Source organism: Peromyscus eremicus, chromosome 3, assembly GCF_949786415.1.
Source record: "Peromyscus eremicus chromosome 3, PerEre_H2_v1, whole genome shotgun sequence".
Classification (NCBI taxonomy): Eukaryota; Metazoa; Chordata; class Mammalia; order Rodentia; family Cricetidae; genus Peromyscus; species Peromyscus eremicus.
The window spans coordinates 52,538,478-52,607,268 of NC_081418.1; the positions used below are offsets into that span (position 1 = coordinate 52,538,478).

At 39.1% G+C, this 68,791-nt stretch overlaps 3 protein-coding genes across 5 annotated transcripts; 1 reads left to right on the forward strand and 2 right to left on the reverse strand.

Moving 5' to 3' along the window:
• Positions 1 to 4,177: 4,177 nt before the first annotated feature.
• On the forward strand, positions 4,178 to 10,335 carry LOC131906828 (trypsin-4-like). 3 transcript variants are annotated; one of them, XM_059257633.1, is made up of 5 exons: positions 4,178 to 4,545; positions 8,029 to 8,182; positions 9,113 to 9,366; positions 9,731 to 9,867; positions 10,136 to 10,335. In XM_059257633.1, exons 1-5 carry the CDS (start codon positions 4,482 to 4,484, stop codon positions 10,283 to 10,285), a joined length of 759 nt encoding a protein of 252 aa, XP_059113616.1. In that variant the 5' UTR covers positions 4,178 to 4,481; the 3' UTR covers positions 10,286 to 10,335. The 3 variants fall into 3 exon arrangements, with proteins under 3 accessions (XP_059113616.1, XP_059113615.1, XP_059113617.1); XM_059257632.1 differs by having other exon boundaries at positions 4,178 to 4,541; XM_059257634.1 differs by having other exon boundaries at positions 4,181 to 4,283.
• Positions 10,336 to 25,618: 15,283 nt separating this feature from the next.
• Positions 25,619 to 28,827, reverse strand: LOC131906833 (trypsin-5). The gene is made up of 5 exons (XM_059257639.1): positions 28,788 to 28,827; positions 27,701 to 27,860; positions 26,554 to 26,807; positions 26,037 to 26,173; positions 25,619 to 25,768 (listed from the first exon to the last, which is right to left on the reverse strand). Exons 1-5 carry the CDS (start codon positions 28,825 to 28,827, stop codon positions 25,619 to 25,621), a joined length of 741 nt encoding a protein of 246 aa, XP_059113622.1.
• A 20,344-nt stretch (positions 28,828 to 49,171) lies between these two features.
• Positions 49,172 to 52,390, reverse strand: LOC131906831 (trypsin-5). The gene is made up of 5 exons (XM_059257637.1): positions 52,351 to 52,390; positions 51,267 to 51,426; positions 50,111 to 50,364; positions 49,590 to 49,726; positions 49,172 to 49,321 (listed from the first exon to the last, which is right to left on the reverse strand). Exons 1-5 carry the CDS (start codon positions 52,388 to 52,390, stop codon positions 49,172 to 49,174), a joined length of 741 nt encoding a protein of 246 aa, XP_059113620.1.
• Between the last annotated feature and the right edge of the window lie 16,401 nt (positions 52,391 to 68,791).

A 68,791-nucleotide genomic window follows, 5' to 3' on the forward strand; every position in this document is an offset into this window, starting at 1 on the left:
GAGCCAGGCGGATCTCTGTGAGTTCGAGGCCAGCCTGGTCTCCAAAGCGAGTTCCAGGAAAGGCCGAAAGCTACACAGAGAAACCCTGTCTCGAAAAACAAACAAACAAAAAAAAGAATGTCGTCAGAGCATCTAAGGCTTATAGCTGAGGTTTCTGGAATTAACTGTAACCCATTACATTGAAGTTTCAGCAACATATTTGAAAAGAGCCTTGACTTATGACTTTCTTTGATCTTAAAATTAAAAAAAAATGAAGAAATAGTTACCACGTTGGAAGATGGAATTTGGCTAACTGAATCTATGCTCCGAACCATGGTCACTCATAGCTGGCTCTAGAGTAAGCTATAAACTGTCATTCATCTCCTTTGACATAAAGTCCTTATTTTCATTCTGTGTTAGTTAATTTGTTTGTTTGATTGATTGATTGATTTTTTTTTTTTTTTTTTTTTTTTTGGTTAGTTGCGTTAACATTTACGGGACCTAAATGTAGACTCCCCAGAATGAATGAATCTCTTCCTGCTAGGAGAGTCGCTTAAATGAGAGGCAGGTACTAGCCAGACTGTTGGTGTGCAACTGTTCTCTGATGTGTGTTTTTTAGTTTCTTCTGGATTTTAACTCTCCCTTGATTTGACCAACCATTTGTTTATTCTGAGCTTGTTTCAGAGGATTATGGTAATTCCTCAAGCTGTTGATGATTACATCATGGAGCTATATCTCTATCCCTTACATCTATATCTTCTAGGGCAGTGGTTCTCAATCTGTGGGTCAAAACTGCCCTTGCAAACCTCTATCACCAAAGATATTTGCATTATAATTCATAACAGAAGCAAAATTACAGTTATGAAATATCAGTGAAAACAATTTTATGGTTAGGGTCACCACAACATGAGGAATTGTGTTAAAGTGTCACAGCTTTAGGAAGGTGAGAACCACTAGGGGCTCCTAGGATCAATTATAATAAATAAATCATCTGACTGTAGTAGTCTGGGATGCCAAATTTTCCTTTCAAGACTTAAAATAGATCTTTTCTTTGAAAGTTTTAATTGGGAAGTCTACTACTAGTCTGATGGGCCTGCCTTTCTATGTGATTTGGTGTTTCTGTTTTGCTACCTTTAACACACTTTCTGTTTCCTATTTATCTAGTGTTTCGTTATAATGAGTGAAGATTCTTTCCCCATCTTGTCTGTTTTATGAACTATATGCCTCCTGTATCTGTTGTATTTGCTTAACTCTGAGAAATATTGTGAATCTTCTGAAAAAAATCTTTTTTTTTAAATTAGAAACTTCTTATTCATTTTACATATCAATCACAGATCCCCCTCTTTCCTCCTCCCACCCCTCCAGCATTCCCCCCTAAACCTACCCCTTATGTCTTTAGATAGAGATTCTTTTTCTATGACCAATAACCTCTACATTTGATCCTTTCCTAGCAAATCATAGGAGATTTCACATTTCTCCTTCTTTTACTTTTGTCCTTGTTGGATTTTTCTATTTCCTTTACTTTGTTTTTAAGCCCAGCTATTCTCTTCTCTCCTTGATCGATTCTGTTAATGAGACTTTCCATGGAGCTTTGTATTTGATTATGCTTTTTTTTTTCCTTTCCAGAATTTCAGGTTTGATTTTCTTCAATATTTCTATCTTTTTTTTTTAATTCTGCCTTTATTATCTTAAATCACTTTCCTCTCTCTATTCAGCTGTTCATATTCCTATTGAGAGGCTTATTTTCTTCTTGGACTTCTTTGAAATTACTTATAACCATTTTAATCGTTCTTCTGAGTTCTCTGTCTGGGATTTCATCTAACTTAATTCTTACCAGATGCCATTACTGCAGGGTTAGTTAATTTTTGATGAATCATGTTTTTCCTTTTCCTTATATTACATAATTGGGATGTACACATATGGAGTTATTTCATTGCTTAATTTACTGCTTGCTTGCTTTATTTATTTATTTACTTATTTATTTATTTTTATGTTCTTTCAGCTGAAGTGTTTGCAGTATTAATGTGTGACCTAGTTGTGGTAGAATTGAGATATATACAAAATAAATTATATTATTTTGGGTGGAGACTGGAGGGATATCTCACCAATTAAGAGCACTGGCTGTTCTTCCAGAAGACCCTCGTAGCTTAAAACCATCTGCAACTCCAGTTCCAGGGGCTCCAGCACCCTCTTCTGGCCTCCATGAAACCAGGAAAGCACATTGTACACACAGGTACATGCATACATGCAAACTAAATACCCATACACATAAAATAATAAAATATTTTTCTTAGTAATTAGCATATACAATTTTTTTATTAAGAAATTTTTTTCATTCATTTTACACACCAAAGATACCCCTCTTCCCTCCTCCCGTCCCCCCAGCCTCCCCTCCCAACCCACCCTGTACTCCCACTCACAAGAAGGCAAGGCCTCCCATGGGGAGGCATGTTCAGTAGAGGCAAGTCCCAGTCCTTCCCCCTGCCTCAAGGCTGCACACGAGGTGTCCCATCATAGGTAGTGGGCTCCACAAAGCCAGCTCACGCACCAGCAATGGATTCTGATACTATTGCCAGGGGGCCTCCCAAGCAGATCAAGCTACACAACTGTCTCACCATGCAAAGGGCCTAGTCCAGTCCCATGTAGATTCTACAGCCATTGATCCAACTTTCCGTGAGTTCCCTCTAGTTTGGTTTGGTCGTCCCTGCATGTTTCCCCGTCATGATCCTGATGCATTTGCTCATAGAATCCCTCTTTTTTCTCTTTGACAGGACTCAGAATAGACCCTATTGTAATTTAAGTCATTTTGTAAATATCTAGACTCTGTATATGATAGAAAATTGGAGTATTTGTTTTTGTGAGTCTGGCATAATTTTGTAATATGACAATTTCCAGTTTGACTAATTTTCTTGCAAATGATATAATTACATTGCTTTTATGACTGAGTAACACTTTGGTGTGTATATACACCACATTCCCTTTATTCATCTATTGATTGTAACCTTGGCTATTGTGAAAACTACCATTTTAAGCAGTAGGTATTCCAACACATCAATGTCTGCTGACTATGCTTTAATCAGGCATATACCTGTTATTAATATCATAGGATTATATGGTAGATCTATTTTTAATTTTTTGAGAAATATCTATATTGATTTCCATAATGGCTGTACTAGTTTATACTCTCTCAGCACCAGTACTTAATGATAGCCCCTATAATCCTTACCAGGGTTAGAATTTTTTTATTTATTGATGACAAGCAATCTGACTGAGGTAACACAGAATTCTAATAAATCTTTTACTTGTCTTTTATTTTTGGCTAAGGATGCTGAGGTTTTCCATGTATTTATTGGTCATTTGTACTTCCATCATTTAAGAAATTCTCTTCAGTGTCCACACTTAATTTGATGATTTGGGTTGTAGTGAATTATTTTTTAGATTTATTTAATCAATCTTACATGTTAATCTTCTCTAAGATATGTAGTTTTTTTTCTCATCCCAAAGGCTAGTCCTTTTCAAGCATTTACTTTGTTGTGCAGAAATGTTTAATTTCATGCAGTTCCATTTAGCTGTTCTTGCTATTAATTCCTCAGTTATTGAATCTGATAATCACTGGAATCAAAATATCAAAATACTGTAGATAGTCCTTGTGAATGCCTATGTACCAACATGCTTTCTCTGTTTTCATCTAGAAGTTTCAAAGTCTTAAGTTAATGTCTTTGAACCATTTTTAATTTGTTTTATTTTGTCAAGGGTGAGAGATGGAGATCTACATTTATTCTTTTCTTTGTGTATATTCTTTTCCTTTTCTTTTTGAAAACTTCATGTGTCATCACTCCCTCCTCCTCCCCTCAACTCTACTATCACTTAGAAATCCATGATCTCTTTTTAAATTATATATGTACACATATATGTATGTATGTATGTATATGTGTTTGCTGGTATATATGAAAACATGTATAAGCAACCTATCAAGTCAATTTACCATTATTCATATGTACATGTGTCCTTGGCTGACCATTTGGAACTAGAAAAATCAGGGAGAACCTTGTCCATGTAGGAAACTGCTTATTTGTCTCTCCATAGCCTTTGACTACTTATAGTTCTTTATCCAGATATTGGACCACATGGAATTTCACCAATCTATGTTGGCATGTCAACTGATGTTGTCATAATGCTGATTTTTCTCAGGCAACAATGTGGTTGACATTACATGGGTGCATTTTCCATGTCATGTCTAGAGGACATTATCTAGCAGCAGATGTCTGAGCTTTGGGATTTTCTGATTTTTCTGTTCCTTTTAGGTATACTTTTCCCAGCACTATTTCTGGAGGAAGTTATCTTTTCTAAAGAGTGTGTTTTGGGCACCTTTGTAATGATCAGGTAGCTGTAGCTATGTGGGTGTATTTATAAGTCTTCTAGTCTATTAAATTTATCTACATATCTAGGTTTTGTTGGTACTAGCCTGTTTTTTGTTACGATGACTGTGTATCACGACTTGGATGGGTACTGTAATGTTACCTGCTTTTTTCTTTCTACTCAGGATTACTTTGACCATTCAGGTTGGTATGTATTTTAGTTTTGTTTCATCTAGTTCTTTGAAGGATAGCCTTAGAATTGTGATGGAGATTAAATTGACTGTGCCAATCAACTTTGGTAATACAATTTTTCTAAGATTACTTTCTTTAATGTTCTATCATTTTTATTATAGATTTTTTTTACCTTCATGGATAGATATCACTAGTTTTTGTGGATGTTATTGTATATGAAGTTTTTATCCTGATTTCTTTCTCATCAAGTTTGTTTATTGCTTTATGAAAAGGCTACTGATATTTGCATGTTGATTTTATCATGATACTTGGTGCTGTTTATCATGTCCATGAAATTACTGCCAAGGTCTTTCAGTGTTTAATAGGTATCGTATCATATCATCTACAAGAAAGCAATAATTTTACTCTTTACTTTGTTGTTTCTATCCATTGAGCATATTGGACAGCACTAGTTGGACTTAGTGAGTTATCAGAAAAGGCATCAAGTTGGGGGAGAGACAGGCTGTGGGGAATAAAGTGTTATAAGGGAGAAATGTGGTTAAATGTGATCGTATTTCTTTTTGAATAAATCTATGAAATCTCAAGAATAAGGAAAAGATTATTTGCTTTTAATTATTTTTGAGATTATAATATAACTACAACATTTCTCCTTCCCCTTTCTTCTTAAAATTCATGGTCTCTGCTTTTATTGTTATATGTGGCTATATATAGTTTCTTGCAAATAAATGAATTCATGTGAGTCAATGTACCTTCCTTATTAATTAGACACAATTCCTTTCTTCATACTTCACCATAAAACAGTTTTTAAAAGGTAAGTGAGGCTCCATGCATGAGAAATGTAGTGCATGACTCTTGTGTGAAACGTCTTGAAGAACTGTGAGGCATTTTAGAAATAGAATAGTACTCCACTTAATCAGGACTCCATGAGCCATTTAACAATAGTCAGAGTTCAGAGGTAAGAGCTCTGAGTACCAACTCTGTTGTGTAGCTGAGCCAGTCATGCCAAGGATGGGCACAGAAGCTATTTAACAGGTCTCACACGGTGGTTTTCCCAGGTCATTCTGATAGTGGGTATCACGTGTCAAAACCGATCACAAGATTCTCAACTCAGATTTTCCCACTCTGCTCAGCAACTCTAGAACATTTATTTTCTACAGTTTGGAAAATTCAGTCATGAACTTTCCTTGTTCTTGTCCCTCAACAACACTGACATCAGACTAATAAGAAAGTAACTAGATCCTATAACACAGTTCCTCAAATTATATGCTAAAATTACATATAATCTCACATATCATTTTTCAGTACACTTCTTCTGGGTAGGTTAGGTATTAATAAATTTCAAGGCTGGGACTTAGTATTTTTGTTAGAACTCATTCATGAAACTTCTACAGGAATGTTTACTTTGAACTATGTCTATTATAATTCTGTCACTGAAAGAAAGTGTGTAGAATATCAGAATCCTATATTTTTAATATTGATTCCTATTCATGACTCCTGGTCAATGTAGGAGTCAATTCATGACTCCTGCCTCTACTGAAGGCAATTATCTGAACAGAAATCAGACTGACCATTGTTCAAGGACTTCCACAGAGCTAATGTGAAATATGGACTTCTATCTCAAACTACCTGCATCTAAAAGATAGGGAAGTATTAATCTTTAATGAAGATTGCTAATACAACCATGAAGATGCTGAAACTAGATCCATAAAAACATGAACAATGAGAGTCAGGGCTTATGACAGAGAGGAAAGGAGAATGCAGTATTGGTCTGTCTCTGGAACACATCTGAGAAAGTTCCTATTCAAACTCCATCCCTCACATTTCAAAGCACTTGCTGTGTATGAGCCCTGTTAGAAAGGAGAGTCGAGTGAACGTACAGAGCATATCTAATTCTCCCTTCATCATATTGCTTCATACTCTAATTCTGATTACCAAAGCCCTTAGATATGACCTTTCTATATGATGAATTATTCTAGAAATGAGAATCATCAGCTCACAGTTATTAAATCCAGATACAATATTTTTCTTCTCATGGGGTTCTAGGTCTCTCAATATCCACCTATCTACCAATACAAGGGCTTCCTTAAAATAAATAAAATAAGATTCCATGAAGGCAGGAATATATCTTGGCCCATGACCATTCTCTACCACCTAACCTCTTTATATCATCCTAAGAAGGGCCAGCTGCAGAGAAGGTCTACATTTCTACTATTTTTACAACCCAGCCTCCTTCCAAGAATCAGCTGCTCTCCTTCTCTACACCAAGAAGAAAAGTTTCCTTATCACATGTTCCTCACCTACCCACAGAGTGGACAAATAGAGTAGAGATAATGTAAGATCTGGGAAGGGGAACTCACAAGTGTGCTTGTATAGGAGCAGTGGGGGCCCTCCCCTCAGTACCTCCTCCTCCCTCCAGCAGAGTATAAATGCAGGCTCTCCCCAAATGCTCACTACCTTCGGCTACATGAGTGCACTCCTTTTACTGGCCCTTGTGGGAGTTGCTCCTGAGTTCCACGCCTCAACCCAGGTCCTGCTCTTCTTCTCCTAGAGGCCATGAACCCCACCACTAAAGCTGCTATGTCACCCTGTCTGCACTCCTATGTGCTCTATTTTCCCACAGAGCTCTGCTTCTAAACTTTCTGGCTTCTCTGTAAGCTTGACATTTCCTACCCCTTCTACTGTCATTTATTATGTGATCAAAGAGGCTAGAAATTGAAGGCATGTGGAGGTTCCATGAAATGAACCAGAAGGTCTCCGGCTTAGGCCTAAGAGCTTGGGGCTGTCTCAGCCATGGCTATTTTTACAGACAAATACTTCCAATTTGAAATGTTCAAAGCTCCATTATACTGGGAATTAATGTCTTAAAATTCTAACTGTATGTGTCTGGAACAGTCACTTTGTATTAGAAATGATATTTCTGATATACATATATATATATACATAATATATGCATATATACATATACATGACATAAACATGCAATCAAGGTTAAAAATCAATGATCTTGAGCAATAACATTCCCTCCTATATCCTACATAAGGACTGCTCTCTATTTTTACCTTAATATACAGACGAGCTGTAAAAGCATGTGAGTACATTGAGCTCTACAAACCCAGGGTATTTTCCAAGATAGTTCCAACTATGCTAATCCCCTTAAACTCTGTTAGCCACAGGGTGTCAATGAATGATAAACATGAGATCAAAGCAAGTAGTGGATCAGACAGCCATCCCTGTGCCCTGTTCCTATATGCTGAGAGCACCATTGCCCTGTTCCTTGTACCCCATCAGAATACTGTCGCCTGCAGAGTATCTTTCTACTGTCCCACAGTGCTCTGTATTATGGAAAACCACAACCCATTATATGCCCACTGTTACATTTTTGTCTTTGATTATTGTACTTAGTTAGGATACCTAATTAGCTTAAGGCTGGCGCAGGACTGAGGGCTCCAGTTTCCAGCACCCTGATGAATTGTCTTCTCTCTTCTTCTCTCTACTTAAGTTGCTTTCCCTTTTGACGATAAGATCGTTGGAGGATACACCTGCCAGAAGGATTCTGTCCCCTACCAGGTATCCCTGAACTCTGGCTACCACTTCTGCGGAGGCTCCCTCACCAATGATCAATGGGTGGTGTCTGCAGCTCACTGCTATAAGAAGTAAGTGATGGGTGCTGGCTTTTCAGAACACACTTTTAGTGTTTCCAGGGGGATAGGATTATATCAGGCATCAGCTGAGGTTTTCAGGTGAATGGGAAAAGTCAGAGAAGAGATTGCTGACTGCAACTTCTTTCCTGAGTTTGGAGAGAATAAGGATACAGAATGGGAAGTCTTTCAAACTGCAGAAACATCCAAAGTAAATCAAGGATACGAATAACAAAAGCAAGGAAAGTTGATTTTAGGGTTGAAGGAACCAACATGAAGTCACACAAAGACTTTCACATAGTTACACTGAGTCCTGTAACAGGGAGATAAACACAGAGTTTTCAAGAGTGTGGACAATCTGTAAGCTTTTTTAAACTTCCTATTTTAATTCATTTCACTATATTGAGAAAACCGAGTGTCAATTTCTGTACCAGAGGTTATCTCACCTGAATATGCATCTGAATCATCGAGATTCTAATTCAAAAAGCTAAAATTCATAGCAAGATTTAAGATGACACAGCTAGATGGACAAAGCTATTTTCATTTGTTTGTTCGTTTATTTTCTATGAAATAGGCTTTCTCTGTGCAGCCTTGACTGTCCTAGAACTCTATCTGTAGCCCAGGCAGAAGATTTAGCGTAGTTTATACTTTGCAAAGGCACAGAGGAAGAATGAAGATACAGGAGCTGGCTTGCATCCAAAGGGGAGCAGTAGGTTGATGAGTAGTCTCCAGTTGCAGTCCTTCACCTCAGTCATATTACCTGTCTTTGAAGCAGAAAGGAATTGGATCTTCCAGTGGTACTTGTACACCACATGTCTGTTACATCTGTGATGTTAAACTAGGCCTCCCGCCCATTCCAAACTTATTCAGCAAAAAGAGTTTAATTACTCTGGACTATTTGAGGTAATGGAGAGGAAGTGTCTAGCATGCTTCTCTTTCCAACAGCCGCATCCAAGTGAGGTTGGGAGAGCACAACATCAACATCCTTGAGGGCAATGAACACTTTGTCACTGTTTCCAAGATCATCAAGCACCCCGACTTTGATGTGAAAACCCTGGAAAATGACATCATGCTGATCAAGCTAGCTTCCCCTGTGACCCTCAATGCCCGAGTGGCCACTGTAGCTCTGCCTACCTACTGTGCACCTGCTGGCACTCAGTGCCTCATTTCTGGCTGGGGTGATACCTTGAGCTTTGGCGGTAAGACACTTCATCTACTTTCTCTACAGCTTTCCAGAGCCAAATTAGTTTCTAAACTTAAGTCATTGGCTTATAATCGGCAAGTACATTGCCACTACCCAGTACACACAGGGTTCCATGGTGGGTAGAAGAGAAATTTATACACTGAATGATATGGTTCCCAGAATGTAAACAGTGTAGATGTAGAAAGTGCTATTATTACTTCCAGGAAGGACATCAATAATGACTATTCTAGAATCAAAGTTACTTACTGGGTCTTAGTATCTTAAAGAATGCTCCAAGGCTCACCTAGTGGACAATACTGGGATGTTGATCCATAGCCTGGTCAGAATCACATTTCTTTTTTTTTTCCCTTTCCTCATAGTGAACCACCCAGACCTACTCCAGTGCCTGGATGCCCCACTGCTGCCGCAGATTGACTGTGAAACCTCCTACCCTGGAAGGATCACTAATAACATGGTCTGTGCTGGCTTCCTTGAGGGAGGCAAAGATTCATGCCAGGTATAATTGGCTCCCTTCTCAAATAAATACCTTGTTTTCCCAGGAGTGGAAGTGGAATGCCCAGGTGTATGGGTCATGATGTTTCCTGTAGTGGTTCCATGGGAAAGTGAAAAGGTCTATTCTGTGTGTCATCTCAACACTTTAGTGAGAATAGAGGATAGGATAACAAATGGAGACACAGGGAGGCTAGAACAGCATCTTCAGGTCAGAAGAATGTGGTCCTTCTTATACGTGCCCCTTCCTTAATCACTGTATTCCTCCACCCCAGGGTGACTCTGGTGGCCCTGTGGTCTGCAATGGAGAGCTCCAGGGCATTGTCTCCTGGGGTTATGGCTGTGCCCTGAAGGACAACCCTGGTGTGTACACCAGGGTCTGCAACTATGTGGACTGGATTGCGAATACCATTGCTGATAACTAAGAATTCTTAATCCCTCTGAAGTCACTAAGTCAATAAAGTGAATTCCTTACTTTCTGTGTCTTGGTCTGATCTCTTTATCCTCTTGTGAGAAATTCATACCCATTTGAGGTCATCTTTCTCTATCCTTGAGAAGTCGAGAGCATCCTACACCTCTGAACATGTTGCATCTAATAGTAGGTCAACAGCAGTGTAAAGGAAAAGAAACACTGAAGTTAAATGGTAGAAGAAATACGTGTTTTCTTTTCTTTTAGAAAATCAGGTACCAGAATGTAGATGTTTAAAAATCTGCCTTAATTTTATTTTGCATTTATGTGTGATTTCTAAATGAACACATACATGAACACATTCATATTTATGTAATAAATATCATGTATTTTAAATGAGAGTTTTTCTATTTGATTGCAAGGTGTCCTGAAGGTGTTAACATATTCACCATCATGGATGGTAAGATTCTTACCCATAATGATTATTGTGGGAACATTTTGTCCTCAGAAAACTTACCTAGGGCATGTTCATATGTCCACAGGAATAGCTTCCCCCATATCTATTCCTCATATGCCTGTAACATTTCCTTCCATTTATCCTTAATAAGACAATATGTATGCACAATTCTAAGAATTACATAGACATTTTCACACTTAGGTTATAGAGTGATTATTATTGGGATGGTGAAGCTAGAAAACAGATGTACTGAGGGTATTGGCTTATAACACCCTTTACCAAGTGAGTAATAAATAGGGGCGTGCCTCCGCATTTCCTTTGTGCTCACTATCCTGCTTTCCATTTGCTCCTGCAGCAACTCTGCTAAATATGAGGACAATTGTGCAGCATACGCATTGTCTGCATAGATGCTGGAAAGCAGTATGGCAAAGAAAATCAACTCAGGCAATACACACCCAAGCATAAAACTTTTTCTCTTTCCTTATCACTAGATATAACCTTAAACAAGCTCAATCATTTCTCTGCATGCTACATTATAACCTATAAAATCATAATTGTTTTGTTTTTGAGACAACATATTACTCTGAGTCTCAGGTTGCCCTTGAACTTTCAGTGGTCCCTCTGCCCAGCTTTCCATGTGCTGGAGATGTGAACCACCATGTCTGACTCTAATAACTTAAATTTATTTTTTCACAGAAGTAAGAAAAGAATTAAAATTTAGATCCATAAAGAGGAAGGGTTGATTTTCTCCGAGTCACCTTTTTATATGTTCCTGATGGACATTTTCTCTCTATCTTACAGCCTCCTTTGCACACCCACATTTTTTTTCAAAATTATTTTTCTGAAAGTTTTTTTTAATTTATTTTTTATTCTTTTCTTTAAAGAAAATTTTTATTCATTTTACATATCAACCACAGATCCCCCTCTCATCCTTTCTCCCACTCCCCCCAGCCTTCCCCTCCCCGACCCATCCCCTATCCCCTCCTCCAAAATGGTAGGAGCTTCAATGGGGAGTCAGCAAAGCCTAGTACATTCGGTTGAGGCAGGACCAAGCCCCTCCCCCACTGCATCAAGGCTGAGCAAGGCATTCCACCATAGGTAATAGGCTCCAGAAAGCCAGCTCATGCACCTACCAGTTGTGGTGCATGCCGGTTGGATTTCCTGAAGGGGGCAAAGGCAGGAGGATCACGAATTCAAGACTAGCCTGGGCTATACTTCAAAAATGTTTTTTTATTTAAATAGACTTTCATCACTTTGTTCTCCCTTTCCATCTCCAGCCTTTCCCAGATACCTGCCCTCAAACCTCTCCCATGGCCCTCTACTCTCAAATTTACATCCTCTTTTTCTTTGACTATATTTATCACTAGTGTGTTATGTCTTTGTGTGTGTGAGTGTGTGTGTGTATATGCAGAAATTCATTTTTAAATGACAGTGTCTTATAAAAGTGAGCTGATTTATAGGCTTCATGGCTGGATAGGACTGCTGGTGGTGCGTCCTTCCTCTGGAGACTTGCTAGCAACTTCTGGTATCATGAAAGCTAGTCCTCAGACAGAAGTCACTCAGGTCAGTTCAGCTCAGAAGCCTCTGGGCCCTGTGTCTGAAATGCACCATGTATTTCACAAAAGAGACATTCCACCTCTTGGGGCAACCATGGGCAATAAGCAATAAACTAATACTTCAGGAGTCTCTTCAGGAGTCTCCTGATGGACAACTCAAATGGCAGCTTTTCAAATGTAGGGTATTGGATTTTTGTTAGATAGTCTTTACCTCTGGGATGGCTGGCTCTACCACTCACTGGAAACTGCAGCAGGAGAGCTGTCCCCCACACTAGGGAGAGATGGCTGCACTGGCCCAGACCGACCAGCTCAGCTACCATCCAGACCCACATCCTGGACCTTGTGTCAGTATGCCCTAAAATCTACCCCATCTATGCCCTTCTGGATTGTGTGAAGGGACTGGTCCTGTAAAATGATAGCCATAGGATCTCCACAACTCAGGGCAACAGCAGGATATCCGAGAGTTGTTTGGTAAAGGTACAGTGGTGATGATGTACCACAGGCCAGAGGCTTGAACCAGACTCAACTTGATATGTCATGCTTTGTTGACTTTCATGGGAGGCCTTACCCTTTCTGAGGAGTGGATGGGGGGAAGGAGTAGGAAGGAGGTAGGGGAGGGAACAGGAGGAAAGGAAGAAGGGGAAACTGTGGTTGGTATGTAAAATAAATAAATAAATAAATAAATAAATAAGAAGAAGAAGAAGAAGAAGAAGAAGAAGAAGAAGAAGAAGAAGAAGAAGCAGAAGAAGAAGAAGAAGAAGAAGAAGAAGAAGAAGAAGAAGAAGAAGCTGAAGAAGAAGAAGAAGAAGAAGAAGAAGAAGAAGAAGAAGAAGAAGAAGAAGAAGAAGAAGAAAACAATTGCTTTGACATAAAAAAGAAAGGAGTATTTTTAGGCCAGATAAGAAATTGTGTGTGTGTGTGTGTGTGTGTGTGTGTGTGTGTGTGTGTGTGTGTGTGTATACAGTTAAAACAACTATATTACTCTTTGATTAGAGTCTAGAACACTTGGAATATGTCACAGAATTTACTAAATATTTCTTGAGTAAGCAAACACAGCTTGAGGGAAAAAAAATGCACTTCTAGTGTTGAAGTCCATTTAGGTTTCCTAGTGGCTTTACCCAGCAGGTCTGCATAAAGAGGATGATTGAACCACGGACCTCATACCACATGTCTGAGATGATCTGCACTTGGCTGTACTGGGGGGAGGTCTTTTGCTCCACCCCTTGGCACTCCTTTAAAAACTCTTTGGCAGAGACATCAGGGCCTGATGGATTAGGATCCAGGCCCTCCGCAGGCTGTTCTGTTTTTTCTATCTGTTTCTCTCCCCTCTTCAGTTCTATCTAATATTTCCTGCTGCTCCTACTCAAGAATACTCTGGGGAAAAGTAGGGGTGGGATGGTGTCCCACATTCTAGGACAAGATGGGGCATCTTGTACAGCTATAGGATAATGAAAGTGTAGAAGTGTCAGTGGGATAATGGATCAACACCACTGCATTGTGCCTCTCTTCTCAGGTGATTTTTAACTGTCAAGTTGACAGTTAAAACTACCCAACACAGCACTCAATTTCCGCAACTCCCTCCTTCGTATAGAGTATGTATAGAGTACTTGACATGGTTAAAAGAACTGAGGCTGACCCTCTACTACTGTGTTCAGTATTCTGTTGCTGCCTCCCATATTAGACTCATTTTCAGGACATCTTGCTGCTTTGATGTAAGTCACACAAGTTATAGAAACTAGGAAGTACACGGAGGGAGTGAGAGCTTCCCCTGAAAATAGAATGCAAAGCTTGGAAAGGCCATCAGGGGTTCCTGGTTACAAAAAAGGAAATGCCTAAAATGACTGCAATTTTGAAAGGTAACTGGCTCTTGATTAGTCTCAATTCAGCACCTACTGAAATGGAAATAATTACAGAAGATTCCAATATCATTTGATGAACCTTCACTTGGTAAGCATCATTACTATGGGACCTAAAGGAGCTGATCCAATAACTTTTTTGTAAAGGCTGCTTTTTATGTTTTATTTCTTTTACTTTTTATTGTCTTGTCCACTCTACCAACTTAGTATCCCATTTAATTATTTTTTTAAAAAATCCACCTTTAAAAAAATTTCTCTCTGTATACATTTCTTATTTTTCTTTATTGGTCAAGTAGATTTGTTTTTCATGGAGGGGAATCTTCCATTGTTTTCTTTGTTATTCATTTTTGTTCTTTCCTTTTTCTTTAGTCATACCTAACTTAAATCTTGCTTTTCCTTTGTCAATTATGGTGTGCCATACTATTGGGTATTCATTTACAATTTTTACCATACTTACTCTAATTAATTAATCTAAAATAATTATTGACTTTAAAATGTAGTCTATATTTTTAGCATTTTATGTTCTATGGTAATTGGTGGTACAGAAGGAAACTTTAAGCAATTTAAGTGTTTCTATATGCTCTGCTTTTTGGTAGGTATGCTGTTTAATATTTATTGCCAGTTGGGCTTGTTACAGAATCACAGTGGAGACAAGCCTCTTTCTATTCTCATGAGAAATTACATACACTATATTAAACACTAACCACTGAAAGCTACTGTGAAGGACTGTCTGTAGGAAGTTAATTGATATAGAATTGGTCACCCTGAACATGGGTGGCATCATTCAATGTGTTGTGGTACATACTGTATTAAAAAGTAAACAGCAATTTGAGTACTAACATTCATCATCCTCTGCCACCAGAATGTGCACATAATGTGACCAGCCACTCCAAATTCCTTTGCCATATCTATATCTTGCGTTCCATGATGGGTTGCCCTAAAACTGTGAACACAAGTAAATCCCTTCCCTCTTAAGTTGCTTTGTCTCGGTATTTTAAAAGAAGCAACAGAAGGAGTGACTAGCTAAGTGTGGCTGCTGTGACAGAGGTTTTCTTTGTTTTTGTTGTTGGTGGTATTTTTTTCTTTGTCAGAAAGATAATAGGCATTTATACTTCAAAAGAAGGCTACTCCTTAAGAAAATCTCCCCCCCCCAACCCATAAATGCAAATTGTGACACAAAAAGAGATACAGGACAACGAATCTTTTACAAAAGATAAGAGCTCCATAAGTACTGAATTCAAAGACATTCAATTAGTTAAAGTGTCAAGAAAATGGAAGTTTACTTGTAAAAATGATGAATGACTTCGAAGAGGTTACAAAAAAATATATGAATAACATGAGAAAATCAACTGAGTCTGGCCGAGAAATTCAGCGAGATGAAGGGGAAATTTAGCTATGATACTGAGATTTTGAAACAAAGCAAAAATACCACACATAAATGTTAGCAAGGAAAAAAGCTCACCAAATGAAATAGAAATTACAATTGAAACATTCTCCAAAAGATAAGCCTAAATAGAGGAAAGAATGTCAAGAAGAGGGAAACTTTCAAAGAAGAGTTAATGCCAATACTCCTCAAATTATTCTACATAACAGAAGCAGAAGGAACATTGCCCAATTCATTTTATGAGGCAACTCTTACACTGATACCTAAACCACATAAAGACCCAACAAAGAAAGAGAATTGAAGTCCAATTACCTTTATCAACATAAATACAAAACTTCTCAATAAAACACTTGCAAACCAAATCCAAAAACACATTGAAAAACTCATCCACCATGATTAAGTATGCTTCCATGCTTCAACCTAGGGAAGCAGTGATGATTTAACATTAAATATAATAAATATAATCAAACACATACATAGACTGAAGGATAAAACCCACATGATCATCTCACTAGATGAAGAAATGGCCTTTGCCAAACCCCAACATCCCTTCATGATAAAAGTCCTGGAAAAATTAGGGATACAACAGATATCTCCAGAAATAATAGAGGTGATTTACACAGCAAGCCCAGAGCCAAAATCAACCTAAATGGAAAGAATCTCCAAGTATTTCTAATAAAATCAGGAACAAGACATGGTTATCCACTCTATACCTAGTCAATATAGTACTCAGAGTCTTTACTAGAACAGTAAGACAACTGAAGGAGATCAAGGAGATACAAATAGGAAGGGAAGAAGACTATTTATTTGTAGATGATATGATTGTGTTCATAAATAACCCTAAAAACTCCACTAAAGGCTACTACAGCTAATGAACAGTTAGAGCAAGGAAGCAGGATATAAAATTAATAAACAGAAATCAGTGGCCTTCCTATATATATATATGACAAACAGACTGAGAAAGAATTGGGGAAACAGTACCTTTCACATTAGCCTCAAATATATGTATTTGGGTAACTCTAACCATGCAAGTATAAGACTATCCATATCAAAACATGGAAAGATCTCCATTTCCCCTCTGACCCTAACCCCAAGGGATCAGGAAGATCTTCTCCTCCAAACTTCCTACTTTCAACTCATCCCGTCATTACAGCCTCCAACACCAGCAGGCATTCCCTGCAAAGGCAAAAGCTGAGCAGGCCAGGGACACAGATCCAACCTTCCAGTGTAGCTGGAAGTTCCTTGGTTCAGCCTAGCCCTGCTGTCCCACAGCTGCTTATAAAATAATCACTCAGAGGCTTATATTAAATACACACTGTATGGCCTGTGGCCTATAGCTTCAGCTTATATAAGCTAGCTTTTTCAACTTAATTCAAGCCATTCCTATTAATCTATATGTTGTCACATGGCCATGGCATTACCAGTCTGCTGGCATCTTGTTGCTCCTTCAGTGGTGGGCTGGTATCTCCCTGACTCCACCTTTCTCTCCTTGTATCTCTGCTTGGATTTCCCACCTGCCTCTAAGCTGCCTTGCCATAGGCAAAAGCACATAGCCATCACATTCTCCTAAAATCCAGAGAGAAAACAGAAACTGAAGAACAAAACACCTCCCACCAAAAACAAAAGCAGATATCAGCACCTATACCTATGATCATCTCTATTCCAAATGCCTGTGTACCAGTATGAAAACACAGTCAATATCAGCCAGAGCAATGTCTTCACTAAAGCCCATTGACCTGACACAGCAAGCCCTAAATATTCCAACATAGCTGAAGAACTAGACCTTAAAACAGTGTATATAAAGATGATAGAGGTGCTTAAATAAGAAATTAATAAATTCCTCAAGGCAATCCAGGAAAACACAAACAGTGGGAAGAAATGAATGAAACTTTTCAAAATCAGAAAATGAAAACAGAAGCAATCAAGAAAGCTCAAACTGAAGGAATTCTGCAAATGAAAACTTTAAGATTGCAAACAGAAACAATAGATACAAGCTATGGTAATAGAACATAAAAATGGGAGAAAAAACTTCAGGTGTTGAAGATACATTAGAAGAAAGGGATAGAGGTCTGGTATAGAGGAAGGGAGTAGGGGGCATATGGAACTCCCTGGGAAAGGAAAATAGATTAGATTGGGATGGGGGAATGGTAATGCAAGTATCAAGTGGGGACAGGCAAGGGAGATAGGGTGGAGGGAGTGAATGTAGGGTGAGACAGCTAGAAATAAGGGACAGTTTAGGGGTGGTATGGAAACTAGTGAAGTGGGAAATTCCTAATTAATATATATGTGATCCTAATGAAGTCACCAAATATTGAGGGAGACAGAATACCAACTGGCCATCTACTGTCACCAAAGGAAGCTTCCAGTACCAGGACTGGGTTACATTCAATGGAGTTGTTGGCCAAAGGGATCCTTATAAATCTCCAAACAACCCAGGTGATTAGGTTTTCTCTACAAATGGACAGCAAAGTCCCATTGCTGAAAACAACATCCACACAACTCATTGAACATGATGGCTATATTGAGCATTCACCCCATCCTCTAGTGTCTTGGTATGGAGGGCACTGTACTAGCTACCAAAAGAAAAACACAAACACTAACCCAGCCATAAAACCTTTGATCTACAATACTGTTCTGCATGCAAAATATGCTAGGGCAATGGTTTCACAAAACTTGCCTTAGTAACCAAACAATGTCTGATTTGATTTTTTTTTATACATTCCTCTAGATTGAACCCATACCCAACATTGCTGGGGTGGATAAGAACCAGAGACTAGAGAGCCTAGAGACCCAGGGTAAAACCAATTACTTTTTTTTAGTAACAATAAAATGACTCCAAATGATATTCTGCTATACCCATAGATCCACAGATCAGTGCCTTATTTAGCTATTATCAGAAAAGCTTTGTCCTGCAGCACATGGAAACAAATACAAAGACCCACAGCCAGACAGTACACACACACACACACACAGAGAGAGAGAGAGAGAGAGAGAGAGAGAGAGAGAGAGAGAGAGAGAGAGAGAGTGAGCTTTGAACACACAGCTCTAAATGGGATATCTCCAGCAAATCCATCCCCTCAGTGCTCAGGTGCTGTGGGATGTTCTGTATGGCAAATGTGTTGCTGATTAGTCAATAAATAAAACACTGATTGGCCGTTGGCTAGGCAGGAAGTGTAGGCGGGACAAGGAGGAGAATAAAGCTGGAAAGTGGAAGGCTGAGAGAGAGACACTGCCAGCCACCATGATGAGAAACAGCGTGTGAAGATGCCAGTAAGCCACGAGCCACGTGGCAAGGTATAGATTTATAGAGATGGATTAATTTGAGCTGTAGGAACAGTAAGCAAGAAGCCTGCCACGGCCATACAGTTTGTAACCAATATAAGTCCCTGTGTTTACTTGGTCAGGTCTGAGCGGCTGTGGGACTGGCAGGTGAGAGATTTGTCCTGACTGTGGGCCAGGCAGAAAAACTCCAGCTACACTCAGGGAAACACACAGAAGAGGAGATGGAAAAGGTATAGGACCCAGAGTTGATGAAAGACAAAAGGAGAACAAGGCCCTCTAAATCAGCTGAGGAAAGCTCATATGAATTCAGAGACTGAAGCAGCAAGAACTGGTAAGAACAGTCAGCGATACTCATAGATCAGTGCCTCATTCAGCTAGAATCAGAGACGTTTTCTCCTGCAGTAGAAAGAAGAAAAACAGAGAACCACATCTGGACAATGTACCTAGAGTGAGAGACCTTGGGACAATCAGTCTTATATGTGATGTCTACTCAAATCCCTCCCCTCAGTGCTCAGGGGACCCTGTGGAAGAGAAGGTGGAAAGATTGTAAGAGTCAGAGTGAATGGAGGGCAGAGGGAAACAGAGCCTTATAAACACAGCAGGGCCATCACACATATAAACACACAGAGCCTGCTGGAGTATGCACAAGGCTTGTAAGAGCCTGTGCTAGATGTGACTCCAGTGCTGAGAGAAGTGGACACAGGCCACATTCCTAACCCTGAAGCATCCCCTATCGATAAACACTTGTAAATGAAAAATTAGTTCTCACCAGTGGAGTCTTATTGTGTATACAAACCACTCTTGCAAACAGGCTTCCTGCCCAGCAGTGGTTGACCAACACAAAATAAAAGCAATCTCATCTTTAAAGGATTTAGAAGTTCTTTGATTCATAGTGTTTAGTCATGGCTTTTTTTGTAATCTATAGGTCCTTTGCATATGTATTATGGCTCATAGTTTTGTATTTTTATGAGATTCCTGTGTGCATGAACACATGTTTCTCTGCTTCTTTATGTGTTTCTTAAACTTTTTTGGCTCCTTTTCTTCTGTCAGTTTGTTTAATTTTTCTTATTCTGTTTTTTAAATTCATTTTATTATGATTCTTCAGATGCCTGTATATTTTGTAACAAGAGACAAAAAGAAAGTATTCAATTGGAGGGAGGTAACAGGATCTCTGAGGAGTTGGGAAAAGGAAACCATAATGTAAATTTATTGTGTAATAAATTCCATATGCAATAAAAGAAAAAAATAGAAATACATTTAAATGTCTCAAAGTCAACTGCCATATTACCAATGACAAAAGAAGAGAAAATAATAAATAAAAAATTTGAAATAAATAAATAATTAGAGTATAGAGAAATTGGAAATGCAGTCCCCATCAGCTGACCAACAGGTGAGAGACCTGCAGGAAGGTTGCACCAACAGCCCTCATACCCACTGCTCTCTGTAACTCCCATGACCCACTCTGACCAACCAAACCATCAACCCATCATCCTTCCCTTGGCCAACCATCCACTGCAAAATCAGCAGCACCTATACAAGCACCACATACTCCAACTGGAAGAACAGAAGCTTCTATACAAGTACTACCTAAATCAATAGGAAGGAAAGCAGACCATATAGGGACAAGGATCACCCACACCAGTAGGAAGAACAGTCTCCATAGGCACAAATAAAGCCCACACAGGCCAAAGAACTGGAGAATATACTGAATTTAGGCACCCAATCCCCACAAATTTCAACTGAGACAATCTTACTGGACCTGAGGACCAGCCAACCACCAGAAGGCTTGGCGGTTCAGACCAAAAGACAGTAAAGGAAACAGATAATAAAGGAACAAAAGACCCATTCAACAAATATATCACAAGAAGCAATGTTGTTACCTATAACTATCCCAAACCTAGGTGGATAAACAGCAGTGTAAGAATACATGCAACAACATATAGGGCAATATAGCACCACCAGAATCCAGAGGTCCTACAACAGCAAGACATGAATATCTCAATGCAGATGAAGCAGAAGAAAATGACCTTAAAAATAATTTTATGAAGATGATAGAGGCATGTAAAGAAGAAATGTAAAATTCCCTTAAAGAAATCAAGGAAAAGACAATAAAAAATGGAAGAAATCAATAAACCCCTTAAAGAAAGCCAAGATAAAAAACCAATCAAACAGGTGAAGGAAGCAGTTGAGACTTGAAAATTGAAATAGAGACAATAAAGAAAATGTAAACCAAAGGAATTATGGAAATGGAAAAGCTGGGTACGTGAACAGAAACTAGAGATGTAAGCATCACCAACAGAATACAAAACATGGAAGACAGAATCTCAGGAATTGAAGATATGATAAAGAAAATAGATTCTGGAGGAGGTGGGAATGGGGGGTGGTGACCTGGGGGGAAGGTGAGGGGGGTGGGAGGGGGGAGAACAAGGGAATCCGTGGCTGATATGTAGAACTGAATTGTATTGCAAAATAAAAAAAAAAAGAAAATAGATTCATTGGTCAAAGAAAATGTTAAGTCCAAAAAATTCTTAACACAAAATATTCAGGAAATCTGGGACACTATGAAAAGACCAAACCTAAAAATAATAGGGATAGAAGAAGGAGAAGAATTACAGCTCAAAGCACAGAAAATATATTCAACAAAATCATAAAAGAATTTTTTTCCAACCTAAAGAAGGACATGCCTATGAAGGTACAAGAAGCTTACATAACACCAAATAGACTGGACCAAAAGAAAAAAGTCCCCTCAACACATAATTATCAAAACACTATACCTACAGAATAAAGAAAGAGTATTAAGAGCACCAAAGGAAAAAGGCCAAGGAACATATAAAGGCCGACCTATCAAAGTTACACTCAACTTCTCAATGGAAACTGTAAAACCCAGAAGGTCCAGGACAGATGTTTTGCAGACACTAAGAAACCATGAATGTCAGCCTAGACTACTATACCCAGCAGAGCTTTCAATCAACATAGACAGAGTAAACAAGGTATTCCATGAAAAACCAGATTTAAACAATATGTATCCAGAAATCCAGCCCTACAGAAAACACTAGAAAAAAAAATCCAACCTAAGAAGGGAAACACACACATACTAAAGTGGGTAGCCATTCCAGCTTTGATCTGGAAGTTCCAACCCCCATTGAGGCTTTGGTAACTGTCACGCCTACAAGGCATGGCCGAGAGAGGACCCTTTGTCTTGTGCATTAGCTAAGTCACTTTTGTGGAGAAACATTAATATGATAGTATTAACTTTTGGCTGAGCATACTGTCTTGTTTATTCATGCTTGTGTTTTTGTGATGGGACCTATGCATCCAGAGTCAGAATATAACCATGTTTCCTGCTATGGAGAACTTGTACTCCTTTTGTTGAGTAGGTATTTGATTCTCTCTTTCCTGTTACCCTAACTGATCAAGTTACAGGGTAACTGTATGTGGCTTAGGGTTCAGGGTTGAGGCAACTCAGTGTTGATGTTCAAATGGGGCATCAGAAATAGTTCCAGCTAGCTTTAGCTAAATGAAGTTTCTAAGCCCAGGAACTGAACTTCTTTAGGAGTTAGAAGATTCTGACAGTCAGTCTTTAGGGTGGGGGGTGCACGGTACTTGTACTTAAGCATTGGGAGTCTATGGAGTTGGTGAACAAGTCTAAAATTCCTACCTTAAAGGTGAGAGGCAGAGGAGAGGGAGTTAGGAAAGGTGTGGGGCATGTTTTCCTGAGCCAAGTCACAGGAACAGATGGAGTTGACAGTATTAAGTCTGGGGCCCCTACCTGGAAAGGGTGGTCCTTGGAGCACAAGAATGTATAGAGTTGCCAAGATGTCTACATAAAGACAAGGCCAAGGCCTTATGGTATGTATAGACAGATGAGTAGAGCTGGTGGTAGGAGCCTAGTATTTCTACCTACAAAAAGGCCCAAAGGCACTTGTCTTGGAGGGAAGAGGTTGGTAGTGTGAGTCTGGTGTCCCTATATAGAAGGAAGTGAAAAGGGTCCCAGATGATAAGAAGACTTAGTGTGTGTGTGTGTGTGTGTGTGTGTGTGTGTGTGTGTGTGTGTGTGTGTGTATGTGTATGTGTGTTAATGGAAATGGATAACTAAAGAAGTTTGAAAATGTCACATGGATGCTTACTATTGTAGAAGCTTCTTAAAATATTTATACATATACATAAATAGTTAATGATGGAGTTACCCTATAACAAGGTAAAAATGGCCCTACTAGAAATCATAAACTAAGAAATAAAAAGCCCATTGTCTGGAATTGGTTAATTATTTTGGATTTGTTGGCCACTAAGGTCCCATATAACCCCAAAGAGAACAGTTTATTTTGATTACTCTTGGTTATTTTCCAGAACTTGATGGTACAGCCTGATTGCTGAACACACCACATAAAAGAGTTATAGAAGATGGAGAAAGCAAGCTGGTACTGACCCTGAAACTTCATTTCTACAGACCAGATATCATAATGCTGAGAGGTGCCATTTACACTGTCAGAGCAGGAAAGTAATTGCGAGTCTTACCCAGCTTGAATGTTGTGATGTACAATAATGACTGGCCTGGACATACATGGCCATTAGGGCAATAGTGGTACAAACATAATGGAAGTAAGCAACCACTTTCTAATTGGATTTAAGCCTCACTCCACAAGTTGAAATTCATAACTGGCATCACTGTTAGGACCAAGAAATATAACAGGCCCATTGTGCTGAAGATACTACTATTACTTTGCTAAATGAGCATAGAATTAAACTAATTATTAATGACATTATTATACAAGTAGAACAGGGAATCATTGAACCCTCATCTGAAAAGGTTTTTTTTTTTGCAATAGATTGTGATGAAAAGGGGCTCACAACCAGTCAAGATGCCAAAAATGAGAGACTTCTGAGTGAACAGCCCTAAGTGGTATATCTATATCATACAACTTCCTCCCAAAGATCAGGGACAATTACAAAAGAGGGTGTGGAAAGAATGTAAGAGCCAGAGGTTGTAGATGATGATAAAGAAACAGTGTCTTCTGGATACAACATGGTAACGGCATGTATGAACTCATAGTGGTTATGACAGCATACACAAGAGCCATAAATACTTAAGCCAGACCAAATCCCAGCAGGAAGCTGGTAGGTAGGCATAAAGTTATTAGCCCTAGCTGAGGAGTTGTTGACAATGGATGGATGTTGGGAGAGGTAGAGTGAGATTTTTCCAGAGAGTATAAGCCTTGCTTCAGTGGAGAACCACACATCCAAGTGTATACGGGAGACACAAATAGGATCTGATGTATCTAAAAAGAAAAAGAAAAAGACACACGCTAGATAGGTAGGGAAGAAGGGGAGATCTGGGAGAAATTGAGAGAATCAATATAATCAAAATATAATGTATGGAAATCTTAAAAAACTAAATTTTTTAATGAGAGAATAAGCCTGAAAGTAAGCCAGTAAACAGCATTTCTTTATGGTTTATGCTTTTAACTCTAGCTTGAGTTCTTGCTATGACATCTCTCAATGACGCACTGTAATGTCAAGTGAAAGTCACTAAGTTACTGTTGGTCAGAGTTTTATTACAGCCATAGAAAGGAAACCAGGAAAAAGACAATATAGAGTCCTGTATTCCCTGAGAAGAAGCTTTGGTGGTGCCTTGAACATTGTGAGAAATCAGGAAAGTGTTAAATCAGAAAGAATGCAATGAGCAAGAGCTCTCTATAAGTAGACAGACATCATGGAAGGCTATGACTGGGGAATACTTTCAGGAAGTGCACGGAAGTGGGCATGGGTGTTTGTTGGTGAGGGTGGGATGGAAAGATGTAAAAGATCAAGTAGGATACACTCTTCTTCATCTGAGACTACCCAGTAGCAAAAGAAGGGAGGCCACCAGTGGGCATGCAAATAACAAAAAATTTCTGATAATAACCAGTTCTATCACCTTCCAGATGTAGGATAGCATTCATGAACAACCTTCTCTGAATTTTTGCTTTCTAGCTGTGGCACTGGAATACCATTACAGAAGGGAACCTTAAGTAAATGTGAGCATGACTAAGGGAATTCTCAGGAGAGTACATACACATTAGTATTATTGTGTGAGATAAACAGAAGGCACAGTGCTCAGAGATGTGAGAGATTTTGATCCAGAACCTATTATTTCTTCTATAGAAACATAAGTGGGAATTGGGGATGCCCAGTGAGACATTATCTAAGCAGTACACCCACTCTTAGGCTGAAGTAGAACTGCATTGGCATAAACATTTTTAGGTAGAGAGCCTGCTCTGTTGGTGCAACTTAAAGTCTAAGCATTTAGCAAAAAAATCACAAGTTCAAGGCCTGCTAGGATTTCAGAGCAAGACTTTACATCAAAGCTCCCAAAATGAATATGAGGAAGGGAACTCAGAAGCCAAGGTGGTTAATCATTGCTAAGATTTACATTGGGTACAAAGAGTTTCTGTCATAGTCAAAGAAATCAGTAGTCTTGTCTACCACACAACATACGTATACTTTACAACTTCAAGTCCCCCAGATATACTCAGGGAGAAAAATCTTTAGCTCCACTATTTAGACATGACTATTCTTGAAAAAGTAAAATGAAATAAACTCCCCATTATGGCTCCACTGAAATTATTGTTGTGTTTCAAATGTTTCTGATGATTGTTTCATGAGGACCATTTTGAGTCCAGGATGACTTTCAATGGAGAATGTCTGCCTGATCACAAAGCACTCTAATAAGAACTTGCCTCCCAGAGCTAACGGACTAGAGAGGTCAGACAGAGGAACAGGTTGTGATGGCAAATGCACTTTATTGACACAGGGAGTGAGAAGGGATTGGGGATCTTTAGTTGGCAGCAATTGTGTCCTGAATCCAGTCCACATAGTTGCAGACCTTGGTGTACACACCAGGGAGGTTCTTCTGGGCACAGCCATAGCCCCAGGAGACAATGCCCTGAAGTTGTCCATTGCAGACCACAGGGCCACCAGAGTCACCCTGGAATGGAGAAATACAGTATTTAAGGAAGCAGCATGAAGAAGGATCACCTCTGCTCTTACCTTAAGACCCATTCCAGTTACCTTATGACTCTACCGGTTTTTCATTGAAACACATCATCTAATCTTACTAATGAGATGAAAGGACATCCAGGGTAGAAATCATTTTCCCTGATCCCAGTGCGTGATCCTTCTAGTCTCATTATATTGAGTGTTCAAATTTCACTTCCAGGAGAACAGGTGTTTCATGTGGAAAGGGAGCCATTTACCTGGCAAGAATCTTTGCCTCCCTCAAGGAAGCCAGCACAGACCATGTTGTTGGTGATTTTCCCAGGGTAGGAGGCTTCACAGGCAGCCTGAGTCAGCAGAGGGGCATCCAGGCACTGGAGCAGGTCTGGGTTATTCACTTTGAGAAAAGGTAGTGATCAAAGTAAAAATATGTATTAGAGCACCCTGGGGAACAATCGTTTATCCCTGAACACCATGGCAAAGTGCCAGAGAAATCATTAAGAGTATAAATTCCAACAAAGAATTATAGCTTTCTCAAAGTATAAAATGAGGATTTTTGATCCTGTTTTCAGTATAATAACACAGTGTATATTTGTCCTCTTTAGGTTATAGGAAGTGGACTTCTTGGTATTTTTTAGTCTTTAACAGTGATACATTTCTTATAGTTGTACATCAAACATATTTGGAGGTAAAAGCAAATAAGTTCAAATCCGTATACATGTCTGGTTTTGGAAACATGAGGAGGAAGGGATGGAGTATGTAAAAGTTCATACTTACCACCTAAGCTGAGGGTGTTGCCCCAGCCAGAGATGAGGCACTGAGTGCCAGCAGGTGCACAGGAGGTGGGCAGAGCTACAGTGGCCACTCTGGCACTGAGGGTCACAGGGGAAGCTAGCTTGATCAGCATGATGTCATTGTCCAGGGTCCTCGAATTGAACTTGGGGTGCCTGATGCTTTTGGCAGCACTGACAAACTGCTCATTGCCCTCAAGGACATTGATGTTGTGCTCTCCCAGTCTCACTTGGATGCGGCTGTTGGAAAGAAAAAACATGGTTGAGAGTTTCAACACATCACCCAAAACACACTACAGGTTCCAAAACTTCTTGTTCATGGGTAGCTCAGATGAGAAGCTCTTCAGTGATGGACAATTTCTGGTTAGGCACCCTGGCCCTTTAATCTACCGAGGTTGTTGTTATATAGGGTATAAAATAAAGGAGTGCAGTTTGGGCTGCTTTTTACATCCCCTACCACAGCCCCTGATACATCCAGGAATGTGGACCAAGGTGACATTTGATGCAAACTTCACCCTCTGAATCTTTGTTTACTACAGTAAGAACTATGACAAAAACTTCTTGCTTTGTTGGAAACTATTAATATGTGGAACCTAATCCTGTGGAGACCAACGGGTTGTGCTAAGACCCATACATAGGACCTTGAGAGAAGTTTACCTTCTTTGTTCCAACTCCAGAAATACTGAGCCAGAATCTAGCCCTGGGTTCAGTGTTTTAAGAAACCTCATCATCTTTGTGATACATACTCAGGACTGAGAACACACAGTAGAGACAGCATTGATTTAACCAATATTTAGCTTGATTTCTAAAAACTTAGAGGTTATTATCCTTTTTAGCTAGTGGTCCTTATACAAAGTCCTTGTCTGACTTTCTCATTGGTGTCTATGATAGCAAGATCAATTCATCAGGGTTTAATGGCTCATAATCCTTGCTATATGATGGGTTTGTTTGGGGAAGTGAGAGGATTTTTATTCTGGAACAAATTTCACTCTTACTCATGATACTTAGCTGCTGCCAGCAATTCTTTTCTTCATAGCTTTCCCTAACTACCTTACAACTTCACCACTTACCCAATGCTATGTTTTAATCATGTCCCAGGTCATGAGCTCTGCATCCAGGGGCCCATCACTTACCTCTTGTAGCAGTGAGCTGCAGACACCACCCATTGGTCATTGATGAGGGAACCTCCACAAAAGTGGTACCCAGAGTTCAGAGACACCTGGTAGGGCACAGAATTCTCCTGGCAAGTGTATCCTCCAACGATCTTGTCATCATCGTCAACAGGAAAAGCAACTTGAATGGAGATATGAAATGGGAATAAAACAATTTATCAGGGTGCTAGATAGTGAAGCCGTTGGCGCTATGGCAGCTTAAACCCTTAGGATTTTCTTACTGAGCACAATGAGTGTAGGAAAACTGAGATCACTGTCTCTTATAGGTAACATAAATTGTAGCACTTCCCAGTACTGGCATCTGTAGGACAGATAGATAGTTCCCAAAGGCCTCAGATCTCTTCTGAGCATCAGGGCTGGAATAACAAGAACTGCCTAAGAACACAAACAGTGGGATCCCATTACAAGTCAGTTTTGCCCATAGTCTGTTTTACTTTTCCACCCATTATTTGGTTGTGCCACCTGTATGTTGGCTTTTTAGAGCCTCAGAAGGGAAAGCTGCTTGAGAGAAACAAAAAAAAGCCAATTCATCAGGCTGTAGGAGGGTGGATTGCTCAGCACCATATCACCTTCCCACTCTTTTAGTATTACTATCTGAGCAGAATGACTAAGAGAAATCAGGGAAATCACTGTCCCCAGTAGTAAGCACTTGGTTTCAATATCTGCCAGGGGAAAGGACTGCAGGGCAGGGAAGTGGATCCTAGTAGGCTCAGAACTACTCAGAGATCCAGGAAAAGGACAGAAGAAATGACCTAAGAACACACTCCAAGGGGTCTAATTACATGTCAGTTACATGCTTCCCTCTGAAATTCATCAAGAACTATATTATTGGATTCCCAGTGCAGTTGCTGCTGAGGAATGTGTCACCTGGTTCATTTTATGCCCCCTCAGTTTTGCCTCCCTTTCTGCCTCAGAAATCAAGGCCCTGAATTCAACAAAGGACGTTGTGGAGAGTGTATTGAGAGAGACAGGAGTAAACTGAAGCCTGGGAAATTACAAAGGTTGAAAATAAGATGCTGGAGAAGGTTGGGCAGGGCTTGAAACTCACCTGCAGCTCCCACAAGGGCCAAGACCAGGAGTGTGTTCATGGTGGCAGAAGGTAGTGAGGTCTGAATGGGAGCATGCTTTTATAGGACTGAGGATGGAAAATACCATTGTGTAGTTGGGGTGTGATCTCATTAATTCTTACTGAACAAACACACCAGTATTTTCCCTGTCTTGGATTCTTATGTCAACTCTTTGGTTTCTTGGCAGTCAGCGACCTACAGGTGTCAAGAAAAAATTTATTCTCAGGAAAAAGTGAGGGAAACAGCTGATTCTTGAAAGGATGCTAGAATGGGGGAAACAATAGTAGTCATGACTTTGTTTATACACCTCTGCTTTACTCTATTAAATTCGTGGGTGTTGGAGAAGAGAGACTCTATGGGATGCTTATAAATCCATAGCTAGAATACTAGAAAACCCAGAGAATCAACTAACCTGTGCTCATAGGGGTTCACAGAGACTGAACTGACAACCAGTAAGCATGAATGGGACTGTTAAAAGCCTTTTACATATATGGTATAGTTGTGTGGCTTGGTCTTCTTGTGGGCCTCCTAACAGTGGGAACAGAAGTTGTCTCTGAAACTTGTAGGCTTTGGGGACCCATATCCTCATACTGGGCTACTTTATCTAACCCAGTTCAACCTGATATACCATGTTTTGTTGCTCCTCTGAATATAACCTGAGGAGAGTATGTAAGGTATATAGATGGGAAATGGGATTGGAGGACAGGGACAAGAAGAAGGAGGAGAAACAGTAGCAGAGTGTTAAAATAAACAAACAAATAAACAAACAAATAATATCAAATATAAAGAAATCAAATATAAAGAATGTAAGGCTGCTTTTAGTAACTTTGAAGAAGGTCTGATTCTGGTAGATCAGTGGCTCCTAAATTCATTTGCTCTGATCTTAGCTAATCACCTTAATACTAAGAAGAAATAATAGATCTCTGTGGACCAGCACAAGAACATCAATGATGGAAAGAAAGGAGATACAGAGTTACTAATAAGATGAGTTGTAGAGAATATTCTTTCAGACCAGGTTCATGGATTTTAGACATGTTGAATGAGAATGATGAAGATTGGCTAGGAAATGACTTAATTTGTAAAGGAGTAGAGAACTACATGAATAGGATAGTCAAATTCTGCAACAGCTTCAAGGTATTTGCCTCTCATGCTCATGCCATATTAAGGCTACCCAGGAACCTTGAGAGTATACAAACAGTACCATGGGTGTATTCCGTGACCATTCTAAGTATTGTTAATGTTGCCTTGGATAACTGTATTAAAAATAAATACCCTGTTTTCTAGGTCAAATTGCCTGTGCTAGAAGTCTATACTCATTTTCAAGAATAGAATGTCTTTGGGTAATGTTCAGCATGATTCCTGAATAAGTATATGCTATAGGTAGAATGGGAGGATTATTGATATTTCTATTGCATATGTACCAGTGGAATAATGCTGTGGTCAGTCAGTAGTGATACTTCCTGTATTTAGTCCATATTTTTTTCAACTTAAATCATCTCTAAGACTCAATTTCTATTGTACTACAGTAAAAACCAACCATAGAAGGGCAATACCTGAGGGTGTGTCAGCTTGTGCCTATTTATAAGAAACAAATAGAGGATCCTTCCTATCTGATGTGTTTCTCTTCACTGACCACAGATATATAGGAAATACATGTTGGGGTGAGATCAGGTTTGAGTTCTCTGGAAACTAGTGATGGTTCTGGAGTTACACAGTAATGGAGGGGAAGTTTAGCTAAAATAGTGGCAATTGGATTTGAGGGGGAGCAAACTGTGACTGGAAGGTAGAGGAATTGGAAATCAGAAGAAAATGCAGGAAATGCCAACATGGACTTCATAGCATTTGCTGTGGTCCTATTACTGACAGGGCTGGATAAGAATCACACCCCTGAACAGACACTCAGCGTTGTCATCTCTGTATCCTCTTTCTCATTTATTTCTCCTGGGTCATTCCTGAGGGGAAGGACTGTCATATTGCCATATCTTTCAGGTTTTTCAGACTATGCACATACCTTCACTTTGTAAAAACGTCTTAGTGCTACTATGAGGTGTTCAGAAAGGAATAATTTGGATGGATTCTTTTTCACCTGAGAAATTATCTAAAACTGGCATGCTGTCTCAAGGCCATAGAAAGATAGGGAAATTGTTAGAGCATGTGAGACCAGCTGCAGGTGGCAGTTAATGGTCTGCTGACAATCAAACAGAGGTCCCAATCGGATGGGGTAAACTACAGCCTCATTTTCTTTCTGTCATTTGTCTTTCTGGAAAACATGAACACAGAATTTTCAGTTTCCATATTATAGTGCACAGTTTCTTGTTATACTGTGTAAAGGGGACCATCTGAGGACAGGAATGTTTCTGTATTTGGGATGTGAAGTCCAGTTGGCCCCCTACATGTGGCAATGGAGTGGAGTTTCTCTGGGCTGTCTGAAGGAGGAAAGGTGGAAGTTTGTTTATTCTCCATGGTTGCTTTCATATTTAAACCAATTTTAAATTTTATCAGTCACCTCTTAGTCATCCCTTCCTTCTTTCTTGTATCTTTTACTATTCTGTCTTCCCACTTTGTAATATAAGAATACATTCCTTTTCAATCTCAACTCTTTTCTCCCACTGTCTTCCCCTAGCCTACTGTTTCTTTCATGTCATGCTTTCACATTATCCAAAAAAATGTGCTGTTTGAATATGACATGCAATATCGGTCTCTGTGTTGTGAAGAAATCTTATTATTTTCTTCTCAGAAGTTCACATCTTAGTCAAAGTCTCTGAAGTCAAGAATGGAAATAGGTAATCAGCTAATTTAGGTAAATCCTTTCTTATTCCATTTGCTGCTACTTACTTTGAATGAATGCATGACATGCAATTTTCCTGCCCAAGATAGTTCCATTTGGAGATTTTATTTATTCAGAGGTTTTATTCTAATCTGAAGGTAAATGAGAACACTCTGGGTTTTGAAGTATCAAGAATTATTTGGGTTCCTGTGTCAGATGCTGAAATTTAAACTTTTCTGTGGTTGGGTATGCCAACAAGTGATTTCTTGGTTGGATAGTTTAGAAAACCAATAGCAGATTTGGGTCTCATCTTGGAGTGGCAGCCCATTTAAAAGGATATGGGAGATGTAGGCTTTTGCTTTTTGTCTGTTTACCTTCACACTCACTGGCAAGTTTATATATCCTAAACTATCCATCCTGAGACATTGATTCACTGGTATTGGAACCTACTTCATGGAAATCCAACATAGATTGAACATCATAAGCTGTCTCACAATTCTCTAGGTTCAACACCACATTTGCAATGCTGTGACAGCAAGACTCATAGGCTAAACAACTCAAGATTCTTGGCCTATCTTTCGTGAGACAGCCATTGTTTAACTTCCTGGGACACAGCCTGGAAGTCACTCAAAATTCTCTTTACTATGTCTTCATTCATTCTATCAGTTCTGTTCCATTAGAGACCCTGACTAGTCCACTCCATGAGGTGGAACCCATACCTGACACTACTAAATTTTCCAAGAACCAGAGCCTAGATAGTTTGTACACACAGACGAAAACCTAATGTTATAATTCACTATAAACACATAGCAATGAAATATTGCTATAGCCATGAAGGTATACCTATAAACTTTCATCAGAGAATCTTCTTCTTGTGGGTGGGAAATAGTAATGGGCATAGATACCAGCAATTGGACAATGTACTGAGCATGAAAAACTTTTAGAGGTCTTAGTTCTAAATGGGATACCTTCGTCAAAAATTTCTCCTGAAGCCCAATGGTTCTGTGTGTAAGTGGAGCCAAACAGATTTGAAGAACCAGAGGTAATGAATGATACCAAGGTAACAGTAAATTCTAGATGCAACAGGAGTAATGCACATAGGAACTCAGAGTGCCTATGATAGCATGCCCAAGACCTGTACCAGTTCAAGATTGACAGAGTCCTGGGATTGAGATGAGGAATTGGACATAGGGTCCCAACTCTAGACAAGAAGCTATTTGCAATTGATACCGTTGAAAACAAAAATCAGTTTCCTCCAATTGAGTATCACTGGGTATACCAACCACACATTAGGGAAGGCCATATACCCATGTTAGTTGAACAGTAGAAAACGTTCTCCATGGTTTTTTATTTAATTTTTGTTTAACTGTTTTATTCTTCTTATTGGCATTCTCTTTTAGTATGCCTGTTGATTTTCATTTTTCTTGTTTTATGTTTTTAGAGAGTAAGAAAGAACATGAATTTAGTTGTGTAGGGGTGTGGTGAAAATATGTGAGGAGAAATATGATAAATATATATTGCACTGACATTTTAGATAAAAATGGTCATTGTTATAAGGGAGATTAAAATAAAGAATGAATGAATGAAATACAGTGCTAGACCAAACCAAGAAATTCATCCAGAAGTTATATATTATGAAAGAGAATCCATCTTGGTACTACAAAACTGAATAAATCAAACAAAATTCGGTCAAAACATTACTAACGGAGTAGACAAGCTGAAGGAAAGAACTCCAGATGTTCGAGACAATGTTGAGGAAATTATCAATCCTGGAGAGTAATGATGAAAAGATCACCCATGAGTAATGTCTAGGACATCTGAATAGGAGGTCAAAACATTAAGTATGTGCTCCCTCCCTGAATCTTCGTTCAATCAGGGTTAGCCAACGAGGATACTTTGGTTTTAGCCCAGAGAGACACTGATGAAGGTTGGGTACTTCTGACCTCTCTTTTTTTTATCACCTTACCAAATTTTGTTTCCTTTTTAAAAACTAAAATTTAGTGTACAGTATTGTGGGTTTTACTGTAACATTTTCAAGCATGCATATCATTGTCCACTTCTGATATCCTCTCCATTACAGTCTTTGAGCTTCTGGCCATTATCCCTTGACCCCTTTTCTTCTGAGTCATTTCCATTCTACTTCCATGGATATGTTCATCTTATGAGTGAATAATACAATATTTGTGTTTTTGAGACCTGTGTCTTTCACTTCACATGAAAACCTCAAGATCCATCATTTTCCCTTAAAATAGCATAGTATTATTCTCTATCACTCAATTAAACTCCATGTGAATTATTCATCAGTTTGTAAAGTTCAATATACCACCCTGAATCTTTTAATTGGATAGTTAAGAACACTTACAGTTAGTTGTTATTGAGTGCTATGTGCTGAATCCTCTAATTTTGTTGTTTCTTTTCTTGATTGGTTGACATGTTGTTTGCTTCTTTCTTTTTTTTCTATGCTTCTTAGTGATTTTTTTTAAAATTCTTTATTCTTATTATTACTTCATTTAACTTTCTTTAACCTTTTTAAATTTAAATTTTTACTAAAAGTAGATTTTTTTCATACAGTATCTTCTGATCACAATTTCCCCTCACTGCACTCATCCCAGACCCTCCCAACATACTAGAAAAACAATCCAGACTTTCTTTCTCTCTTATTAGAAAATAAAACAAAAAAAAATACTCTGCTAGACAGAGGTGGCACAAGAGTTTAAAGTGGCACTTGGGAGGGTGAGCCAGACTGAACTCTGAGTTCCATGACAGCCTGGTCTAGAGAGTGAGTTCCAGGACAGCCAGGACTACACAGAGAAAACTTGCTTCAAAAAAACAAACCAACACACAAAAAATACCCCCTCCCCCAAAAGAAAACAAACAATCCAGAATATGATAAAACAAACAAATGGGGGAAACAGAACCAAAAAAGGAATAGAAAAAGAAAAAAAAAAAACCACAAGAAACACATCAAGACACAGAGAAACACACACACACTTGCACACAAAGAAATCACATGAAAACATAAAATTGGAAACCATATAAGCAAAATACTTGTAAAATGCTCAGCTAAAGCATTATGAGACCAAAAAAAATCTCCAAAAATATGTAGTTCATTTTTTGTTGGTTATGTACTGCTGTGCATGGAGCTTGTCCTTAATTGTGGTTTTTATACCCAGTGATACTTCTGTTGGAAAACTAATTTTTCCTTTGCAAGTAGTTGTCAATGGGAGATAACTTCTGGGTTAAGAATGAGGTCTTGTATCCACATCCTCTCTCAGTGCTGGGACTCCATCTGAATGAGACACATACAGGTCTCTGTGAGTTCATATGTGCATCAGTCCTGTTGTGTCTAGAAGGCCTTGGTTCCCTGGTGTCCTCTATCTGCACTGACTCTTACAATATTCCTGCCTCCTCTTTTGCAGCATTCCCTGAACCCTGAGGGGAGAGAGTCATCCCATTTAGGACAGAGTTACAAGTTCTCTCACTTTCTGCATACGGTCCAGCTGTGGTTCTCTATACTTCTTCCCATCTGCTGCAGGAGGAAACTTCACTGGTGATGGCTGAACAAGACACTGATCTATGAGAATGTTTCCAGGAGTTCTTCTGTTGATACGTTCCTTTAGTAGAACAGTAGGATTTCATTTCCTCCTATGTCTCCTAAGTCCCTAGCCTATCTAGTATGAGGTTCTTAGCCACCCTAGCAGATATGTTTTCCATCTCATCAAATCAGCCTTAAATCCAACTGGATAATGGAGCATTACTCCTACCAACTTTATGCCAGTATTGTGCCCTTGTACCAGCATATCATGCAGGCAGATCACCATTGTGTAACCAAGGGTTTGTAGATGGGTTGATGTTTACTGATAGCATGTAGAGTACTTTATGATACCATAGACACTAGTCAGTTGAGGAGAAGCATGTCCTTCTTTTGACCTCTAATTGTGTTAATTTGTATCTACAGGACCTACATTTTCATTAATTTGGCTAAGGGTTTGTCAATAGATTGATTTTCTCAAAGAATCAACTCTTTGTTTCATTGACCCTTTGTATTTTTCTTTTTTTCTATTTTATTGATTTCAGCCCCGAATTGGATTATTTCTTTTTCTTTTGGGTAGCAACTTCTTTTTTTATTATTAAGAAAATTTTTATTCATTTTTACATACCAATCACAGATCCTCCTCTTCCCTCCTCCCACCCCTCCACTATGCAACTGCCAACCCAATCCACATTCCCTCTTACAAGAAGGTAAGACTTCCATTGGGAATCAGGAGAGCCTGGAACATTCAGCTGAAACAGGTTAAAGCCCCTCCCCTTGCCTCAAGGCTTAGAATAAATAAAATCCCCAAATGACCTGGGATATGAAAATTGTATATCATGCACAAATTCAAGGTGATGAGCCACAAATGGGATAGAAAGAATGTATCTAAAATTATGTGATTACCAATGAGCAGCCTTAGAATCAGAGGTATTGACTAAGATTGCAGTTTTGGGGAGGAAGACACAAAGAATTTCTTCATTAACACAGTAGAGGAATATTGGTTGTCATTTCTAGTAAGCAAATTTCATTGGATAAAATGATATTGTGACATGATAGGAATACTAGGCTAAGGAAAAGTCATGGAAGAGAATACTTGAGATTAAAGAGGAACACATCCTCGCATTACAAAGTGGAGTGTAGAGTAGTGAAGCATACAAGAAATAAGGAAGCACGACCAAGGTGGTCTGATAAAATTGGAGAATAGTTTAAATATGAAAACAACCATGTGGGACCTAGAAACTTCCAACTTTCCTTTTAAAGACATTCCAAGGAGTTCCACTCCATAGGAACATGCCAGGGGGAATCTGGACTTCACACTCCAAGTACAGAAGCATCCTGTCCTTGGATGGTCCCCTTTACACAGTGTGGCAAGAAACAGTGTACTAATAGGGAAACTGAAAATTCTGTGTTCATGTTCTTCCAGGAAGAGAAATGCCAACATAAAACGAGTGTGCAATTTGTTCCATTGGGAATTCTGATTTCATTGTAAGGAGATCATTTACTTGCCACCTGCAGCTGGTCTCACATGCTCCAACAATTTCCATATCTTCCTGTGGCCTTGGAGCAGCATGACAGTTTTAGATAATTTCTCAGGTGAAAAAGAATCCATCCAAATTAATCCTTTCTGAATACCTTCCACCAATATGATTGCAAAAAATTAAAGTATGTGAATAGTCTGAAGAATTTGACAAACATGGCAATAAGACAGACCTTCCACTTAGGAAGGACCTAGGGGGGAATAAATGAAAAACAGGATGCAGAGATGACAATTCTGAGTGGCTGTTTGGAAGTGTGAAGCTCACCCAGCCATGCCAGTAATAGGACCACAATATATGCTATGGAGCCATGTTGGTATTTCCTGCAGTTTCTGCTCATTTCCAATTCCTCCACCTCCAGTCAATTTGGTCCCTCTAATCCAATTGCTACAATTGTTGTTAAGTTTCTCCTCCATTACTGTGTAACTCCAGAACCATCACTAGTTTTCAGAAAACTCAATCATAATCTCACCTCCAACATATATTTCCTGCATCTGGGGTCAGTGGAGACAAAAACAGGTGATAGGCAGGACCCTCCACCTGGGTCTTATAAATAGCCACAAACTCACAAACCATTAGGTAGTGCCCTTTTATGGCTTGTTTGTGCTCTGATAAAATGCAAACTGAGTCTTAAGGATGATTTAAATAAAATAAAACAGAAAAATCAGAGTCACTATTGACTGAGCACAACATTGTACACTTGTTACACAGATAATATAAATATCCATAAACTTCCCATTTATATCTGTACCTCAACATTGTGCAGAAATCAAGTTAAACATGGCTCAAAGCCTTTCCACTCCTAAAAATGTGTGTACACTTCCAGAAAGGCTGTTTATTTTACAATATTGTGTAGTTTTGTTTAATATAGATGTTCAGGGCATCATTGCTGAGACTTAGGATCCTCACAGTCTATATCTGCAGTATTGATTGTATACTCTCCATGTTCCCAGGTGGCCTTAATATGACATGGGCATGAGAGGCAAATATCTTGAAATTGAGATCAAAGTGGAGGCACTGTGTTCATGTAGCTCTTTACTCCACTAACAAAGTAAGACATTTCCTACTCAATATTCACCCATTCCCTTCCACCATGTCTGAAATCCATGAACCTGGTTAGGAAGCAGAGTATGTAAAAGCTCACACTTTTTAGGAACTCTATCTCCTTTCTTACCATCAGTGATATTCCAAGGCTGGTCCACAGGGATCTTAAATTTCCATTTCCTATGAAGTAGATTGGTCAGGTTAGAGCAAAGAAATTTAGAGAACACCAATAGACTCTGCAAGTGTGGGGGATTCACAGAAATCCACTATCTACCAAAATCTGTCCTTCTTCAAAGTTCCTAAATGCAACCTACCATCAATAAAGAATTTCTGAGCCTTCCATACAGTCTTTCTTCTCTAACACCCATGGATTTAGTCTAGTAAAGCAGCACTGCATAGACAGATTGACTATCACTGTTTCCTCCATTCCAGCAAAGTTTAAAGGATCAGCTGTTTTATCCTCTCCACTGGGAGAATAAGACGTTCATTCAACCCTGAAATTCTCCTCCTGCCAAGAAGGCATAAGAGCAGGGTGATGTAAGTGTAGGAAGGGAAAAAAATAATTACTTTGCTCAGGAAGAATTAATGAGACCCTACTCCCACTTCAACAAGCTGTCTTCTCACTCCATAGGGTTGTATAAAGAGGAACCCATTCAGTGCACATCACTTTCAGCCACCATGAGTGAACTCCTGATCCTGGCTATTATGGGAACTGCTGGTGAGTTCCATGCTTTGCTAAGTCTGGCCCTGCTTTGCAATTAACTGGAATATATGGACTCTATCTGCCATCATAGTAAGTTCACCTAACCTTCTCTCCAGTAGTCAGATTTACCCTATGGCACCCTACTTCCAGCAGTTGTACTTGCTCAGTCTTCACTTTTCTCACATTTCTATGAATCCACAAGCTATAAAAATCATTGTCAGATCCATCGCTGTGATCACTAAGGCTAGAATGCTGCTCAACGAGAGGTTCCACAAAAATGAACTGGCAAACACATTCTTCCACTGAAATAGCTCTGGGAAAGCTTCACAATCGAGTCTGTTAAGGGAAATGTGCCTGAAGTCATTTTAAAACTAATTTACCAAGTTCTCAACCTTAGTAATTTTGATGAAGTTGTCTGGTGTGCCTTGCACACAGGAGGTACTGTACCAGATGACTTTAATATTACCAGATTGCAGTCAAAGTTAATAACTACTTTTATATTGGTCAGCTTCTGAGCCCTCATTTGTTATGCCTGACTTTGATTGGGAACACCTCTCCCTTCTGGCATTACTATGCATGTTTTAGTGATGTTAAGGAGATTGGAACAACACAGTCTATGCAGCCTGAGCATTTTCCAAGATAGCTATATCTAAGAGATTATCCTGGAAAGTCATTTTTCTGGTAGCATAGACAACTGATGAATTTCAGAGTGAAGCAATCAGTGGTTTAGAAAACTGAGATGGAATTGGATCCCACAAAAAATCCCACAAACTGTGTTCTTTGGTCATTTCTTCTACATTTTGCTGAAACTAAGATGATATCTGAGCCCTCTAGAATTTAGTTACCTGTCCTATATAGTCCCTTACACTGTAGAGCCTCAAATCCTGTGTTGCTTATGAGGAACCGAGTGTTCCCTAATTTTCTTAGTCATTCTGCTCAGAAAATAATGCTAAAACATTAGGAGAGTGATGTAGATCTGAGGAATCCACCCTCCATCATCATAATAAATTTTCTTCTGCTTATATCTCTACTCAGGGGCTTTTCATGATAATGATGATGACAAGATCACAGGAGCATACACCTGTCAAGAGAATTCTGTCCCCTACCAGGTATTCTTGAACTCTGGACTCCATTTCTGAGGAGGCTTCATCATGAATGACCAATACTTGGTATCTGCGGCTCACTGTTACATTCATAAGTAGTGTTTCCTTGACTACATTGCTCAAAGTGGGGCATCTTTACACCAGGCATCAGTATGGGCAAGTGGGTAAGTGATAAAGTTGTAGGGGTGAAAGGAAAGACATAAAAGAGAGAAGTTGCTGGCAGCAGCAGGCATTCATGGATTTTGGGTGACCATAGACCCATAGTGGGATCTTTCAAGCACTATTAAAAAGAAAATAAAAGATAAAATATAAAGAAGAATGTGCCCTGAAAGGAAAGAGAGTTACTAGTCACTGTCTGTTGCAAAGAAATTTCCCTTGGTGAGGACTGAGCACTAAACTTACCTGTGGACATAAGGAAAAAATATATTCTTAGGCTGTTTACTCTACTATAGGGAAATCAGAAACATTCCACTTGGTAGCCAAAGAATAATGGGAACCAAACTCAGTGTTCAGAGGAAGGGGTTCAGGTATCAGCTATGAAGAAGACACTTCACTTCAGAGATGCAGATTCTTAATATCTGAAAATGATTTAACAGAATCCATTATCTGCCCCTTTCAAGAGATCGGGGCAAATATGGTACTAGAGCAAGGCAACCAGAATGCTCTTGTCAGAACATCTCAGTCTAGAGTCTGACTACCATGCCTGACCTTTACAGTAGTTGTTGCTTAAACTTAAAAACCTTAATCCCACTCTGTAAAGACCAGTTGATCATCTATGAAATGCAGAATGATGGAAAAAATATAAGGTCCATAGAAGACTATAATCTGCAGCATAAAATACACACCCAGGAAAAACACACTGTTGCCAAAATCAAAATGCAATTGTTTGACATGCCAAACATTGAATTGGGACTAGCAGAATGTTTTAGAAAGAGATATAAAGGAATTTGCACATTAGGATGAATAGTATAGGAATAGCACAGACTTCCAAATAGAGTGTAAACAGCAGGTTTGGTGTAATAATGTATTTTATTATTATTATTATTATTATTATTATTATTATTATTATTATTATATGTATAGCAATAGTATAATGCTATGCTCAGTAAGTCATGATTCTTTTTGTACTGAATCCAGTTTTGTTTTGTTTTGTTTTACTTAAATCACCCTAAGACTCATTTTCCATTTTGCTACAGTATAAATCAGCCATAGTAGGCCAATACCTGATTGTGCCTATATATTTATTCATAAGACTTTAGCTTGGGATTTTATTTTTTATTTATTTAAATTTTTCCATTTTACATATCAATGACAATTCCTCCTCCCATCCCTCCTCCTGATTTTCTACCTACAGCTTCTGACCCACCCTCCATCCACTCCTCCTAAAGTGTAATGCCTCCCATGGGGAGTCAACAAAGCCTGATACATTCAGTTGAGGCAGGATCAAGCCTCTCCCTGTTGCATCAAGGCTGTGCAAGGCATCCCACCATAAGGAATGGGCTCCAAAATTCCAGCTCATGCACCAGGGATAGATAGTAATCCTGCTTCCAGGGGCCCCTCAAACAGACCAAGCTACACAATTGTCTCCCACATGCAAAAGGGCCTAGTTTGGTCTCATGTAGGCTCCACAGCTGCTGATCTAGAGTTGGTGAGTTCCCAAGCACTTGGTTCAGTTGTCTCTATAGATTTCCCCATCATGAACTTGACCCGCCTCGCTCATATAAGCCCTCCTACCTTTCTTCAACTGGACTCCAGGAGCTTGGCTTGGTGCTTAGTTGTGGATCTCTGCATCTACTTTCATCAGTTACTGGATAAAGGCTCTATGATGACAGAGTATTCCCCAGTCTGATTACAGGGGAAGGCTAGTTCAGGCACCTTCTCCACTATTGCTAGTAGTCTAACCTCGGGTCAAGGTTTTGATTGCTCTCCCACTCTGTCCCTCCCCCACTTCAACCATGACATTCTCTCATATTCTAATCCTCATCCCTTTCTGTATACAGTTTCCCTGCCCCCAGTTTACTCAGGAAATCTCTTCTGTTTCTCCTTCCCAGGGTGATTCATGCATCCCTCTTAGAAATCTTCTTACCTAGCTTTTTTGGAGCTATGGATTATAGTCTGGTTATCCTTTGCTTTACATCCAATATCAACTTAGGAGTAAGTACATACCATATTTCCCTTTCTGAGTCTTGTTTACCTCACTCAGGATGATATTTTCTAGTTCTGTCCATTTGTCTGCAAATGTCATGATGTCATTGTTTTTTACAGCTGAGTAGTACTCCATTGTGTAAATGTACCACATTTTCTTTAGTCATTCTTTGGTTGAGGGGCATCTAGGTTGTTTCCAGGTTCTGACTATTACAAATGAAGCTTCTATGAACATAGTTGGGCAAGCTTCATAGTTGAGCAAGCTTCCTTGTAGTATGATTGAGCATCCCTTGGTGTGCCTAAAAGGGATATAGTTGAGTCTTCAGTTAGATTGAGTCCCAATTTTCTGAGAAGTCGTTATACTGATTTCCAAAGTAGCTGTAGGAGTTCGCACTCCTACCAACAGTGGAAGAATACTCCCATTACTCTACATACTCTCCAACATAAGCTATCCTCAGTATTTTTGGTCTTAGCCATTCTGATAGGTGTAAGATCCCTAATTATAAAACCCAATTAGAGGGTCCTTTCTCTTAGATACTTTTCTCTCCACTGACCCCAGGTACAGGAAATATATGTTGGAGGTGAGATGAGGTTTGAGTTCTCTGAAAACTAGTGATGTTTCTGGAGTTACACAGAAATGTAGGAGAAACTTAGCTATAATTGTAACAATTGGGTTAGAGGGAGAAAACTGACTGGAGGTGGAGAAATTGGAAATCAGAAGAATTTGGAGGAAATGCCAACATGAGCTTCATAGCATATGTTGTGGTCCTATTACTGGCAGGCCTGGATTAGATTCACACCCCTAAACAGCCACTCAGAGTTGTCATCTCTGCATCCCTTTTTCTCATTTATTGACTCCTGGGTCATTCCTAAGTGGAAGGACTGTCATATTGCCATGTCTATCAAGTGTTTCAAACTATTCACATACTTTAATTTTCTCAATCAAGTTAGTATGATATATTCAGAAAGGATTGATTTGGATGGATTCTTTTTCACCTGAGAAATTATCTAAAACTGACATGCTGCTCCAAGGCCATAGGAAGATCTGGAAATTGTTAGAGCATGTGAGACCAGCTGCAGGTGGCAGCTAAATAGTCTGCTGACAATGAAATCAGAGTTCCCAGTGGAACAAATTGCACACTCATTTTACCTTGGCATTTCTCTTCCTGCAAGAACACAAACACAGAATTTTCAGTTTTCCTATTAGTATATTTTTGTTGCCACATTGTGTCAAGGGGACCATCCAAGGAAAGGTGTGTTTCTGTACTTGGAGTGTGAAATCCAGATTACTCATAGCATGTTCCTATGTAGTAGAGTTTCTGTGAGGTGTCTGTCAGAGGAAAGATGGAAATTTCTAGATCCCATATGACTGTTTTCATATTTAAATTATTTTCCAATTTTATCAGATCACCTTGGTCACCCTTTTTTATTTCTTGTATGCTTTACTACTCTGTACTCCCAATTTGTAATTCAAGGATATGTTCCCCTTTAATCTCAACTATTTTCTTCCATTATTTTTCACTAGCCTACTATTTTTTTCATGTTACACTCTTATTTTATCCAATGAAATTTGCTTCCTGAATGTGACACTCAATATTCCTCTACTCTGTATAGTGAAGAAATCCTTTGTACCTTCCCATCTGTAGATGAAATCTTAGTCCTTAACTATGATCTCAGGGCTGCTCATTGGTAAACACCAATGAGATATTTCAGGTATTTTCTTTCTATCCCATTTGTGACTCCTCTCCTTGAATGTAGGCGCGACATGCTATTTTCATGACCTAGGTCATTCAGGGATTTTTTTTATTCAGAAGTTTTATTCAATATCTAATGCTAAATGAGAACTCTCTAGGTTTTAAAGTATCAAGATTTGATTGTAATTTCTAAGGCAGGTGATGAAACTGGTAATTCTGCAGTGGCACAAATAAAAACATCAGCTAGGTTAACAAATGGGTGTTTGTATTTCAAAGCCTGAAGGAGAGCAGCAATGCAGGAGTACAGGGAACATATGGCAGGACTACAAAAGAACACAAAAACACAAACAAGTAACAGAGAGTAAACAAAATAGTCCATAGGTCTAACACCACTCCATGCAACAGACACTTGTCTCCTTTTGAGTAATAAATAAGCTAAACCTCAGAGGCTTGATCTCCAAGTACAGATGGGCACTGATGGCTAGTCATGGATGTCAACTTGACTTCATGAGATGTTGACCAAATTCATACCCATGCAGCTGTGTATGCCAATGAGAAATTTTCTTTATTGTATAGCTGGGAAAGTCCACTTTAGGTCTGGGTCACATTTTGTAGTGGCAACCCACTTAAAACGACAAAGAAGAAGGAAAATTTTGCTCTTTTCCTCATTGCTCTAACTCATTGTCACATTCACATATCCTATAACATCCTGAATCATTGCTTCACTGGTATTAAAACCTACTTCTTGAGAGTTTTGCTGGACAGTTTTATGTCAACATGATACATGCTAAAGTCATCTGAGAGAGGGAACCTCAATTAAGAATAATGCCTCCATAAGATCAGGTTGTAGGCAAGACTGGAAGGCATTTTCTTAATTAGCGATTGATTGGGGAGGATATAGTGCATTGTGAATAATATTATCCCTGGGCTGGCAGTTCTGAGTTCTATAGGAAAGCAGGCCAAACAAGCCAGGAGGAGCAAGCCAGTAGGCAGCACCTCTCCATGGCCTCTACAACAACTCATGCTCCAAGTTTCTTCATTGCTTCATCTCCTACTCTGAACTCCTTTAAGAATAAACAGTGAAATAGAAGTATTAGCCAAGTAATTACTTTCTTCTCCAAATTGCTTCTTGATCATGGTGCTGTATTGCAGCAAGAGAAACTCTAAGTAAGCCAGGAGTTACAAACTCAAAACCAGTAGCAATCTATTTACTCTCTTGGATCTTCTGTACATTGCAGGTGCTGAGATAGCAGTTCTCACAAGGGAATCACCACAGCATTCTTGGCTTATCTGACTGAGATAGCCATGATTGCACTACCTGGAGCAAAGCTGTATCCCATTCTAGTAACTCCCCCTTTTAATATGTAAATATTCACTGTATCAGGTCTGCTCCATTGGAGATCCTAATATACTAGGACTTCAGTGATTGTTAACAGGTCATCCTGGAGTAAATGTATTAATTTGGCAATAAAATACCAAAAATTATAAACACAAAAAAACTGTGTTGTCTTTAATACTTAATTCCAGGGTGTGTGTGTGTCTAGTAGTATTTGGTCCTTCCATGACCTTGGGTATATGGCCCAATGGAGGAGGTGCTTCTTGCAAATACCACTACACGTGTGTGTGTGTGTGTGTGTGTGTGTGTGTGTGTGTGTGTGTTTACTATGTCTTTGCTGGTATAAATTTTGAAACAACAGTGACTTTGGAAATAATCAGCAATTAATAAGATGATTTTTACCACTGCCATATCACAGAGGGCTATAGCCAGGTACCATCTTGAGAAGGTGCCCAATTCTTGATATTAAACCTTTTGGAGGATTTGAAAATAAGCATGACAATCTTTTGTTTCTAACTCAGGAACAATTTGAAACATAGTCAAGATAGAATATAACCACATTAGGTAGTCATATATGAGGTTCTGAGGAAAAATGGATAGATTGAACAGCAGGAAATTGAGGCTATAAAGATTATGCAATTTCTGGTCTCATCCTCTAAAGCAAGGGGTGATTCTTTCATTTGTGGATTACTGGAGACAGTAACACCTCCAAGATCCATTTTTTCTGTGTTCCCATAGATGCTTTGCCAGGAAGCATTGAGAGTTTTGGGCTTAAGTTCTTACTCATTTCCATAGAGTCCTGCATCCACTGTGTTATTACTTCTGAGTAGTATTTAATGCACCGAAACTGGGCAGTAGAATCTCTGTTCCCCCAGTTCTCCTCTTCCAGACCTGACCTCAGTTCTTTGGTCATCTTCCCTGCTCTCATGTACTCTCAGCACATTACTTGGCTTGAATTTTTACCATTTTGTGTAAATAAGGATGCTTGTAATAAGAATAAGTAACTTCCCAGTTGATAAAAAGCACAAATAATATGTGTGGAACCAGGCACAGTTTGATTAGATTTAATGCTCATTCTATGATATTGAAGTCATACCTGACACTGCCAAAGTGAACTGGAAACTGAAACTAGATAATTCAATTGCCTGGTGGGGGGAAACCTCCTAATATAATTCAGCTAAAGGAACATAGCAAAAATATAACTCCCTATGACATATTTTCATACTCATGGAGCAGAGCTTCACTTATCAGAGGAACTTCTTCTTGCATTATTGACACAGGTACCCACAACTGGACAATGTGTAGAGAATGAGACATTTTTTGGGAAGCCAGCCCTAAATGGGATATCTTCATCAAACCTTCCTCCAAGGCTCAGAGATCTACATGGAAGAAGAGCCAGAAGGATCTTAAGAGTCAGAGGTGGTGGATTTCTCCAAGGAAAGAACATCCTAGAGATGCACCAGAACTAATGCACATTTGAACCCCAGGAACTATGAAAGCCCCCACTAGACCAGCAAGAGTCCAAAGCATGAAGAGGGGGAAGTGGACACGAATCTGACCCCTACCTGAGAATCAGGTTTCCCCAGAGAAGTGTCACTGAGTGTACCAACTACACAGACCACACAAAATGGACACCATGCATTTCTTGCACTTTTTGTGTTTTGTTATTTTTTCCCTAGTGGTTTTCTCATTTTAGTTTTTTGGTTTTAACTTCCGTCTTTTGGTTTTATGTTTTTGAGAAGAGAAAGAAAATGAATATAGTTGAGAGGGAAGACAGAAATGGTATGTATGTTAGAGAAAAATTGTGATCAAAATAAAATGAATGAAAAATTTTCATATAAAAATTATTCGTGATCTGGTTGGTGAGATAGCTCAGAGGTTAAGAGCACTGGCTGCCCTTCCACAGGTCCTGAGTTCAATTCCCAGCAACTACATGGTGGCTCAAAACCATCAATTATGAGATCTGGTGCCCCCTTCTGCTGTGCAAGCAAACATGCAGACAGAACCCTGTATACATAATAAATAAATAAATGAATAAATAAATATATTCACCTTTAAAGATATTACTATTGATCATAAGTGTATTAAATTAACTGAATCAAAAAGAAGACAATTCAAATCCATACTAAGAAATTTCACAAAGGGTTAGAAATTAAGAAAGAAAATCAACCTTGCAACTATGAAACTGACTGAACTACCAAAAACACAGTGAAAGTACCAGAGTAGCGGAGTAGACCAGGGAGGAAACCAATACCATATGTGGAAAGCAGTGTTGAGAAATCATTATATTGGATGATTATGGGGACCAAAATCATAAATGACCGTAATGTCCAGGACATTTTGGATAGGAGGTCAAACAAACGTGGTATCTTTTGTGGCGCCTCCCTGTCATGCATCACTGAGGGGTTAACTACTCTGTTGCTACTTTGATTTAGCTGGCCATGAAGCCTGGCTACTTCTACTGAACCCTTGTTTCCATGGCCTTACCACATTTCCTTTCCTTTTCCCCAGTAAAATTTTACAATTAGTGTACCATATTATAGGTTTTACTGTGACGTTTTCAAGCGTATATGTCATTGTCCACTTCTCTTATTGATTCTCCCCACTACAGTCCCTGACATTCTCACAGTTATCCCTAGACCCTTTTTTCTTCCCAATCATCTCCATTCTACTTTCATGTATATGTTCATCTTATGAGTGAGCAATGTAATATTTGAGGTTTTGAGACTTTCTCCTTTCACTCACATGAAAATTTCAAGTTCCATCCATTTTTCCTGTGAATAACACAATATTATTATTCTCTAACACTGAATTAAACTCCATGATATTTATTCATCAATTGTTTTAGTTTATGGCTTGTAATCATTTGATAAATTTTTGCTTTATTTGTGTTACATTTTTACTATTTAAACAGTGTTTAAATTTAAATATGCTATCACTCTCCAAGTCCTTTCAAATCTTCTCCCTGTCCCTACACTAAGGTTTTTGAACATTTTTAAGGGTTTCTTAGCCATTTGAGTTTACTCTTTTAAGAATCCTCGGTTTAGATCTCTACCCCATTTTTAATTAGATTATTTGTTTTCTTGAGATCGGGTTTTTTGAGTTCATTACATATTTTGGATATATCAGATGTGTAGATGGGAAACATATTTTCCCACTCTGTAGGTTGCTGCTTTGTGTGAATGGTGGTGTCAAATGTAACATCAATATAAGTCACTACGTTACTCTTGGTCAGAGAGTTTTATTGCAGCCATAGAAAGGAAACCAGGAGAAAGACAAAATAGAGCCCTGTATTCCCAGAGAAGAAGCTTTGGTGGTGCCTTGAACATTGTGAGAAATCAGGAAAGTGTTAAATCAGAAAGAATGCAATGAGCAACAGCTCTCTATCAGAAGACAGACTTCATGGGGAATACTTTCAGGAAGTGCATGGAAGTGGGCATGGGTGTTTGTTGGTGAGGGTGGGATAGAAAGATGTAACAGATCAAGTAGGATAGGCTCTTCCTCATCTGAGACCACCCAGTAGGAAACGAAGAGAAGCCACTAGTGGACATTCAAATAACAAAGCAATTCTGACAAAAACCAGTTCTATCACCTTCCAGGTGTGGGATAGCGTTCATGAACAACCTTCTCTGAATCTTAGCTTTGTAGCTGCGGCACTGAAATACCACTACAGAAGGACACCTTAGGTAAATATGAGCATGTCTAAGGGAATTCTCAGGACAGTACATGCACATTAGTATTATTGTGTGAGATAAACAGAAGGCAGATTGCTCAGAGCTGTGAGTGGTTTAGATCCAGAACCTCTTATTTCTTCTATAGAAACATTAGTGGGAATTGGGGACACCCAGTGAGACATTATCTAAGTAGGACACCCACTCTTAGGATGGAGTAGAACTGCATTGGCATGAACATTTTTAGGTAGAGAGCCAGCTCTGTTGGTGCAACTTAGAGTCTAAGCATTTAGCAACCTGAAGCAAGAAAATTCCAAGTTCAAGACCTCTTAGGATTTCAGAGCAAGACTTTACATCAAAGCTCCCAAAATGAATATAAGGGAGGGAACTCAGAAGCCAAGGAGGTTAATCATTGCTAAGATTTACATTGGGTACAAAGAGTTTCTGCCATAGTCAAAGAAATCAGTAGTCTTGTCTAACACACAACCTATGTATACTTTACAACTTGAAGTCCCCCAGGTATACTAAGGAAGAAAAATCTTTAGCTCTGCTGTTTAGACATGACTTTTCTTGAAAAAGTAAAATGAAATAAACTCCACATTATGGCTCCACTGAAATTATTGTTGTGTTTCAGATGTTGCTGATGATTGTTTCTAGAGGCCCATTTTGAATCCAGAATGATTTTCAGTAGAGAATGTCTGCCTGATCTCAAAGCCCTCTAAATAAGAACTTGCCTCCCAGAGCTAAGGGACTAGAGAGGTCAGACAGAGGAACAGGTTGTGATGGCAAATGCACTTTATTGACACAGGGAGTGAAGAGGGATTGGGGATCTCTAGTTGGCAGCAATTGTGTCCTGAATCCAGTCCACATAGTTGCAGACCTTGGTGTACACACCAGGGAGGTTCTTCTGGGCACAGCCATAGCCCCAGGAGACAATGCCCTGAAGTTGTCCATTGCAGACCACAGGGCCACCAGAGTCACCCTGGAATGGAGAAATACAGTATTTAAGGAAGCAGCATGAAGAAGGATCACCTCTGCTCTTACCTTAAGACCCATTCCAGTTACCTTATGACTCTACCGGTTTTTCATTGAAACACATCATCTAATCTTACTAATGAGATGAAAGGACATCCAGGGTAGAAATCATTTTCCCTGATCCCAGTGCGTGATCCTTCTAGTCTCATTATATTGAATGTCCAAATTTCACTTCCAGGAGAACAGGTGATTCATATGGAAAGGGAGCCACTCACCTGGCAGGAATCCTTGCCTCCCTCAAGGAAGCCAGCACAGACCATGTTGTTGGTGATTTTCCCAGGGTAGGAGGCTTCACAGGCAGCCTGAGTCAGCAGTGGGGCATCCAGGCACTGGAGCAGGTCTGGGTTATTCACTTTGTGGAAAGATAGTGATCGAAGAAGAAATATGTATTAGAGCACCCTGGGGAACAATCATTTATCCCTGAACACCATGGCAAAGTCCCAGAGAAATCATTAAGAGAATAAAAATTCCAACAAAGAATTATAGCTTTCTCAAACTATAAAATGACCATTGTTGATCCTGTTTTCAGTATAATAACACACTGTATATTTGTTCTCTTTAGGTTACAGGAATCGAAATTCTTGGTATTTTTTAAACATTTGTTACCAGCGATATATTTCTTGTAGTTGTACTTCAAACACATTTGGAAGGTAAAAGAAAGTAAGTTCAAATCCAGACATGTCTCGTTTGGGAATCATGGGGAGGAAGGGATGGAATAGATAAATGTCATACTTACCACCTAAGCTGAGGGTGTTGCCCCAGCCAGAGATGAGGCACTGAGTGCCAGCAGGTGCACAAGAGGTGGGCAGAGCTACAGTGGCCACTCTGGCACTGAGGGTCACAGGGGAAGCTAGCTTGATCAGCATGATGTCATTGTCCAGGGTCCTCGAATTGAACTTGGGGTGTCTGATGCTTTTGGCAGCACTGACAAACTGCTCATTGCCCTCAAGGACATTGATGTTGTGCTCTCCCAGTCTCACTTGGATGCGGCTGTTAGAAAGAAAAGATGTGGTTGAGAGTTTCAACACATTACCCAAAACACACTACAGGTTCCAAAACTTTATGTTCAGCGGTAGCTCAGAGGAGAAGGTCTTCAGTGATGGACAATTTCTGGTTAGGCACCCTGGCCCTTTAATCTACAGAGGTTGTTGGTATATAGGGTATAAAATAAAGAGTGCAGTTTGGGCTGGTTTTTAACCTGCCATACTACAGACTCTGATACATCCATGGATGTGGACCCAAGTTTACATTTGATGTACACTTCACCCTCTGAGTCTTTGTTTACTACAGTAGGAACTATGATAAATACTTCTTGCTTTGTTAAAAACTATTAGTATGTAGAACCTAATCCTGTAGAGACCAAATAGTTGTGCCAGGACCCACAGCAGTGTGATATTGGACCCTGACAGAAGTTTACATTCTTGCTTCCAACTCCAAAAATACTGAGCCAGAATCTAGCCCTGGGTTGAGTGTTTTAAGAAACCTCATCATCTTTGTGATACATACTCAGGACTGAGAACACACAGTAGAGACTGTGTTGATTTAACCAATATTTAGTTTGATTTCTAAAAACTTAGAGGTTATTATCCTTTTTAGCTAGTGGTCCTTATACAAAGTTCTTATATGACTTTCTCATTGGTGTCTATGATAGCAAGATTAATTCATCAGGGTTTAATGGCTCATAATCCTTGCTATATGATGGGTTTGTTTGGGAAAGTGAGAGGATTTTTATTCTGGATCAAATTTCACTCTTACTCATGATACTTAGCTGCTGCAGCAATTTGTTTCATCAAGGCTTTCCCTAGTTACATTACAACTTCACCACTTGCCCAATGCTATGTTCTAATCATGTCCCTGGCCATGAGCTCTGCATCCAGAGACCCATTGCTTACCTCTTATAGCAGTGAGCAGCAGACACCACCCATTGGTCATTGATGAGGGAACCTCCACAAAAGTGGTACCCAGAGTTCAGAGATACCTGGTAGGGCACAGAATTCTCCTGGCAAGTGTATCCTCCAACAATCTTGTCATCATCGTCAACAGGAAAAGCAACTTGAATAGAGATAGGAAATGAGAATAAACCATTTTATCAAGATGCTAGAGGGTGAAGCCATTGGCTCTACAGCAGCTTAAACCCTTAGAATTTTTACCGAGCATGATGAGTGTAAGAAAACTCAGATCACTGTCTCCTATAGGCAACATAAATTATAGCACTTCCCAGTACGGGCATCTGTAGCACAGATAGATAGTTCCCAAAGGCCCCAGATCTCTTCTGAGCATCAGGGCTGGAATAACAAGAACTACCTAAGAACACAAACAGTGGGATCCCATTACAAGTCAGCTTTGCCCATAGCCTGTTTTACTCTTCCATCTATTATTTGGTTGTACCACTTGTATGTTGACTTTTTAGAGTCTCAGAAGGGAAAGCTGCTAGAAAGGAAAGAAATAAGCCAATTCATCAGGTTGTTGGAGGGTGGATTGCTCAGCACCATATCACCTTCCCACTCTTTTAGTATTACTATCTGAGCAGAATGACTAAGAGAAAGCAGGGAAATCACTGTCCCCAGTAGTCAGCACTCAGATTCAATATCTGCCAGGGGAAAGGACTGCATGGCAGGTAAATGGATCCTAGTGGGCTCAGAATTACTCAAAGTTCTAGGAAAAGGACAGAAGAAATTACCTAAGAACACACTCCAAGGGGTCTGATTACATGCCAGTTACATGCTTCCCTCTGAAATATATCAAGAACTATGTTGTTGGATTCCCAGTGCAGTTGCTGCTGAGGAATGTGTCACCTGGTTCCTTTTATGCCCCCTCAGTTTTGCCTCCCTTTCTGCCTCAGAAATCAAGGCCCTGAATTCAACAAAGGATGTTGTGGAGAGTGCATTGAGGGAGACAGGAGTAAACTGAAGCCTGGGAAATTACAAAGGTTGAAAATAAGATGCTGGAGAAGGTTGGACAGGGCTTGAAACTCACCAGCAGCTCCCACAAGGGCCAAGACCAGGAGTGTGTTCATGGTGGCAGAAGGTAGTGAGGTCTGAATGGGAGCATGCTTTTATAGGACTGAGGATGGAAAATACCATTGTGGAGTTGGGGTGTGATGTCATTGATTCTTACTGAACAAACACACCAGCATTTTCCCCGTCTTGGTTCTTAGGTCAACTCTTCTTGGTTTCTTGGCAGTCAGAGACCTACAGGTGTCAAGAAAAATTTTATTCTCAGGAAAAGGGAGGGAAACAGCTGATTCTTGAAAGGATGCTAGAATAGGGGAAACAATAGTAGTCATGACTTTGTTTATACACCTCTACTTTACTCTATTAAATACATGGGTGTTGGAGAAGAAAGACTTTATGGGATGCTAAGAAATCCATAACTAGAAATCACAAGAAAACCCAGAGAATCAACTAACCTGTGCTCATAGGGGTTCACAGAGACTGAACTGACAACCAGTAAGCCTGAATGGGACTGATAAAAGCCTTCTACATATATGGTATAGTTGTGTGGCTTGGTCTTCTTGTGCACCTCCTAACAGTGGGAGCAGAAGTTGTCTCTGAATCTTGTCCGTTTTGGGGACTCTTATCCACATACTGGGCTACCTTATCCAGCGTTCAACCTGATATACCATGTTTTGTTGCTACTCTGAATATAATCTGAGGAGAGTATGGAAGGTAGATAGGTGGGAAATGGGATGGGAGGACAGGGACAAGAAAGAGGAGGAGAAACAGTAGCAGTGTGTTAAAATAAATAAATAGATAAATAGATAAATAAATAAACAAATAAATAAGGATCAAAAATAAATCCCTTGATGAATGTAAGGTTGCATTCAGTAACTTTGAAGAAGGTCTGATTCTGGTAGATAATTGGACTCTTTGAACAGCTCTAATCCCCAAAATTTATCATTGGTTCCTAAATTCATGTGCTCGGATGTTAGCTAATCACCTTAATACTAAGAAGAAATAATAGATCTCTGTGGACGAGCAGGAACATCAATGATGTAAAGAAAGGAGATACAGAGTTGTTCATAAGATGGTTTTAGAGAATATTCTTTCAGACCAGGTTCATGGATTTTAGACATGTTGGATGAGAATGATGAGGGTTGGCTAGGAAATGGCTTAATTTGTAAAGGAGCAGAGAACTACATGAATAGGATGGTCAAATTCTGCAACAGCTTCAAGGTATTTGCCTCTCATGCTCATGCCATATTAAGGCTACCCAGGAACCTTGAGAGCATACAAACAATACCATGGGTGTATTCCATGATCATTCTAAGTATTATTAATGTTGCCCTGGATAACTGTATTAAAAATAAATACCCTGTTTTCTAGGTCAAATTGCCTGTGCTAGAAGTCTATACTCATTTTCAAGAATAGAATGTCTTTGGGTAATGTTCAACATGATTCCTGAACAAGAATAAGGTATAGGTAGAATGAGAAGATTATGGATATTTCTATTGCATATGTAGCAATGGAATAATGCTGTGGTCAGTCAGTAGTGACACTTCCTGTATTGAATCCATATTTTTGTTCAACTGAAATCATCTCTAACACTCAGTTTCCATTTTACTACAGTAAAAACCAACCATAGAAGGGCAATACCTGATGGTGAGTCAGCTTGTGCCTATTTATAAGAAACAAATAGACGATCCTTCCTATCTGATGTATTTCTCTTCACTGACCACAGATATATAGGAAATACATGTTGGGGTGAGATCAGGTTTGAGTTCTGTGGAAACTAGTGATGGTTCTGGAGTCACACAGTAATGGAGGGGAAGGTTAGCTAAAATAGTGGCAATTGGATTTGAGGCGGAGCAAACTGTGACTGGAAGGTGGAGGAATTGGAAAACAGAAGAAACTGCAGGAAATGCCAACATGGGCTTCATACCATTTGTTGTGGTCCTATTACTGGCAGGGCTGGATGAGAATCACATCCCTGAACAGACACTCAGTGTTGTCTTCTATGTATCCTCTTTCTCATTTATTTCTCCTGGGTCATTCCTGAGTGGAAGGACTGTCATATTGCCATGGCTGTCAGGTTTTTCAGACTATGCACACTTTCACTTTTTACAAACATGTTAGTTCTACTGGGAGGTGTTCAGAAAGAAATAATTTGGATGGACTCTTTTTCACCTGAGAAATTATCTAAAACTGGCATGCTGTCTCAAGGCCATAGAAAGATAGGGAAATTGTTAGAGCATGTGAGACCGGTTGCAGGTGTCAGCTAAATGGTCTGCTGACAATCAAATCAGAGGTCCCAATGGGATGGGGTAAACTACAGCCTCATTTTCCTTCTGTCATTTGTCTTTCTGGAAAACATGAACACACAATTTTCAGTTTCCATATTAATGCATGGTTTCTTGTGACGCTGTGTAAAGGGGACCATCTGAGGACAGGAGTATTTCTGTATTTGGAGTGTGAAATCCAGTTGGCCCCTGGCATGCTCCAATGGAGGGGATATTCTCTGTGCTGTCTGAAGGAGGAAAGGTGGAAGTTTATATATGCTAAATGGTTGCCTTTGTATTTAAACCAATCTCAAATTTTATCAGATCACGTCTTAGTCATCCCTTTTTTTCTTTCTTATATCTTTTACTACTCTGTCCTCCTACTTTGTAATGTGAGAATACATACACATTAATCTCAACTATTTTTTTGCATTGTTTTCGACTAGCTTATTGTTTCTTTCATGTCATGCTTTCACATTATCCAATAAAATGTGCTGCTTGATTATGGAATCCAATATTGGTCTCTGTATAGTGAAGAAATCATTTTGTTTTCTTCACAGAAGTTGATATCTTAGTCAAAGTCTCTGAATTCAGGAATGGAAATAGGTAATCAGCTAATTTAGGTAGATCTTTTCCTATTCCATTTGCTGCTACTTACTTTGAATGTGTGCATGACATGCAATACTCCTGCCCTAGATAGTTCCATTTGGGGGTTTTATTTATTCAGAGGTTTTATTTTAATATGAAGGTAAATGAGTACTCTCTGGGTTTTGAAGTATCAAGGATCATTTGGGTTCCTGTGTAAGATGGTGAAATTTAAACTCTTCTGTGGTTGGGTATGCCAGCAAGTGATTTCTTGATTGGATAGTTTAGAAAACCAACAGCAGATTTGGGTCTCATCTTGGAGTGGCAACCCATTTAAAAGCATATGGGAGAAGCAAGGTTTTGCTTTTTGTCTGCTTACCATCACACTCAATGGCAAGTTTATATACCTTAAACTATCCTGAGACATTGATTCACTGGTATTGGAACCTATTTCATGGAAATCCAACATAGATTGAACATCATAAGTGCCTCAGAATTCTCTAGGATCAATACTACATTTGCAATGCTGTGATTTCAAGCCTCATAGACTGAACAACTCAAGATTCTTGGCCTATCTTTCTTGAGACATCCATTGTATAACTACCTGGGAAACAGTCTGGAAGTCACTCAAAATCCCCATTTTACTATCAGTTCTATCTGTTCTGTTCCATTAGAGACCCTGACTAGTCCACTCCATGAGGTGGAACCCATAACTGACACTACTAAATTGTCCAAGAACCGGAGTCTAGATAGTTTATATGCACAGGGGAAAACCTAATGTTATAATTCACTATAAGAACATAGCAATAAAATATTGCTATAGCCATGGAGTTATACCTATAAACTTTCATCAGAGAATCTTCTTCTTGTGGGAAATACTAATGGGCACAGATACCAACAACTGGACAATGTGCTGAGTGTGAGAAACTTTTTGAGATCTCAATTCTAAATGGGATATCTTCATGAAACCTTTCTTCAGAAGGCTCATGAATCTGTGTGTAAGTGGAGCCAAACAGATTTGAAGAACCAGAGGTAATGAATGATACCACGGTAACAGTAAATTCTAGATGCAACAGGAGTAATGCACGTAGAACTCAGAGTGCCTATGATAGGATGCCCAAGACCTGTACCAGTTCAAGAATGACAGAATCCTGGGATTGAGATGAGGAATTGGACACAGTGTCCTAACTCTAGGCAAGAAACTATTTGTAATTGATAGCTTTGAAAGCATAAATCAGTTTCCTCCAATGCAGTGTCACTGGGTATACCAACCACACATTATGGAAGGCCATGTACCCATGTTAGTTGAACAGTAGAAAACGGTCTCCATGGTTTTTTATTTACTTTTTGTTTGACTGTTTTCTTTTTCTTATTGGCATTCTCTTTTAGTATGCCTGTTGATTTTCATTTTTCTTGTTTTATGTTTTTAGAGAACAAGAAAGAACATGAATTTACTTGTGTAGGGGTTTGGTGATATGAGAGGAGAAATATGATAAATATATATTGCATCGACAATTTAGATAAAATGGTCATTGTTATAAGGGAGATTAAAATAAAGAATTGAATGAATGAAATACAATGCTAGACCAAACCAAGAAATTCAGCCAGAAGTTATATATTATGAAAGAGAATCCATCTTGGTACTACAAAACTGAATAAATCAAAAATTCAGTCAAAAACATTACTAATAGAGTAGACAAGCTGAAGGAAAGAACTCCAGATGTTTGAGACAATGTTGAGGAAATTATTAATCCTGGAGAGTAATGATAAAAAAAAATCACCCATGGCTAATGTCCAGGACATCTGAATAGGAGGTCAAAACATTAAGTATGTGTTGCCTCCCTGAACCTCCGTTCAATCAGGGTTAGCCAACCAGGATACTTTGGTTTTAGCCCAGAGAGACACTGATGAAGGTTGGATACTTCTGACCTCACTTTTTTTTTCACCTTACCAAATTTTGTTTCCTTTTTAAAAACTAAAACTTAGTGTACAGTATTGTGAGTTTTACTGTAACATTTTCAAGCATGCATATCATTGTCCATTTCTGCTATTGACCTCTCCATTACAGTCTTTGAGCTTCTCGCCATTATCCCTTGACGCTTTTTCTTCCCAGTCATCTCCATTCTACTTCCATGGATATATTCATCTTATGAGTGAATAATACAATATTTGTGTTTTTGAGACCTGTGTCTTTCACTTCACATGAAAACCTCAAGATCCATCAATTTTCCTTTAAATAGCATAGTATTATTCTCTATCACTCAATTAAACTCCATGTGAATTATTCATCAGTTTGTTAAGTTCAATATATCACCCTAAATCTTTTAGTTGGATAATTAAGAGTATTTAGAGTTAGTTGTTATTGAGTGTGATGTGCTGATTCCTCTAATTTTGTTGTTTCTTTTCCTGATTGGTTGACATGTTGTTTGCTTCTTTCTTTTTTGTCTATGCTTCTTAGTGATTTTTTAAATTCTTTATTCTTATTATTATTTCATCTAATTTTCTTTAACCTTTTTAAATTTAAATTTTTACTAAAAGTAGATTTTTTTTCATACAGTATCTTCTGATCACTGCACTCATCCCAGACCCTCCCAACATACTAGAAAACCAATCCAGACTTTCTTTCTCTCTCATTACAAAATAAAACAAAACAAATACTCTGCTGGACAGAGGTGGCAAAGGAATTTAAAGTGGAACTTGGGAAGGAGAGCCAGACAGATCTCTAAGTTCCATGCCAGCCTGGTCTAGAGAATGAGTTCTAGGACAGCCAGGACTACACAGAGAAAACTTGCTTCAAAAGAAACAAACCAACACACAAAAAATACCCCCTCCCCCAAAAGAAAACAAACAATCCAGAATATGATAAAACAAACAAATGGGGGAAACAGAAACAAAAAAGGGAACAGAAAAGAAAAAAACACAAGAAACACATCAAGACACAGAGAAACACACACACTTGCACACAAAGAAATCACATGAAAAATTAAAATTGGAAACCATATAAGCAAAATACTTGTAAAATGCTCAGCTAAAGCATTATGAGACCAAAAATAATCTCCAAAAATATGCAGTTCATTTTTTGTTGATTTTGTACTGCTGTGCATGGAGCTTGTCTTAATTGTGGTTTTTATACCCAGTGATACTTCTGTTGGAAAACTAATTTTTTCTTTGCAAATAGTTGTCAATGGGAGATAACTTCTGGGTTAAGAATGAGGTCTTGTATCCACATCCTCTCTCAGTGCTGGGACTCCATCTGAATGAGACACATACAGGTCTCTGTGAGTTCATATGTGCATCAGTCCTGTTGTGTCTAGAAGGCCTTGGTTCCCTGGTGTCCTCTATCTGCACTGACTCTTACCATATTCCTGCCTCCTCTTTTGCAGCATTCCCTGAACCCTGAGGGGAGAGAGTCAACCCATTTTGGACAGAGTTACAAGTTCTCCCACTTTCTGCATACGGTCCAGCTGTGGTTCTCTATACTTCTTCCCATCTGCTGCAGGAGGAAACTTCACTGGTGATGGCTGAACAAGACACTGATCTATGAGAATGTTTTCAGGAGTTCTGTTGATACGTTCCTTTAGTAGAACAGTAGGATTTCATTTCCTCCTATGTCTCCTAAGTCCCTAGCCTATCTAGTATGAGGTTCTTAGCCACCCTAGCAGATATGTTTTCCATCTCATCAAATCAGCCTTAAATCCAACTGGATAATGGAGCATTACTCCTACCAACTTTATGCCAGTATTGTGCCCTTGTACCAGCATATCATGCAGGCAGATCACCATTGTATAACCAAGGGTTTGTAGATGGGTTGATGTTTACTGATAGCATGTAGAGTACTTTATGATACCATAGACACTTGTCAGTTGAGGAGAAGCATGTCCTTCTTTTGACCTCTAATTGTGTTAATTTGTATCTACAGGACCTACATTTTCATTAATTTGGCTAAGGGTTTGTCAATAGATTGATTTTCTCAAAGAATCAACTCTTTGTTTCATTGACCCTTTGTATTTTTCTTTTTTTCTATTTTATTGATTTCAGCCCCGAATTGGATTATTTCTTTTTCTTTTGGGTAGCAACTTCTTTTTTTATTATTAAGAAATTTTTTATTCATTTTTACATACCAATCACAGATCCTCCTCTTCCCTCCTTCCACCCCTCCACTATGCAACTGCCAACGCAAACCACATTCCATCTTACAAGAAGGTAAGACCTCCATTGGGAATCAGGAGAGCCTGGAACATTCAGCTGAAATAGGTTAAAGCCCCTCCCCTTGCCTCAAGGCTTAGAATAAATAAAATCCCCAAATGACCTGGGATATGAAAATTGTATATCATGCACAAATTCAAGGTGATGAGCCACAAATGGGATAGAAAGAATGTATCTAAAATTATGTGATTACCAATGAGCAGCCTTAGAATCAGAGGTATTGACTAAGATTGCGGTTTGGGGGAGGAAGACACAAAGAATTTCTTCATTAACACAGTAGAGGAATATTGGTTGTCATATCTAGTAAGCAAATTTCATTGGATAAAATGATATTGTGACATGATAGGAATACTAGGCTAAGGAAAAATCATGGAAGAGAATACTTGAGATTAAAGAGGAACACATCCTCGCATTACAAATTGGGAGTGTAGAGTAGTGAAGCATAAAAGAAATAAGGAAGCATGACCAAGGTGGTCTGATAAAATTGGAGAATAGTTTAAATATGAAAACAACCATATGGGACCTAGAAACTTCCAACTTTCCTGTTACAGATATTCCAGAGGAGCACCACTCCATAGGAACATGCCAGGGGTAATATGGATTTCACACTCCAAGTATAGAAACACCCCTATCCTTGGATGGTCCCCTTTACACAGTGTGGCAAGAAACAATGTACTAATAGGGAAACTGAAAATTCTGTGTTCATGTGCTTCCAGGAAGAGAAATGCCAACGTAAAATGAGTGTGCAATTTGTTCCATTTGGAACTCTCAGCAGAATATTTAGCTGCCACCTGCAGGCATTCTCATATGCTATAACAATTTCTGTATCTTCCTATGGCCTTGGAGCAGTATGTCAGTTTTAGATAATTTCTCAGGTGAAAAAGAATTCATTCAAATCAATCCTTTGTGAATACCTTCACCAATATGATGGCAAAACATTAAAGTATGTGAATAGTCTGAAGAATTTGACAAACATGGCAATAGGACAGACCTTCCACTTAGGAAGGACCTGGGGGGAGTAAATGAAAAGCAGGATGCAGAGATGACAACTCTGAGTGGCTGTTTGGAAGTGTGAAGCTCACCCAACCATGCCAGTAATAGGACCACAATATATGCTACAGAGCCCATGTGGGTATTTTCTGCAGTTTCTGCTCATTTCCAATTCCTCCACCTCCACTCAGTTTAGTCCCTCTAACCCAATTGTCACAATTGTTGTTAAGTTTCTCCTCCATTGCTGTGTAACTCCAGAACCATCACTGGTTTTCAGAGAACTCAATCATGATCTCACCTCCAACATATATTCTCTACATCTGGGGTCAGCGGAGAGAAAAACATGTGATAGAAAGGACCCTCCAACAGGGTCTTATAAATAGCCACAAACTCACACACCATTAGGTAGTGTCCTTCTATTGCTTGTTTGTTCTCTAATAAAATTAAAACTAAGTCTTAAGGATGATTTAAAATAAAACAAAAAAATCAGAGTCACTATTGACTGAGCACAACATTGTACACTTGTTGCACAGATAATATAAATATCCATAAACTTCCCATTTATATATGTACCTCATCCTTGTTCAGAAATCAATTTGAATGTAGTTTAAAGCCTTCTACTCTTAAAAATGTATATAGACTTCAAGCAAGGCTGTTTATCCTATAATATTGGGTAGTTTTGTTTAATATAGGTATTCAGGGCAACATTGATGAGACTTAGGATCCTCATAGTCTATATCTGCAGTATTATTTGTATACTCTCCATGTTTCTAGGTGGCCTTAATATGACATGGGCATGAGAGGCAAATATCTTGAAATTGAGATCAAAGTGGAGCACTGTGTTCATGTAGCTCTTTACTCCACTAACAAAGTAAGACATTTCCTACTCAACCCTCACCCATTCCCTTCCACCATGTCTGAAATCCATGAGCCTGGTTAGAAAGCAGTGCTTATAAAAGCCCACACTTGCTAGGAACTCTATCTCCTTTCTTACCATCAGTGATGTTCTAGGGCTGGTCCACAGGGATCTTAAATTTCCATTTCCTATGAAGTAGATTGGTCAGGTTAGAGCAAAGAAATTTAGAGAACACCAATAGACTCTGCAAGTGTGGGGGATTCACAGAAACCCACTATCTACCAAAATCTGTCCTTCTTCAAAGTTCCTAAAAGCAACCTACCATCAAAAAGTATTTCTGAGCCTCCCATACAGTCTTTCTTCTCTAACATCCATGGATTTAGTCTAGTAAAGCAGCACTGCATAGACAGATTGACTATCACTGTTTCCTCCATTCCAGCAAACTTTAAAGGATCAGCTGTTTCATCCTCTCCTCTGGGAAAATAAGATTTTCCTTCACACCTGAAAGTCTCCTCCTGACAAGAATGCATGGGTGATGTAAGTATGTAGGAAGGGAAAAATAATTACTTTGCTCAGGAAGAAGTAATGAGACCCTACTCCCACTTCAACAAGCTGTCTTCTCACTCCATAGGGTTATATAAAGAGGACCCCATTCAGTGCTCATCACTTTCAGCCACCATGAGTGAACTCCTGATCCTGGCTATTATGGGAACTGCTGGTGAGTTCCATGCTTTGCTAAGTCTGGCCCTGCTTTGCAATTAACTGGAATATATGGACTCTATCTGCCATCATAGTAAGTTCACCTAACCTTCACTCCAGTAGTCAGATTTACCCTATGGCACCCTACTTCCAGCAGTTGTACTTGCTCAGTCTTCACTTTTCTCACATTTCCATGAATCCACAATCTATAAAGATCATTGTCAGATCCATCGCTGTGATCACTAAGGCTAGAATGCTGCTCAACGAGAGGTTCCACAAAATGAACTGACACATTCCTCCACTGAAATAGCTCTGGGAATCCCTCACAATAAAGTCTGTTACGGGAAATGTGCCTGAAGTTATTTTAAAACTAATTTACCAAATTCTCAACCTTAGTAATTTTGATGAAGTTGTCTTGTGTGCCTTGCACACAGGAGGTACTGTACCAGATGACTTTAATATTACCAGATTTGAGTCAAAGTTAATAACTACTTTTATATTGGTCAGCTTTTGGGCCCTCATTTGTTATGCCTGACTTTGATTGGGAACACCTCTCCCTTCTGGCCTTACTGTACATATTTTAGCGATGTTAAGGAGATAGGAACAACATAGTCTATGCAGCCTGAGCATTTTCCAAGATAGCTATATCTAAGTGATTAGCCTGGAAAATCATTTTTCTGGTGTCATAGACAACTGAAGAATTTCAGAGTGAAGCAAGCAATGGTTTAGAAAACCGACATGGAATTGGATCCCACACACACCAAAAAATCCCACAAACTGTGTTCTTGGGTCATATCTTCTGCACTTTGCTGAAACTAAGATGATATCTGAGCCCTCTAGAATTTAGTTACCTGTCCTATAATCCCTTCTACTGTAGAACCTCAAATCCTGTGTTGTTTATAAGGAACAGTCTGTTCCCTAATTTCTCTTAGTCATTCTGCTCAGAAAATAATGCTAAAACATTAGGAGAGTGATGTAGATCTGAGGGATCCACCTTCCATCATCTTAATAAATTTGCTTCTCCTTTTATCTCCACTCAGGGGCTTTTCATGATAATGATGATGGCAAGATCACAGGAGCATACACCTGTCAAGAGAATTCTGTCCCCTACGAGGTATCCTTGAACTCTGGCCACCATTTCTGAGGAGGCTTCATCGTCAATGACCAATGCTTGGTACCTGTGGCTCACTACTACAGTCATGAGTGGTGTTTCCTCTACTACATTGCTCAAAGTGGAGCATCTTTATACCAGGCATCAGTATGGGCAAGTGGGCAAGTGATAAAGTTGTAGGGGAGAAAGGAAAGACATATAAGAGAGAAGTTGCTGGCAGCAGCAGGCACTCATGGATTTTGGGTGACCATAGACCCATAGTAGGATCTTTCAAGCTCTATTAAAAAGAAAATAAAAGATAAAATAGGAAGAAGAATGTGCCCTGAAAGGAAAGAGAGTTACTAGTCACTGTCTGTTGCAAAGAGAATTTCCCTTGGTGAGGACTGAGCACTAAACTTACCTGTGGACATAAGGAAAAAATGTATTCTTAGACTGTTTACTCTACTATAGGGAAATCAGAAACATTCCACTGTGTAGCCATAGAATAATGGGAACCAAACTCAGTGTTCAGAGGAAGGAGTTCTGATATCAGCTATGAAGAAGTCACTTCTTTTCAGAGATGTAGATTCTTAATATCTGAAAATGAGTTAAGAGTATCTGTTATCTGCCCCTTTCATGAGATTGGGGCAAATATGGTCCAAGAGCAGGGCAACCAGAATGCTCTTGTCAGAACATCTCAGTCTAGAGTCTGACTACCATGCCTGACCTTTACAGTAGTTGTTGCTTAAACTTAAAAACATTAATCCAGCTCTTAAAGACCAGTTCATCATCTATGAAATGCAGAATGATGGAATAAATACAAGGTCCATAGAAGACTATAATCAGCAGCATAAAATACACACCCAGGAAAAGCATTCTGTTGCCAAAATCAAAGTGCAATTATTTGACATGCCAAACATTGAATCGGGACTAGCAGAATGTTTTAGAGAGAGATATAAAGGAATTTGCACATTGGGATGAATAGTATAGGAATAACACAGACTTCCAAATAGAGTGTAAACAGCAGGTTTGGTATAATAATATATTATTATTATTATTATTATTATTATTATTATTATTATTATTATTATAGCAAGAGTATAATGCTGTGCTCTGTCAGTGATGACTCTTCTTGTACTGAATCCAGTTTTGTTTTGTTTTTTTATTACTTAAATCATCCTAAGACTCATTTTCCATTTTGCTACAGTATAAATCAGCTACAGTAGGCTAATACATGATTGTGCCTATATATTTATTGTTAAGACTTTCTCTTGGAATTTTTTTTTTATTTATTTAAATTGTTTCCATTTTACATATCAATTACAGTTCCTCCTCCCATCCCTATTCCTGATTTTCTACCTACTGCTCCTGACCCACCCTCCATTCACTCCTCCTAAAGGGTAATGCCTCCCATGTACCCTGATACATTCAGTTGAGGCAGGATCAGGCCTCTCCCTGCTGCATCAAGGCTGTGCAAGGCATCCCACCATAAGGAATGGGCTCCAAAATTCCAGCTCATGCACCAGGGATAGATAGTAATCCTGCTTCCAGGGGCCCCTCAAACAGACCAAGCTACACCATTGTCGCCAACATACAAAGGGCCTAGTTTGGTCTCATGTAGGCTCCACTGCTGCTGATCTAGAGTTGGTGAGTTCCCAAGCACTTGGTTCAGTTGTCTCTATAGATTTCCCCATCATGAACTTGAACCTCCTCGCTCATATAAGCCCTCCTACCTTTCTTCAACTGGACTCCAGGAGCTTGGCCTGGTGCTTGGTTGTGGATCTCTGCATCTACTTCCATCAGTTACTGGATAAAGGCTCTATGATGACAGAGTATTTCCTAATCTGATTACAGGGGAAGGCTAGTTCAGGCACCTTCTCCACTATTGCTAGTAGTCTAAGCTGGGGTCAAGGTTGTGGATTCCTCAGAATTTCTCTAGCACCAGGCTTCTCCATAGCCCCAAACTAGCTCCTGCTGTGAGATATCTCTTTGATTGCTCTCCCACTCTGTCCCTCCCCAACTCAACCATCCCATTCCCTTATATTCTCATCCCCATCCCCTTCCATATATAGTTTCCCTGCCCCCAGTTTACTCAGGAAATCTCATCTATTTCTCCTTCCCAGGGTGATTCATACATCCCTCTTAGAGTTCTTTTTACCTAGCTTTTCTGGAGCTGTGGGTTATAGTCTGGTTATCCTTTGCTTTACATCCACTATCAACTCAGGAGTAAGTACATACTATATTTGTCTTTCTGAGTCTTGTTTACCTCACGTAGGATGATATTTTCTAGTTCCATCCATTTGTCTGCAAATGTCATGATGTCATTGTTTTTTTACAGCTGAGTAGTACTCCATTGTGTAAATGTACCACATTTTCTTTGGCCATTCTTTGGTTGAGGGGCATCTAGGTTGTTTTCAGGTTCGGGCTATTACAAATGAATCTGCTATGAACAGAGTTGAACAAGTTTCCTTGTGGTATGATTGAGCATCCCTTGAGTATATGCCCAAAAAGGGTATAGCTAGATCTTCAGGTAGATTGAGTCCGAATATTCTGAGAAGTCGTTATACTGATTTCCAAAGTAGCAAAGTAGCTGTATGAGTTTGCACTCCTACCAGCAGTGGAGGAATGCTCCCATTACTCTAAATCCTCTCCAACATAAGATAGCATCAGTGTTTTTGGTCTTAGCCATTCTAATAGGTGTAAGACCCCTATTTATAAAACCCAATTAGAGAGTCCTTTCGTTTAGATACTTTTCTCTCCACTGACCCCAGATACAGGAAATACCATTTGGAGGTAAGATGAGGTTTGAGGTCTCTGAAAACTAGTGATGGTTCTAGAGTTACACAGAAATGTAGGAGAAACTTAGCTATAATTGTAACAGTTGAGTTAGAAGGAGCAAACTGACAGGAGATGGAGGAATTGGAAATCAAAAGAAATTGGAGGAAACGCCAACATGGGCTTCATAGCATATGTTGTGGTCCTATTACTGGCAGGCCTGGATTAGATTCACACCCCCAACAGCCTCTCAGAATTGTCATCTCTGCATCCCTTTTTCTCATTTATTTTCTCCTGGGTCACTCCTAAGTGGAAGGACTGTCATATTGTCATGTCTATCAAGTATTTCAAACTATTCACATAGTTTAATTTTCTCAATGAAGTTAGTGGGATGTATTCAGAAAGTTTGATTTGGACGGATTCCTTTTCACCTGAGAAATTATCTAAAACTGACATGCTGCTCCAAGGCCATACGAAGATCTGGAAATTGTTAGAGCATGTGAGACCAGCTGCAGGTGGTAGCTAAATAGTCTGCTGACAATGAAATCAGAGTTCCCAGTGGAACAAATTACACACTCATTTTATGTTGGCATTTCACTTCCTGCAAGAACACGAACACAGAATTTTCAGTTTTCCTATTTGTACACTGTTTTTGCTATTTGTACACTGTTTTGGCCACATTGTGTAAAGGGGACCATCCAAGGACAGGTGTGTTTCTGTACTTGGAGTGTGAAATCCAGATTACTCATGACTTGTTCCTATGGAGTGGAGTTTCTGTGAGGTGTTTGTAGGAGAAAAGTTGGAAATTTCTAGATCTGAAATGATTGTTTTCATATTTAAACTACTCTCCAATTTTATAAGATCACCTTACTCACCCTTCCTTATTTCTTGTATGCTCTTATTTTATCCAATGAAATTTGCTTCCTGAATGTGACACCCTATATTCCTCTATTCTGTATAGTGAAAAAATCCTTTGTACCTTCCCTTCTGAAGATGAAATCTTAGTCCTTAACTATGATCTCAAGGCTGTCCATTGGTAATGACCAATGAGATAATTCAGGTATTTTCTTTCTATCCCATTTGTGACTCCTCACCTTGAATGTAGGCACGACATGGTATTTTCATGACCTAGGTCATTCAGGGATTTTTTTAATTCAGAAGTTTTATTCAATATCTAAAGCTAAATGAGAACTCTCTAGGTTTTAAAGTACCAAGATTTGATTGTAATTTCTAAGGCAGGTGGTTAAACTGTCAATTCTGCAATGGCACAAATAAAAACATCAGCCAGGTTAACAAATGGGTATTTGCATTCCAAAGCTTGAAGGAGAGCAGCAATGCAGTACAGGGAACATGTGGCAGGTCTATGAAAGAACACAAAGACACAAACAGGTAACAGAGAGTAAACAAAATGGTCACAAGTCTAACACTACTCCATGCAACAGACACTTGTCTCCTTTTGAGTAATAAATAAGCTAAACCTCAGAGGACTGATCTCCAAGTACAGATGGGCACTGATGGCTAGTCATGGATGTCAACTTGACTTCATGAGATATTGACCAAATTCATACCCATGCAGCTGTGTATGCCAATGAGAAATTTTCTTTATTGTATAGCTGGGAAAGTCCACTTTAGGTCTGGGTCACATTTTGTAGTGGCAACCCACTTAAAAGGACAAAGAAGAAGGAAAATTTTGCTCTTTTCCTCATTGTTCTAACTCATTGTCACATTCACATATCCTATAACATCCTGAATCATTGCTTCACTGGTATTAAAACCTACTTCTTGAGAGTTTTGCTGGACAGTTTTATGTCAACATGATACAAGCTAAAGTTATCTGAGAGAGGGAACCTCAATTAAGTATAATGCCTCCATAAGATCAGGTTGTAGGCAAGACTGGAAGGCATTTTCTTAATTAGTGATTGATGGGGGAGGATATAGTTCATTGTGAATAATATCATCCCTGGGCTGGCAGTTCTGGGTTCTACAGGAAAGCAGGCCAAGCAAGCCAGTAGGCAGCACCTCTCCATGGCCTCTACATCAACTCATGCTCCAAGTTCCTTCATTGCTTCATCTCCTGCTCTGAACTCCTTTAAGAATAAACAGTGGAATAGAAGTATTAGCCAAGTAATTTCTTTCCTCTCCAAATTGCTTCTTGATCATGGTGCTGTATTGCAGCAAGAGAAACTCTAAGGAAGCCAGGAGTTACAAACTCAAAACCAGTAGCAATCTAAGTACTCTCTTGGATCTTCTGTACATTGCAGGTGCTGAGATAGAAGTTCTCACAAGGGAATCACCAGAGGATTCTTGGCCTATCTGACTTGAGACAGCCATGATTGCACTTCCTGGAGCAAAGCTGTATCCCATTCTAGTAACTCCCCCTTTTAATATGTAAATATTCACTGTATCAGGTCTGCTCCATTGGAGATCCTAATATACTAGGACTTCAGTGATTGTTAACAGGTCATCCTGGAGTAAATGGATTACTTTGGCAATAAAATACCAAAAATTATAAACACACAAAAAAACTGTGTTGTCTTTAACACTTAATTCCAGGGTAAGTGTGTGTAGTGGTATTTGGTCCTCCCATGACCTTGGGCTATATGGCCCATAGAGGCTGTGCTTCTTGCAAATACCACTACACGTGTGTGTGTGTGTGTGTGTGTGTGTGTGTGTGTGTGTGTGTGTGTGTGTATGTGTGTGTGTTTACTATGTCTTTGCTGGTACTAAATTTTGATACAACTGTGACTTTTGTAATTCATCAGCAATTAATAAGATGATTTTTACCACTGCCATATCACAGAGGGCTATAGCCAGGTACTATCTTGAGAATTTGCCAAATTATTGATACTGAACCTTTTGGATGATTTGAAAATAAGCATGACAATCTTTTGTTTCTAACTCAGGAACAATTTGGTACATAGTCAGTATAGAATATAACCACATTTGGTAGTCATATATGAGGTTCTGAGGAAAACAGATAGATTGAACAGCAGGAAAT

Coding starts and splice junctions, on each gene's coding strand:
- LOC131906828 (XM_059257632.1), top strand. CDS start 4,460: ATGACTGTGTATCACGACTTGGATGGGTACTGTAATGTTACCTGCTTT. Junction 4,542..8,028: donor GGATTACTTTGACCATTCAG/GTTGGTATGTAT, acceptor TCTCTACTTAAG/TTGCTTTCCCTTTTGACGAT. Junction 8,183..9,112: donor GCAGCTCACTGCTATAAGAA/GTAAGTGATGGG, acceptor TCTTTCCAACAG/CCGCATCCAAGTGAGGTTGG.
- LOC131906833 (XM_059257639.1), bottom strand. CDS start 28,827: ATGAACACACTCCTGGTCTTGGCCCTTGTGGGAGCTGCAG. Junction 27,861..28,787: donor GGCCCTTGTGGGAGCTGCAG/GTGAGTTTCAAG, acceptor TCTCCATTCAAG/TTGCTTTTCCTGTTGACGAT. Junction 25,769..26,036: donor GAGGCAAAGATTCTTGCCAG/GTAAATGGCTCC, acceptor TCTCCATTCCAG/GGTGACTCTGGTGGCCCTGT.
- LOC131906831 (XM_059257637.1), bottom strand. CDS start 52,390: ATGAACACACTCCTGGTCTTGGCCCTTGTGGGAGCTGCTG. Junction 49,727..50,110: donor CAACACCCTCAGCTTAGGTG/GTAAGTATGACA, acceptor CTTTCCACAAAG/TGAATAACCCAGACCTGCTC. Junction 49,322..49,589: donor GAGGCAAGGATTCCTGCCAG/GTGAGTGGCTCC, acceptor TCTCCATTCCAG/GGTGACTCTGGTGGCCCTGT.